The sequence below is a fragment of the Schistocerca piceifrons genome, unplaced genomic scaffold (genome assembly GCF_021461385.2).
Source record: "Schistocerca piceifrons isolate TAMUIC-IGC-003096 unplaced genomic scaffold, iqSchPice1.1 HiC_scaffold_1544, whole genome shotgun sequence".
Taxonomy (NCBI): domain Eukaryota; kingdom Metazoa; phylum Arthropoda; class Insecta; order Orthoptera; family Acrididae; genus Schistocerca; species Schistocerca piceifrons.
The window spans coordinates 7,548,343-7,620,431 of record NW_025727396.1 but is presented as its reverse complement, the minus strand read 5'-3'; positions in this window follow the sequence as shown (position 1 = coordinate 7,620,431).

Genomic DNA, 72,089 nt, shown 5'->3' with positions numbered 1-72,089 from the left:
TGTGACACTAGTTATAGATTCCGATGCTTCACTTCAGGTTTACTGTATCCCTCTGACCTTCTTATTGACGTTGAAACACAGAAATTGCATAGGAATTAAATAGAAAAGGCACAATGCCGAATTAACTACAAGAAGACTGACTCTTCCTACTGTCAATGTTTTGAACCATTCCTGTGGCACTAGTTATAGATTCCGATGCTTCACTTCAGGTTTACTGTATAACTCTCACCTTCTTATTGACGATGAAACACAGAAATTACATCGGAATTAAATACAAAAGGCACAATGCCGACTTAAGTACAAGAAGACTGACTCTTCTTACTGACTATGTTTTGAACCATTCCTGTGACACTAGTTATAGATTCCGATGCTTCTCTTCAGGTTTACTGTATAGCTTGGACCTTCGTATTGACGATGAGACACAGAAATCGCATCGGTATTAAATAGAAAGAGCACAATGCCGACTTAAGTACAAGAAGGCTGACTCTTCCTACTCTCTATTCTTGAACCATTCCTGTGACACTAGTTTTTTTATTCCGATGCTTCACTTGAGGTTTACTGTATCCCTCGGAACTTCATATGGACGATGAAACACAGAAATTGCATCGGAATGATATACAAAAGACACAATGCCGACATAAGTACAAGAAGACTGAATCTTCCAACTCCCTATGATTTCAACCATTCCTCTGACACTAGTTATAGATTCCCATGCTTCACTTCAGGTTTACTGTATCCCTCTGACCTTCTTATTGACGATGAAACACAGAAATTGCATCGGAATTAAATAGAAAAGGCACAATACCAACTTAAGTACAGGAAGACTAACTCTTCCTACTTTCTATGTTTTGAACCATTCCTGTGACACTAGTTATAGATTTCGATGCTTCACTTCTGGTTTACTGAATCCCTTGGACCTTCTTATTGACGATGAAACACACTAATTGCATCGGAATTAAATACAAAAGGCACAATGCCAACTTAAGTACAAGAAGACTGACTCTTCCCACTGTCTATGTTTTGAACCATTCCTGTTACACTAGTTATAGATTCCGATGCTTCACTTCAGGTATACTGTATCCCTTGCAACTTCTTATTGACGATGAAACACAGAAATTGAATCTGAATTAAATACAAAAGGCACAATGCCGACTTAAGTACATGAAGACTGACTCTTCTTACTGACTATGCTTTGAACCATTTATGTGACTCTAGTTAATGATTCCGATGCGTCACTTCAGGTTTACTGTATCCCTTGGACCTTCTTATTGACGATGATACACAGCAATTGCATCGGAACTAAATAGAAAAGACACAATGCCGACTTAAGTGGAAGAAGACTGACTCTTCCTACTGTCTATGTTTTGAACCATTCCTGTGTCACTAGTTAAAGATTCCGATGCTTCACTCCAGGTTTACTGTATCCCTTGGACCTTCTTATTGATGACGAAACACAGAAATTGCATCGGAATTAAATACAAGAGACACAATGCCGACTTAAGTTCAAGAAGACTGAGTCTTCTTACTGACTATGTTTTTAACCATTCCTGTGACACTAGTTATAGATTCAGATGCTTCACTTCAGGTTTACTGTATCCCTCTGACCTTCTTATTGGCGATGAAACACAGAAATTGCATCGGAATTAAATACAAAAGGCACAATGCCGAATTAAGTATAAGAAGACTGACTCTTCTTACTGTCTATGATTTGAACCCTTCATGTGACACTAGTTATAGATTCCGATGCTTCACTCCAGGTTTACTGTATCCCTTGGACCTTCCTATTGACGATGAAACACAGAAATTGCATCGGAATAAAAATACAAAAGGCACAATGGCCACTTAAGTACAAGAAGACTGATTCTTCTTACTGACTATGATTTGAACCATTCATGTGACACTAGTTATATGTGCAGGTGCTTCACTTCGAGTTTACTGTATCCCTTGGACCTTCCTATTTACGATGAAACACAGAAATTGCATCGTAAATAAATACAAAAGGCACAATGCCGGCTTAAGTACATGAAGACTGACTCTTCTTACTGACTTTATTTTAAACCATTCCTGTGACACTAGTTACAGATTCTGATGCTTCACTTCAGGTTTACTGTATCCCTTGGACCTTCTTATTGACTATGAAACACAGAAATGGCATCGGAATTAAATACAAAATTCACATTGCCGACTTAAGTACAAGAAGACTGACTCTTCTTATTGACTAAGTTTTGAACCATTCCTGTGACACTAGGTATAGATTCCGATGCTTGACTTCAGATTTACTGTATCCCTCTGACCTTCTTATAGACGATGAAACACAGAAATTGCATCGGAATTAAATACTAAAGGCACAATGCCGAATTAAGTACAAAAAGACTGACTCTTCTTACTGTCGATGTTTTTGAACCATTCCTGTGACACTAGTTATAGATTCCGATGCTTCACTCCAGGTTTACTGTATCCCTTGGACCTTCTTATTGACGATGAAACACAGAAATTGTATCGGAATTAAATTAAAAAGGCACAATGCTGACTTAAGTACTAAAAGACTGACGCTACTAACTGTCTATGTTTTGAACCATTCCTGTGACACTAGTTATAGATTCCGATTCTTCACTCCAGGTTTACTATATCCCTTGGACCTTCTTATTGGCGATGTAACACAGAAATTGCATAGGAATTAAATAGAAAAGGCACAATGCCGACTTAAGTACAAGAAGACTGACTCTCCCTACTGTCAATGTTTTGAACCATTCCTGTGACACTAGTTATAGATTCCGATGTTTCACTCCAGGTTTCCTGTATCCCTCTGACCTTCTTATTGACGATGAAACACAGAAATTGCATCGGAATTAAATACAAAAGGCACAATGCCGACTTAAGTACAAGAAGACTGACTCTTCCCACTGTCAATGTTTTGAACTATTAATGTGACACTAGTTATAGATTCCGAAGCTTCACTTCAGGTTTTCTATATCCCTTGGACCTTCTTATTGACGATGAAACACAGAAATTGCATCGGAGTTAAATAGAAAAGGTACAATGCCTACTTAAGTGCAAGAAGACTGACTCTTCCTACTGTCTTTGTTTTGAACCATTCCTGTGTCACTAGTTATAGATTCCGATGCTTCATGCCAGGTTTACTGTATCCCTTGGACCTTCTTATTGACGATGAGACACAGAAATTGCATCGGAATTAAATACAAAAGGCACAATGCCGACTTAAGTACAAGAAGAATGACTCTTCTTACTGACTATGCTTTGAACCATTCCCGTGACACTAGTTTTAGATTCCGATGCTTCACTTCAGGTTTACTGTATTCCTTGGACGTTCTTATTGACGATGAAACACAGCAATTGCATTGGAATTAAATAGAAAAAGCACAATGCCGACTTAAGTGCAAGAAGTCTGACTCTTCCTACTGTCTATGCTTTGAACCATTCCTGTGTCACTAGTTATAGATTCCGATGCTTCATGCCAGGTTTACTGTATCCCTTGGACCTTCTTATTGACGATGAAACACAGAAATTGCATCGGAAATAAATACAAAAGGCACAATGCCGACTTAAGTACAAGAAGACTTACTCTTCTTACTGACTATGCTTTGAACAATGCGTGTGACACTAGTTATAGATTACGATGCTTCACTTCAGGTTTACTGTATCCCTAGGACCTTCTTATTGACGATGAAACACAGAAATTGCATCGGATTTAAATACAAAAGGCACAATGCCGAATCAAGTACAAGAAGACAGACTCTTCTTAGTGTTTATGTTTTGAACCATTCCTGTGACACTAGTTATAGAATCCGATGCTTCACTCCAGGTTTACTGTATCCCTTGGACCTTCTTATTGACGATGAAACACAGAAATTGCATCGGAAATAAATACAAAAGGCACAATACCAACTTAAGTACAAGAAGACTGACTCTTCTTACTGACTATGCTTTGATCCATTCCTGTGACACTAGTTATAGATACTGAAGCTTCACTTCAGGTTTACTGTAACACTTGGACCTTCTTATTGACGATGAAACACAGAAATTGCATCGGAATTAAATACAAAAGGAACAATGCCGACTTAAGTACAAGAAGACTGACTCTTCTTACTGACTATGATTTGAACCATTCCTGTGACACTAGTTATAGATTCCAATGCTTCACTCCCGGTTTACTATATCCCTTGGACCTTCTTATTGACGATGAAACACAGAAATTGCATTGGAACTAAATAGAAAAGGCACAATGCCGACTTAAGTACAAGAAGACTGACTCTTCTTACTGTCTATGTTTTGAACCATCCCTGTGTCACTAGTTATAGATTCTGATGCTTCACTTCAGGTTTACTGTATCCCTCCGACCTTCTTATTGACGATGAAACACTGAAATTGCATCGGAATTAAATACAAAAGTCACAATGCCGGTTTAAGTACAAGAAGACTGACTTTTCCCACTGTCTATGTTTTGAACCATTCCTGTTACACTAGTTATAGATTCCGATGCTTCACTTTAGGTTTACTGTATCCCTTGGACCTTCTTATTGACGATGAAACACAGAAATTACATCGGAATTAAATACAAAAGGCACAATGCCGACTTATGTACGAGAAGACTGACTCTTCTTACTGACCATGTTTTGAACCATTCCTGTGACAGTAGTTATATATTCCGATGCTTCACTTCAGGTTTACTGTATCCCTTTGACCTTCTTATTGCCGATGAAACACTGAAATTGCATCGGAATTAAATACAAAAGGCACAATTCCGACTTTTGTACAAGAAGACTGACTCTTCTTACTGACTATGCTTTGATTCATTCCTGTGACGCTAGTAATAGATTCCGATGCTTCACACCAGGTTTACTGTATCCCTTGGACCTTCTTATTGACGATGAAACATAGAAATTGCATCGGAATTAAATACAAAAGGCACAAGGAAGACTTAAGTACAAGAAGGCTGACTCTTCTTACTGACTATGTTTTAAACCATTATTGTGCTACTAGTTATAGATTCCGATGCTTCACTCCCGGTTTACTGTATCCCTTGGACCTTCTTATTAACGATGAAACACAAAAATTGCATCGGAATTAAATAGAAAAGGCACAATGCCGACTTAAGTGCAAGAAGACTGACTCTTCCTACTGTCTATGTTTTGAACCATTCCTGTTTCACTAGTTATAGATTCCGATGTTTCAATCCAGGTTTACTATATCCCTTGGACCCTCTTATTGACGATGAAACACAGAAATTGCATAGGAATTAAATAGAAAAGGCACAATGCCGACTTAAGTACAAGAAGACTGACTCTTCTTACTGACTATGTTTTGAACCATTCCTGTTACACTAGTTATAGATTCCGATGCTTCACTTCAGGTTTACTGAATCCCTTGGACCTTCTTATTGACGATGTAACACAGAAATTGCATCGGAATTAAATACAAACGGCACAATGCCGACTTATGTACAAGAAGACTGACTCTTCTTACTGACTATGTTTTGAACCAGTCCTGTGACACTAGCTATAGACTCTGATGCTTCACTTTAGGTTTACTGTATCCCTTGGACCTTCTTATTGACGATGAAACACTGAAATTGCATCGGAATTAAATACAAAAGGCACAACGCCGACTTTAGTACAAGAAGACTCACACTTCTTACTGACTATGTTTTGATTAATTCCTGTGACACTACACTCCTGGAAATGGAAAAAAGAACACATCGACACCGGTGTGTCAGACCCACCATACTTGCTCCGGACACTGCGAGAGGGCTGTACAAGCAATGATCACACGCACGGCGCAGCGGACACACCAGGAACCGCGGTGTTGGCCGTTGAATGGTGCTAGCTGCGCAGCATTTGTGCACCGCCGCCGTCAGTGTCAGCCAGTTTGCCGTGGCATACGGAGCTCCATCGCAGTCTTTAACACTGGTAGCATGCCGCGACAGCGTGGACGTGAACCGTATGTGCAGTTGACGGACTTTGAGCGAGGGCGTATAGTGGGCATGCGGGAGGCCGGGTGGACGTACCGCCGAATTGCTCAACACGTGGGGCGTGAGGTCTCCACAGTACATCGATGTTGTCGCCAGTTGTCGGCGGAGTGTGCACGTGCCCGTCGACCTGGGACTGGACCGCAGCGACGCACGGATGCACGCCAAGACCGTAGGATCCTACGCAGTGCCGTAGCGGACCGCACCGCCACTTCCCAGCAAATTAGGGACACTGTAGCTCCTGGGGTATCGGCGAGGACCATTCGCAACCGTCTCCATGAAGCTGGGCTACGGTCCCGCACACCGTTAGGCCGTCTTCCGCTCACGCCCCAACATCGTGCAGCCCGCCTCCAGTGGTGTCGCGACAGGCGTGAATGGAGGGACGAATGGAGACGTGTCGTCTTCAACGATGAGAGTCGCTTCTGCCTTGGTGCCAATGATGGTCGTATGCGTGTTTAGCGCCGTGCAGGTGAGCGCCACAATCAGGGCTGCATATGACCGAGGCACACAGGGCCAACACCCGGCATCATGGTGTGGGGAGCGATCTCCTACACTGGCCGTACACCACTGGTGATCGTCGAGGGGACACTGAATAGTGCACGGTACATCCAAACCGTCATCGAACCCATCGTTCTACCATTCCTAGACCGGCAAGGGAACTTGCTGTTCCAACAGGACAATGCACGTCCGCATGTATCCCGTGCCACCCAACGTGCTCTAGAAGGTGTAAGTTAACTACCCTGGCCAGCTAGATCTCCGGATCTGTCTCCCATTGAGCATGTTTGGGACTGGATGAAGCGCCGCCTCACGCGGTCTGCACGTCCAGCACGAACGCTTGTCCAACTGTGGCGCCAGGTGGAAATGGCATGGCAAGCCGTTCCACAGGACTACATCCAGCATCTCTACGATCGTCTCCATGGGAGAATAGCAGCCTGCATTGCTGTAAAAGGTGGATATACACTGTACTAGTGCCGACATTGTGCATGCTCTGTTGCCTGTGTCTATGTGCCTGTGGTTCTGTCAGTGTGATCATGTGATGTATCTGACCCCAAGAATGTGTCAATAAAGTTTCCCCTTCCTGGGACAATGAATTCACGGTGTTCTTATTTCAATTTCCAAGAGTGTAGTTATAGATTCCGATGGTTCACTCCAGGTTTACTGTATCCCTTGGACCTTCTTATTGACGATGAAACATAGAAATTGCATCGGAATTAAATACAAAAGGCACAATGCCGACTTAAGTACAAGAAGACTGACTCTTCTTACTGACTATGTTTTGAACCATTCCTGTGACACTAGTTATAGATTCCGATGCTTGACTTCAGATTTACTGTATCCCTCTGACCTTCTTATTGCCTATGAAACACATAAATTGCATCGGAATTAAATGCAAAAGGCACAATGCGGGATTAAGTACACGAAGACTGACTCTTCTTACTGTCTATCTTTAGAACCATTCATGTGACACTAGTTATTGATTCCGATGCTTCACTCCAGGTTTACTGTATCCCTATGACCTTCTTATTGACGATGAAACACAGAAATTGCTTCGGAATTAAATACAAAAGGCACAATGGCGACTTACGTACACGAAGACTGACTCTTCTTACTGGCTACGTTTTGAACCATTCATGTGACACTAGTTATAGATTCCGGTGCTTCACTTCAGGTTTACTGTATCCCTTGGACCTTCGTAATGACGATGAAAAACAGAAATTGCATCGGAATTAAATACAAAAGGCACAATGCCGACTTAAGTACAAGAAGACTGACTCATCCTACTGACTATGTTTTGAACCATTCCTGTGACACTAGTTATAGATTCTGATGCTTCACTTCAGGTTTACTGTTTCCCTTAGACCTTCTTATTGAGGATGAAACACAGAAATTGCATCGGAAATAAATACAAAATGGACAATGCCGACTTAAGTACAAGAATACTGACTCTTCTTACTGACTATGCTTTGAACCATTCCTGTGACACTAGTTACAGATTCCGATGCTTCACTTCAGGTTTACTGTATCCCTTGGACCTTCTTATTGACGATGAAACACTGCAATTGCATCGGAATTAATAGAGAAGGCACAATGCCGACTTAAGTACAAGACGACTGACTCTTCTCACTGTCTATGTGTTGAACCATTCCTGTGACACTAGTTATAGAATCCGATGCTTCACTTCAGGTTTAATGTATCCCATGGACCTTCTTATTGACGATGAAACACAGCAATTGCATCGGACTTAAATAGAAAAGGCACAATGCCGACTTAAGTGCAAGAAGACTGACTCTTCCTACTGTCTATGATTTGAACCACTCCTGTGTCACTAGTTATAGATTCCGATGCTTCACTCCAGGTTTACTGTATCCCTTGGCATTTCGTATTGATGATGAAACACGGAAATGTCATCGGAATTAAATACAAAAGGCACAATGCCGACTTAAGTACAAGAAGACTGACTCTTCTTATTGACTATGTTTTGAACCTTTCCTGTGACACTAGTTATAGATTCCGTTGCTTCAGGTTTACTGTATCCCTCTGACCTTTTTATTAACGATGAAACACCGAAATTACATCGGAATTTAATACAAAAGGCACTATGCCGAATTAAGTACAAGGAGACTGACTCTTCCTATTGTCTATGTTTTGAATCGTTCATGTGACACTAGTTATAGATTCCGATGCTTCACTCCAGGTTTACTGTATCCCTTGGACCTTCTGATTGACGATGAAACACAGAAATTGCATCGGAATTAAATACTAAAGCCGCAATGGCGACTTAAGTACAAGAAGTCTGACTCTTCTTACTGACTATGATTTTAACCATTCATGTGACACTAGTTATAGATTCCGGTGCCTCACTTCAGGTTTACTGTATCCCTTGGACCTTCTTATTGACGATGAAACACAGAAATTGCATCGGAAATAAATACAAAAGGCACAATGCCGACTTAAGTACAAGAAGACTGACTCTTCTTACTGACTATGTTTAGAACCATTCCTGTGACACTAGTTATAGAATCCGATGCTTCACTCCAGGTTTACTGTATCCCTTGGACCTTCTTATTGACGATGAAACACAGAAATTGCATCGGAAATAAATACAAAAGGCACAATGCCGACTTATGTACAAGAAAACTGACTCTTCTTACTGACTATGTTTTGAACCATTCCTGTGACACTAGCTATAGACTCTGATGCTTCACTTCCGGTTTACTGTATCCCTTGGACCTTCTTATTGAAGATTATACACAGAAATTGCATCAGAATTAAATACAAAAGGCACAATGCCGACTTAAGTACAAGAAGACTGACTCTTCTTACTGACTATGTTTTGAACCATTCCTGTGACACTAGTTACAAATTCCGATGCTTCACTTCAGCGCTTCTGTATCCCTCTGACCTTCTTATTGCCTATGAAACACAGAAATTGCATCGGAATTAAATGCAAAAGGCACAATGCTAACTTAAGTACAAGAAGACTGACGCTACTTACTGTCTATGTTTTGACCCATTCCTGTGACACTAGTTATAGATTCCGATGCTTCACTCCATTTTTACTATATCCCTTGGACCTTCTTATTGACGATGAAACATAGAAATTATATAGGAATTAAATAGAAAAGGCACAATGCCGACTGAAGTACAAGAAGACTGACTCTTCTTACTGGCTACGTTTTGAACCATTCATGTGACACTAGTTATAGATTCCGGTGCTTCACTTCAGGTTTACTGTATCCCTTAGACTTTCGTAATGACGATGAAACACAGAAATTGCATCGGAATTAAATACAAAAGGCACAATGCCGACTTAAGTACAAGAAGACTGACTCATCCTACTGACTATGTTTTGAACCATTCCTGTGACACTAGTTATAGATTCTGATGCTTCACTTCAGGTTTACTGTTTCCCTTAGACCTTCTTATTGAGGATGAAACACAGAAATTGCATCGGAAATAAATACAAAATGGACAATGCCGACTTAAGTACAAGAATACTGACTCTTCTTACTGACTATGCTTTGAACCATTCCTGTGAAACTAGTTACAGATTCCGATGCTTCACTTCAGGTTTACTGTATCCCTTGGACCTTCTTATTGACGATGAAACACTGCAATTGCATCGGAATAAATAGAGAAGGCACAATGCCGACTTAAGTACAAGACGACTGACTCTTCTTACTGTCTATGTGTTGAACCATTCCTGTGACACTAGTTATAGATTCCGATGCTTCACTTCAGGTTTACTGTATCCCATGGACCTTCTTATTGACGATGAAACACAGAAATTGCATCGGAATTAAATAAAAAAGGCACAATGCCGACATAAGTACAAGAAGACTGACTCTTCTTACTGACTATGTTTTGAACCATTCATGTGACACTAGTTATAGATTCCGGTGCTTCACTTCAGTTTTACTGTATCCCTTGGACCTTCTTATTGACGATGAAACACAGGAATTGCATCCGAAATAAATACAAAAGGCACAATGCCGACTTAAGTACAAGAAGACTGACTCTTCTTACTGACTATGTTTTGAACTATTCCTGTGACACAAGTTATAGATTCTGATGCTTCACTCCAGGTTTACTGTATCCCTTGGACCTTCTTATTGACGATGAAACACAGAAATTGAATCGGAATTAAATAAAAAAGGCACAACGCCGACTTAAGCAAAAGAAGACTGACTCTTCTTACTGCCTATGTTTTGAACCATTCCTGTGACACTAGTTATAGATTCCGATGCTTCACTCTAGGTTTACTATATCCCTTGGACCATCTTATTGACGATGAAACACAGAAATTGCATCGGAGTTAAATAGAAAAGGTACAATGCCTACTTAAGTACAAGAAGACTGACTCTTCCTACTGTCTATGTTTTGAACCATTCCTGTGACACTAGTCATAGATTCCGATGCATCACTTCAGGTTTACTACATCCCTCTGACCATCTTATTGACGATGAAACACAGAAATTGCATCGGAATTAAATACAAAAGGCACAATGCCGACTTAAGTACAGGAAGACTGACTCTTCCCACTGTCTATGTTTTGAACTATTAATGTGACTCTAGTTATAGATTCCGATGCTTCACTTCAGGTTTACTGTATCCCTTGGACCCTCTCATTGACGATGAAACACAGAAATTGCATCGGAAATAAATACAAAAGGCACAATGCCGACTTAAGTACAAGATGACTTACTCTTCTTACTGACTATGCTTTGAACAATGCCTGTGACACTAGTTATAGATTACGATGCTTCACTTCAGGTTTACTGTATCCCTCTGACCTTCTTATTGACGATGAAACAAAGAAATTGCATCGGAATTAAATACAAAAGGCACAATGCCGAATCAAGTACAAGAAGACAGACTCTTCTTAGTGTCTATGTTTTGAACCATTCCTGTGACACTAGTTATAGAATCCGATGCTTCACTCCAGGTTTACTGTATCCCTTGGACCTTCTTATTGGCGATGAAACACAGAAATTGCATCGGAAATAAATACAAAAGGCACAATACCAACTTAAGTACAAGAAGACTGACTCTTCTTACTGACTATGCTTTGATCCATTCCTGTGACACTAGTTATAGATACTGATGCTTCACTTCAGGTTTACTGTAACCCTTGGACCTTCTTATAGACGATGAAACACAGAAATTGCATCGGAATTAAATACAAAAGGCACAATGCGACTTAAGTACAAGAAGACTGACTCTTCTTACTGACTATGATTTGAACCATTCCTGTGACACTAGTTATAGATTCCGATGCTTGACTTCAGATTTACTGTAACCCTTTGACCTTCTAATTGACGATGAAACACAGAAATTGCATCGGAATTAAATACTAAAGGCACAATGCCGAATTAAGTACAAGAAGACTGACTCTCCTTACTGTCGATTATTCGTACCATTCCTGTGACACTAGTCATAGATTCCGATGCTTCACTCCAGGTTTACTGTATCCCTTGGACCTTCTTATTGACGATGAAACACAGAAAATGCATCGGAATTAAGGAAAAAAGGCACAATGCCGACTTATGTACAAGAAGACTGACGCTACTTACTGTCCATGTTTTGAACCATTCCTGTGACACTAGTTATAGATTCCAATGCTTCACTCCCGGTTTACTATATCCCTTGGACCTTCTTATTGACGATGAAACACAGAAATTGCATAGGAACTAAATAGAAAAGGCACAATGCCGACTTAAGTACAAGAAGACTGACTCTTCTTACTGTCTATGTTTGAACCATCCCTGTGTCACTAGTTATAGATTCTGATGCTTCACTTCAGGTTTACTGTATCCCTCCGACCTTCTTATTGACGATGAAACACAGAAATTGCATCGGAATTAAATACAAAAGTCACAATTCCGACTTTTGTTCAAGAAGACTGACTCTTCTTACTGACTATGTTTTGATTCATTCCTGTGACGCTAGTAATAGATTCCGATGCTTCACACCAGGTTTACTGTATCCCTTGGACCTTCTTATTGACGATGAAACATAGAAATTGCATCGGAATTAAATACAAAAGGCTTAATGAAGACTTAAGTACAAGAAGACTGACTCTTCTTACTGACTATGTTTAAACCATTTTTGTGCCACTAGTTATAGATTCCGTTGCTTCACTCCCGGTTTACTGTATCCCTTGGACCTTCTTATTAACGATGAAACACAAAAATTGCATCGGAATTAAATAGAAAAGCACAATGCCGACTTAAGTGCAAGAAGACTGACTCTTCCTACTGTCTATGTTTTGAACCATTCCTGTTTCACTAGTTATAGATTCCGATGTTTCAATCCAGGTTTACTATATCCCTTGGACACTCTTATTGACGATGAAACACAGAAATTGCATAGGAATTAAATAGAAAAGGCACAATGCCGACTTAAGTACAAGATTATTGACTCCTCTGACTGTCTATGTTTTGAACATCCCTGTGACACTAGTTATAGATTCCGATGCTTCACTTCAGGTTTACTGTATCCCTTGGACCTTCTTATTGCCGATGAAACACTGAAATTGCATCGGAATATATACAAAGGGCACAATGTCGACTTTAGTACAAGAAGCCTGACTCTTCTTACTGACTATGTTTTGAACCATTCCTGTTACACTAGTTATAGATTCCGATGCTTCACTTCAGGTTTACTGAATCCCTTGGACCTTCTTATTGACGATGTAACACTGAAATTGCATCGGAATTAAATACAAACGGCACAATGCCGACTTATGTCCAAGAAGACTGACTCTTCTTACTGACTATGTTTTGAACCATTCCTGTGACACTAGCTATAGACTCTGATGCTTCACTTCAGGTTTACTGTATCCCTTGGACCTTCTTATTGAAGATGAAACACAGAAATTGCATCGGAATTAAATACAAAAGGCACAATGCTGACTTAAGTACAAGAATACTGACTCTTCTTACTGTCTATGTTTTGAACCATCCCTGTGACACTAGTTATGGATTCCGATGCTTCACTTTAGGTTTACTGTATCCCTTGGACCTTCTTATTGACGATGAAACACTGAAATTGCATCGGAATTAAATACAAAACGCACAATGCCGACTTTAGTACAAGAAGACTCACACTTCTTACTGACTATGTTTTGATTAATTCCTGTGACACTACACTCCTGGAAATGGAAAAAAGAACACATCGACACCGGTGTGTCAGACCCACCATACTTGCTCCGGACACTGCGAGAGGGCTGTACAAGCAATGATCACACGCACGGCACAGCGGACACACCAGGAACCGCGGTGTTGGCCGTCGAATGGTGCTAGCTGCGCAGCATTTGTGCACCGCCGCCGTCAGTGTCAGCCAGTTTGCCGTGGCATACGGAGCTCCATCGCAGTCTTTAACACTGGTAGCATGCCGCGACAGCGTGGACGTGAACCGTATGTGCAGTTGACGGACTTTGAGCGAGGGCGTATAGTGGGCATGCGGGAGGCCGGGTGGACGTACCGCCGAATTGCTCAACACGTGGGGCGTGAGGTCTCCACAGTACATCGATGTTGTCGCCAGTTGTCGGCGGAGTGTGCACGTGCCCGTCGACCTGGGACTGGACCGCAGCGACGCACGGATGCACGCCAAGACCGTAGGATCCTACGCAGTGCCGTAGGGGACCGCACCGCCACTTCCCAGCAAATTAGGGACACTGTAGCTCCTGGGGTATCGGCGAGGACCATTCGCAACCGTCTCCATGAAGCTGGGCTACGGTCCCGCACACCGTTAGGCCGTCTTCCGCTCACGCCCCAACATCGTGCAGCCCGCCTCCAGTGGTGTCGCGACAGGCGTGAATGGAGGGACGAATGGAGACGTGTCGTCTTCAGCGATGAGAGTCGCTTCTGCCTTGGTGCCAATGATGGTCGTATGCGTGTTTAGCGCCGTGCAGGTGAGCGCCACAATCAGGGCTGCATATGACCGAGGCACACAGGGCCAACACCCGGCATCATGGTGTGGGGAGCGATCTCCTACACTGGCCGTACAGCACTGGTGATCGTCGAGGGGACACTGAATAGTGCACGGTACATCCAAACCGTCATCGAACCCATCGTTCTACCATTCCTAGACCGGCAAGGGAACTTGCTGTTCCAACAGGACAATGCACGTCCGCATGTATCCCGTGCCACCCAACGTGCTCTAGAAGGTGTAAGTTAACTACCCTGGCCAGCTAGATCTCCGGATCTGTCTCCCATTGAGCATGTTTGGGACTGGATGAAGCGCCGTCTCACGCGGTCTGCACGTCCAGCACGAACGCTTGTCCAACTGTGGCGCCAGGTGGAAATGGCATGGCAAGCCGTTCCACAGGACTACATCCAGCATCTCTACGATCGTCTCCATGGGAGAATAGCAGCCTGCATTGCTGTAAAAGGTGGATATACACTGTACTAGTGCCGACATTGTGCATGCTCTGTTGCCTGTGTCTATGTGCCTGTGGTTCTGTCAGTGTGATCATGTGATGTATCTGACCCCAAGAATGTGTCAATAAAGTTTCCCCTTCCTGGGACAATGAATTCACGGTGTTCTTATTTCAATTTCCAAGAGTGTAGTTATAGATTCCGATGGTTCACTCCAGGTTTACTGTATCCCTTGGACCTTCTTATTGACGATGAAACATAGAAATTGCATCGGAATTAAATACAAAAGGCACAATGCCGACTTAAGTACAAGAAGACTGACTCTTCTTACTGACTATGTTTTGAACCATTCCTGTGACACTAGTTATAGATTCCGATGCTTGACTTCAGATTTACTGTATCCCTTGGACCTTCTTATTGACGATGAAACATAGAAATTGCATCGGAATTAAATACAAAAGGCACAATGCCGACTTAAGTACAAGAAGACTGACTCTTCTTACTGACTATGTTTTGAACCATTCCTGTAACACTAGTTATAGATTCCGATGCTTCACTCCAGGTTTACTGTATCCCTTGGAATTTCTTATTGACGATGAAACACGGAAATGTCATCGGAATTAAATACAAAAGGCACAATGCCGAATTAAGTACAAGGAGACTGACTCTTCTTACTGTCTATGTTTTGAACCGTTCATGTGACACTAGTTATAGATTCCGATGCTTCACTCCAGGTTTACTGTATCCCTTGGACCTTCTGATTGACGATGAAACACAGAAATTGCATCGGAATTAAATACTAAAGCCACAATGGCGACTTAAGTACAAGAAGTCTGACTCTTCTTACTGACTATGATTTTAACCATTCATGTGACACTAGTTATAGATTCCGGTGCCTCACTTCAGGTTTACTGTATCCCTTGGACCTTCTTATTGACGATGAAACACAGAAATTGCATCGGAAATAAATACAAAAGGCACAATGCCGACTTAAGTACAAGAAGACTGACTCTTCTTACTGACTATGTTTTGATTCATTCCTGTGACGCTAGTAATAGATTCCGATGCTTCACACCAGGTTTACTGTATCCCTCTGACCTTCTTATTGCCTATGAAACACAGAAATTGCATCGGAATTAAACGCAAAAGGCACAATGCGGGATTAAGTACACGAAGACTGACTCTTCTTACTGTCTATCTTTTGAACCATTCATGTGACACTAGTAATTGATTCCGATGCTTCACTCCAGGTTTACAGTATCCCTAGGACCTTCTTATTGACGATGAAACACAGAAATTGCTTCGGAATTAAATACAAAAGGCACAATGGCGACTTACGTACAAGAAGACTGACTCTTCTTACTGGCTACGTTTTGAACCATTCATGTGACACTAGTTATAGATTCCGGTGCTTCACTTCAGGTTTACTGTATCCCTTGGACTTTCGTAATGACGATGAAACACAGAAATTGCATCGGAATTAAATACAAAAGGCACAATGCCGACTTAAGTACAAGAAGACTGACTCATCCTACTGACTATGTTTTGAACCATTCCTGTGACACTAGTTATAGATTCTGATGCTTCACTTCAGGTTTACTGTTTCCCTTAGACCTTCTTATTGAGGATGAAACACAGAAATTGCATCGGAAATAAATACAAAATGGACAATGCCGACTTAAGTACAAGAATACTGACTCTTCTTACTGACTATGCTTTGAACCATTCCTGTGACACTAGTTACAGATTCCGATGCTTCACTTCAGGTTTACTGTATCCCTTGGACCTTCTTATTGACGATGAAACACTGCAATTGCATCGGAATAAATAGAGAAGGCACAATGCCGACTTAAGTACAAGACGACTGACTCTTCTTACTGTCTATGTGTTGAACCATTCCTGTGACACTAGTTATAGATTCCGATGCTTCACTTCAGGTTTACTGTATCCCATGGACCTTCTTATTGACGATGAAACACAGAAATTGCATCGGAATTAAATAAAAAAGGCACAATGTCGACTTTAGTACAAGAAGCCTGACTCTTCTTACTGACTATGTTTTGAACCATTCCTGTTACACTAGTTATAGATTCCGATGCTTCACTTCAGGTTTACTGAATCCCTTGGACCTTCTTATTGACGATGTAACACTGAAATTGCATCGGAATTAAATACAAACGGCACAATGCCGACTTATGTCCAAGAAGACTGACTCTTCTTACTGACTATGTTTTGAACCATTCCTGTGACACTAGCTATAGACTCTGATGCTTCACTTCAGGTTTACTGTATCCCTTGGACCTTCTTATTGAAGATGAAACACAGAAATTGCATCGGAATTAAATACAAAAGGCACAATGCTGACTTAAGTACAAGAATACTGACTCTTCTTACTGTCTATGTTTTGAACCATCCCTGTGACACTAGTTATGGATTCCGATGCTTCACTTTAGGTTTACTGTATCCCTTGGACCTTCTTATTGACGATGAAACACTGAAATTGCATCGGAATTAAATACAAAACGCACAACGCCGACTTTAGTACAAGAAGACTCACACTTCTTACTGACTATGTTTTGATTAATTCCTGTGACACTACACTCCTGGAAATGGAAAAAAGAACACATCGACACCGGTGTGTCAGACCCACCATACTTGCTCCGGACACTGCGAGAGGGCTGTACAAGCAATGATCACACGCACGGCACAGCGGACACACCAGGAACCGCGGTGTTGGCCGTCGAATGGTGCTAGCTGCGCAGCATTTGTGCACCGCCGCCGACAGTGTCAGCCAGTTTGCCGTGGCATACGGAGCTCCATCGCAGTCTTTAACACTGGTAGCATGCCGCGACAGCGTGGACGTGAACCGTATGTGCAGTTGACGGACTTTGAGCGAGGGCGTATAGTGGGCATGCGGGAGGCCGGGTGGACGTACCGCCGAATTGCTCAACACGTGGGGCGTGAGGTCTCCACAGTACATCGATGTTGTCGCCAGTTGTCGGCGGAGTGTGCACGTGCCCGTCGACCTGGGACTGGACCGCAGCGACGCACGGATGCACGCCAAGACCGTAGGATCCTACGCAGTGCCGTAGGGGACCGCACCGCCACTTCCCAGCAAATTAGGGACACTGTAGCTCCTGGGGTATCGGCGAGGACCATTCGCAACCGTCTCCATGAAGCTGGGCTACGGTCCCGCACACCGTTAGGCCGTCTTCCGCTCACGCCCCAACATCGTGCAGCCCGCCTCCAGTGGTGTCGCGACAGGCGTGAATGGAGGGACGAATGGAGACGTGTCGTCTTCAGCGATGAGAGTCGCTTCTGCCTTGGTGCCAATGATGGTCGTATGCGTGTTTAGCGCCGTGCAGGTGAGCGCCACAATCAGGGCTGCATATGACCGAGGCACACAGGGCCAACACCCGGCATCATGGTGTGGGGAGCGATCTCCTACACTGGCCGTACAGCACTGGTGATCGTCGAGGGGACACTGAATAGTGCACGGTACATCCAAACCGTCATCGAACCCATCGTTCTACCATTCCTAGACCGGCAAGGGAACTTGCTGTTCCAACAGGACAATGCACGTCCGCATGTATCCCGTGCCACCCAACGTGCTCTAGAAGGTGTAAGTTAACTACCCTGGCCAGCTAGATCTCCGGATCTGTCTCCCATTGAGCATGTTTGGGACTGGATGAAGCGCCGTCTCACGCGGTCTGCACGTCCAGCACGAACGCTTGTCCAACTGTGGCGCCAGGTGGAAATGGCATGGCAAGCCGTTCCACAGGACTACATCCAGCATCTCTACGATCGTCTCCATGGGAGAATAGCAGCCTGCATTGCTGTAAAAGGTGGATATACACTGTACTAGTGCCGACATTGTGCATGCTCTGTTGCCTGTGTCTATGTGCCTGTGGTTCTGTCAGTGTGATCATGTGATGTATCTGACCCCAAGAATGTGTCAATAAAGTTTCCCCTTCCTGGGACAATGAATTCACGGTGTTCTTATTTCAATTTCCAAGAGTGTAGTTATAGATTCCGATGGTTCACTCTAGGTTTACTGTATCCCTTGGACCTTCTTATTGACGATGAAACATAGAAATTGCATCGGAATTAAATACAAAAGGCACAATGCCGACTTAAGTACAAGAAGACTGACTCTTCTTACTGACTATGTTTTGAACCATTCCTGTGACACTAGTTATAGATTCCGATGTTTGACTTCAGATTTACTGTATCCCTTGGACCTTCTTATTGACGATGAAACATAGAAATTGCATCGGAATTAAATACAAAAGGCACAATGCCGACTTAAGTACAAGAACACTGACTCTTCTTACTGACTATGTTTTGAACCATTCCTGTAACACTAGTTATAGATTCCGATGCTTCACTCCAGGTTTACTGTATCCCTTGGAATTTCTTATTGACGATGAAACACGGAAATGTCATCGGAATTAAATACAAAAGGCACAATGCCGAATTAAGTACAAGGAGACTGACTCTTCTTACTGTCTATGTTTTGAACCGTTTATTTGACACTAGTTATAGATTCCGATGCTTCACTCCAGGTTTACTGTATCCCTTGGACCTTCTGATTGACGATGAAACACAGAAATTGCATCGGAATTAAATACTAAAGCCACAATGGCGACGTAAGTACAAGAAGTCTGACTCTTCTTACTGACTATGATTTTAACCATTCATGTGACACTAGTTATAGATTCCGGTGCCTCACTTCAGGTTTACTGTATCCCTTGGACCTTCTTATTGACGATGAAACACAGAAATTGCATCGGAAATAAATACAAAAGGCACAATGCCGACTTAAGTACAAGAAGACTGACTCTTCTTACTGACTATGTTTTGATTCATTCCTGTGACGCTAGTAATAGATTCCGATGCTTCACACCAGGTTTACTGTATCCCTCTGACCTTCTTATTGCCTATGAAACACAGAAATTGCATCGGAATTAAATGCAAAAGGCACAATGCGGGATTAAGTACACGAAGACTGACTCTTCTTACTGTCTATCTTTTGAACCATTCATGTGACACTAGTTATTGATTCCGATGCTTCACTCCAGGTTTACTGTATCCCTAGGACCTTCTTATTGACGATGAAACACAGAAATTGCTTCGGAATTAAATACAAAAGGCACAATGGCGACTTACGTACAAGAAGACTGACTCTTCTTACTGGCTACGTTTTGAACCATTCATGTGACACTAGTTATAGATTCCGGTGCTTCACTTCAGGTTTACTGTATCCCTTGGACTTTCGTAATGACGATGAATCACAGAAATTGCATCGGAATTAAATACAAAAGGCACAATGCCGACTTAAGTACAAGAAGACTGACTCATCCTACTGACTATGTTTTGAACCATTCCTGTGACACTAGTTATAGATTCTGATGCTTCACTTCAGGTTTACTGTTTCCCTTAGACCTTCTTATTGAGGATGAAACACAGAAATTGCATCGGAAATAAATACAAAATGGACAATGCCGACTTAAGTACAAGAATACTGACTCTTCTTACTGACTATGCTTTGAACCATTCCTGTGACACTAGTTACAGATTCCGATGCTTCACTTCAGGTTTACTGTATCCCTTGGACCTTCTTATTGACGATGAAACACTGCAATTGCATCGGAATAAATAGAGAAGGCACAATGCCGACTTAAGTACAAGACGACTGACTCTTCTTACTGTCTATGTGTTGAACCATTCCTGTGACACTAGTTATAGATTCCGATGCTTCACTTCAGGTTTACTGTATCCCATGGACCTTCTTATTGACGATGAAACACAGAAATTGCATCGGAATTAAATAAAAAAGGCACAATGCCGACATAAGTACAAGAAGACTGACTCTTCTTACTGACTATGTTTTGAACCATTCATGTGACACTAGTTATAGATTCCGGTGCTTCACTTCAGTTTTACTGTATCCCTTGGACCTTCTTATTGACGATGAAACACAGGAATTGCATCCGAAATAAATACAAAAGGCACAATGCCGACTTAAGTACAAGAAGACTGACTCTTCTTACTGACTATGCTTTGAACTATTCCTGTGACACTAGTTATAGATTCTGATGCTTCACTCCAGGTTTACTGTATCCCTTGGACCTTCTTATTGACGATGAAACACAGAAAGTGAATCGGAATTAAATAAAAAAGGCACAACGCCGACTTAAGCAAAAGAAGACTGACTCTTCTTACTGCCTATGTTTTGAACCATTCCTGTGACACTAGTTATAGATTCCGATGCTTCACTCTAGGTTTACTATATCCCTTGGACCATCTTATTGACGATGAAACACAGAAATTGCATCGGAGTTAAATAGAAAAGGTACAATGCCTACTTAAGTACAAGAAGACCGACTCTTCCTACTGTCTATGTTTTGAACCATTCCTGTGACACTAGTCATAGATTCCGATGCATCACTTCAGGTTTACTACATCCCTCTGACCATCTTATTGACGATGAAACACAGAAATTGCATCGGAATTAAATACAAAAGGCACAATGCCGACTTAAGTACAGGAAGACTGACTCTTCCCACTGTCTATGATTTGAACTATTAATGTGACTCTAGTTATAGATTCCGATGCTTCACTTCAGGTTTACTGTATCCCTTGGACCCTCTCATTGACGATGAAACACAGAAATTGCATCGGAAATAAATACAAAAGGCACAATGCCGACTTAAGTACAAGATGACTTACTCTTCTTACTGACTATGCTTTGAACAATGCCTGTGACACTAGTTATAGATTACGATGCTTCACTTCAGGTTTACTGTATCCCTCTGACCTTCTTATTGACGATGAAACAAAGAAATTGCATCGGAATTAAATACAAAAGGCACAATGCCGAATCAAGTACAAGAAGACAGACTCTTCTTAGTGTCTATGTTTTGAACCATTCCTGTGACACTAGTTATAGAATCCGATGCTTCACTCCAGGTTTACTGTATCCCTTGGACCTTCTTATTGACGATGAAACACAGAAATTGCATCGGAAATAAATACAAAAGGCACAATACCAACATAAGTACAAGAAGACTGACTCTTCTTACTGACTATGCTTTGATCCATTCCTGTGACACTAGTTATAGATACTGATCTTTCACTTCAGGTTTACTGTAACCCTTGGACCTTCTTATTGACGATGAAACACAGAAATTGCATCGGAATTAAATACAAAAGGCACAATGCGACTTAAGTACAAGAAGACTGACTCTTCTTACTGACTATGATTTGAACCATTCCTGTGACACTAGTTATAGATTCCGATGCTTGACTTCAGATTTACTGTAACCCTTTGACCTTCTAATTGACGATGAAACACAGAAATTGCATCGGAATTAAATACTAAAGGCACAATGCCGAATTAAGTACAAGAAGACTGACTCTCCTTACTGTCGATTATTCGTACCATTCCTGTGACACTAGTCATAGATTCCGATGCTTCACTCCAGGTTTACTGTATCCCTTGGACCTTCTTATTGACGATGAAACACAGAAAATGCATCGGAATTAAGGAAAAAAGGCACAATGCCTACTTATGTACAAGAAGACTGACGCTACTTACTGTCCATGTTTTGAACCATTCCTGTGACACTAGTTATAGATTCCAATGCTTCACTCCCGGTTTACTATATCCCTTGGACCTTCTTATTGACGATGAAACACAGAAATTGCATAGGAACTAAATAGAAAAGGCACAATGCCGACTCAAGTACAAGAAGACTGACTCTTCTTACTGTCTATGTTTTGAACCATCCCTGTGTCACTAGTTATAGATTCTGATGCTTCACTTCAGGTTTACTGTATCCCTCCGACCTTCTTATTGACGATGAAACACAGAAATTGCATCGGAATTAAATACAAAAGTCACAATTCCGACTTTTGTACAAGAAGACTGACTCTTCTTACTGACTATGTTTTGATTCATTCCTGTGACGCTAGTAATAGATTCCGATGCTTCACACCAGGTTTACTGTATCCCTTGGACCTTCTTATTGACGATGAAACATAGAAATTGCATCGGAATTAAATACAAAAGGCACAATGAAGACTTAAGTACAAGAAGACTGACTCTTCTTACTGACTATGTTTAAACCATTTTTGTGCCACTAGTTATAGATTCCGTTGCTTCACTCCCGGTTTACTGTATCCCTTGGACCTTCTTATTAACGATGAAACACAAAAATTGCATCGGAATTAAATAGAAAAGCACAATGCCGACTTAAGTGCAAGAAGACTGACTCTTCCTACTGTCTATGTTTTGAACCATTCCTGTTTCACTAGTTATAGATTCCGATGTTTCAATCCAGGTTTACTATATCCCTTGGACCCTCTTATTGACGATGAAACACAGAAATTGCATAGGAATTAAATAGAAAAGGCACAATGCCGACTTAAGTACAAGATTATTGACTCCTCTGACTGTCTATGTTTTGAACATCCCTGTGACACTAGTTATAGATTCCGATGCTTCACTTCAGGTTTACTGTATCCCTTGGACCTTCTTATTGCCGATGAAACACTGAAATTGCATCGGAATATATACAAAGGGCACAATGTCTACTTTAGTACAAGAAGCCTGACTCTTCTTACTGACTATGTTTTGAACCATTCCTGTTACACTAGTTATAGATTCCGATGCTTCACTTCAGGTTTACTGAATCCCTTGGACCTTCTTATTGACGATGTAACACTGAAATTGCATCGGAATTAAATACAAACGGCACAATGCCGACTTATGTCCAAGAAGACTGACTCTTCTTACTGACTATGTTTTGAACCATTCCTGTGACACTAGCTATAGACTCTGATGCTTCACTTCAGGTTTACTGTATCCCTTGGACCTTCTTATTGAAGATGAAACACAGAAATTGCATCGGAATTAAATACAAAAGGCACAATGCTGACTTAAGTACAAGAATACTGACTCTTCTTACTGTCTATGTTTTGAACCATCCCTGTGACACTAGTTATGGATTCCGATGCTTCACTTTAGGTTTACTGTATCCCTTGGACCTTCTTATTGACGATGAAACACTGAAATTGCATCGGAATTAAATACAAAACGCACAACGCCGACTTTAGTACAAGAAGACTCACACTTCTTACTGACTATGTTTTGATTAATTCCTGTGACACTACACTCCTGGAAATGGAAAAAAGAACACATCGACACCGGTGTGTCAGACCCACCATACTTGCTCCGGACACTGCGAGAGGGCTGTACAAGCAATGATCACACGCACGGCACAGCGGACACACCAGGAACCGCGGTGTTGGCCGTCGAATGGTGCTAGCTGCGCAGCATTTGTGCACCGCCGCCGTCAGTGTCAGCCAGTTTGCCGTGGCATACGGAGCTCCATCGCAGTCTTTAACACTTGTAGCATGCCGCGACAGCGTGGACGTGAACCGTATGTGCAGTTGACGGACTTTGAGCGAGGGCGTATAGTGGGCATGCGGGAGGCCGGGTGGACGTACCGCCGAATTGCTCAACACGTGGGGCGTGAGGTCTCCACAGTACATCGATGTTGTCGCCAGTTGTCGGCGGAGTGTGCACGTGCCCGTCGACCTGGGACTGGACCGCAGCGACGCACGGATGCACGCCAAGACCGTAGGATCCTACGCAGTGCCGTAGGGGACCGCACCGCCACTTCCCAGCAAATTAGGGACACTGTAGCTCCTGGGGTATCGGCGAGGACCATTCGCAACCGTCTCCATGAAGCTGGGCTACGGTCCCGCACACCGTTAGGCCGTCTTCCGCTCACGCCCCAACATCGTGCAGCCCGCCTCCAGTGGTGTCGCGACAGGCGTGAATGGAGGGACGAATGGAGACGTGTCGTCTTCAGCGATGAGAGTCGCTTCTGCCTTGGTGCCAATGATGGTCGTATGCGTGTTTAGCGCCGTGTAGGTGAGCGCCACAATCAGGGCTGCATATGACCGAGGCACACAGGGCCAACACCCGGCATCATGGTGTGGGGAGCGATCTCCTACACTGGCCGTACACCACTGGTGATCGTCGAGGGGACACTGAATAGTGCACGGTACATCCAAACCGTCATCGAACCCATCGTTCTACCATTCCTAGACCGGCAAGGGAACTTGCTGTTCCAACAGGACAATGCACGTCCGCATGTATCCCGTGCCGCCCAACGTGCTCTAGAAGGTGTAAGTTAACTACCCTGGCCAGCTAGATCTCCGGATCTGTCTCCCATTGAGCATGTTTGGGACTGGATGAAGCGCCGTCTCACGCGGTCTGCACGTCCAGCACGAACGCTTGTCCAACTGTGGCGCCAGGTGGAAATGGCATGGCAAGCCGTTCCACAGGACTACATCCAGCATCTCTACGATCGTCTCCATGGGAGAATAGCAGCCTGCATTGCTGTAAAAGGTGGATATACACTGTACTAGTGCCGACATTGTGCATGCTCTGTTGCCTGTGTCTATGTGCCTGTGGTTCTGTCAGTGTGATCATGTGACGTATCTGACCCCAAGAATGTGTCAATAAAGTTTCCCCTTCCTGGGACAATGAATTCACGGTGTTCTTATTTCAATTTCCAAGAGTGTAGTTATAGATTCCGATGGTTCACTCCAGGTTTACTGTATCCCTTGGACCTTCTTATTGACGATGAAACATAGAAATTGCATCGGAATTAAATACAAAAGGCACAATGCCGACTTAAGTACAAGAAGACTGACTCTTCTTACTGACTATGTTTTGAACCATTCCTGTGACACTAGTTATAGATCCCGATGCTTGACTTCAGATTTACTGTATCCCTTGGACCTTCTTATTGACGATGAAACATAGAAATTGCATCGGAATTAAATACAAAAGGCACAATGCCGACTTAAGTACAAGAAGACTGACTCTTCTTACTGACTATGTTTTGAACCATTCCTGTAACACTAGTTATAGATTCCGATGCTTCACTCCAGGTTTACTGTATCCCTTGGAATTTCTTATTGACGATGAAACACGGAAATGTCATCGGAATTAAATACAAAAGGCACAATGCCGAATTAAGTACAAGGAGACTGACTCTTCTTACTGTCTATGTTTTGAACCGTTCATGTGACACTAGTTATAGATTCCGATGCTTCACTCCAGGTTTACTGTATCCCTTGGACCTTCTGATTGACGATGAAACACAGAAATTGCATCGGAATTAAATACTAAAGCCACAATGGCGACTTAAGTACAAGAAGTCTGACTCTTCTTACTGACTATGATTTTAACCATTCATGTGACACTAGTTATAGATTCCGGTGCCTCACTTCAGGTTTACTGTATCCCTTGGACCTTCTTATTGACGATGAAACACAGAAATAGCATCGGAATTAAATACCAGAGGTACAATGCAGAATTAAGTACAAGAAGACTGACTCTTCTTACTGTCGATGCTTTGAACCATTCCTGTGACACTAGTTATAGATTCCGATGCTTCACTCCAGGTTTACTGTATCCCTTGGACCTTCTTATTGCCGATGAAGCACAGAAATTGCACCGGAATTAAATAAAAAAGGCACAATGATAACTTAAGTACAAGAAGACTGACGCTACTTACTGTCTATGTTTTGAACCATTCCTGTTACACTAGTTATAGATTCCGATGCTTCACTTCAGGTTTACTGTATCCGTTGGACCTTCTTATTGACGATGAAACGCAGAAATTGCATCGGAATTAAATACAAAAGGCACAGTGCCGACTTATGTACAAGAAGACTGACTCTTCTTACTGACTATGTTTTGAACCATTTCTGTGACACTAGCTATAGACTCTGATGCTTCACTTCCGGTTTACTGTATCCCTTGGACCTTCTTATTGAGGATTATACACAGAAATTGCATCAGAATTAAATACAAAAGGCACAATGCCGACTTAAGTACAAGAAGACTGACTCTTCTTACTGACTATGTTTTGAACCATTCCTGTGACACTAGTTACAGATTCCGATGCTTCACTTCAGCGCTACTGTATCCCTCTGACCTTCTTATTGCCTATGAAACACAGAAATTGCATCGGAATTAAATACAAAAGGCACAATGCTGGATTAAGTACACGAAGACTGACTCTTCTTACTGTCTATCTTTTGAACCATTCATGTGACACTAGTTATTGATTCCGATGCTTCACTCCAGGTTTACTGTATCCCTAGGACCTTCTTATTGACGATGAAACACAGAAATTGCTTCGGAATTAAATACAAAAGGCACAATGGCGACCTACGTACAAGAAGACTGACACTTCTTACTGGCTACGTTTTGAACCATTCATGTGACACTAGTTATAGATTCCGGTGCTTCACTTCAGGTTTACTGTATCCCTTGGACCTTCGTAATGACGATGAAACACAGAAATTGCATCGGAATTAAATACAAAAGGCACAATGCCGACTTAAGTACAAGAAGACTGACTCATCCTACTGACTATGTTTTGAACCATTCCTGTGACACTAGTTATAGATTCTGATGCTTCACTTCAGGTTTACTGTTTCCCTTAGACCTTCTTATTGAGGATGAAACACAGAAATTGCATCGGAAATAAATACAAAATGGACAATGCCGACTTAAGTACAAGAATACTGACTCTTCTTACCGACTATGCTTTGAACCATTCCTGTGACACTAGTTACAGATTCCGATGCTTCACTTCAGGTTCACTGTATCCCTTGGACCTTCTTATTGACGATGAAACACAGCAATTGCATCGGAATTAAATAGAAAAAGGACAATGCCGACTTAAGTGCAAGAAGACTGACTCTTCCTACTGTCTATGTTTTGAACCATTCCTGTGTCACTAGTTATAGATTCCGATGCTTCATGCCAGGTTTACTGTATCCCTTGGACCTTCTTATTGACGATGAAACACAGAAATTGCATCAGAAATAAATACAAAAGGCACAATGCCGACTTAAGTACAAGAAGACTTACTCTTCTTACTGACTATGCTTTGAACAATGCCTGTGACACTAGTTATAGATTACGATGCTTCACTTCAGGTTTACTGTATCCCTCTGACCTTCTTATTGACGATGAAACACAGAAATTGCATCGGAATTAAATACAAAAGGCACAATGCCGAATCAAGTACAAGAAGACAGACTCTTCTTAGCGTCTATGTTCTGAACCATTCCTGTGACACTAGTTATAGAATCCGATGCTTCACTCCAGGTTTACTGTATCCCTTGGACCTTCTTATTGACGATGAAACACAGAAATTGCATCGGAAATAAATACAAAAGTCACAATACCAACTTAAGTACAAGAAGACTGACTCTTCTTACTGACTATGCTTTGATCCATTCCTGTGACACTAGTTATGGATAATGATGCTTCACTTCAGGTTTACTGTAACCCTTGGACCTTCTTATTGACGATGAAACACAGAAATTGAATCGGAATTAAATACAAAAGGCACAATGCCGACTTAAGTACAAGAAGACTGACTCTTCTTAGTGACTATGATTTGAACCATTCCTGTGACACTAGTTACAGATTCCGATGCTTGACTTCAGATTTACTGTAACCCTTTGACCTTCTAATTGACGATGAAACACAGAAATTGCATCGGAATTAAATACTAAAGGCACAATGCCGAATTAAGTACAAGAAGACTGACTCTCCTTACTGTCGATGATTCGTACCATTCCTGTGACACCAGTCATAGATTCCGATGCTTCACTCCAGGTTTACTGTATCCCTTGGACCTTCTTATTGACGATGAAACACAGGAAATGCATCAGAATTAAGGAAAAATGCACAATGCCGACTTATGTACAAGAAGACTGACGCTACTTACTGTCCATGTTTTGAACCATTCCTGTGACACTAGTTATATATTCCGATGCTTCACTTCAGGTTTACTGTATCCGTTGGACCTTCTTATTGACGATGAAACACAGAAATTGCATCGGAATTAAATACAAAAGGCACAATGCCGACCTATGTACAAGAAGACTGACTCTTCTTACTGACTATGTTTTGAACCATTTCTGTGACACTACCTATAGACTCTGATGCTTCACTTCCGGTTTACTGTATCCCTTGGACCTTCTTATTGAGGATTATACACAGAAATTGCATCAGAATTAAATACAAAAAGCACAATGCCGACTTAAGTACAAGAAGACTGACTCTTCTTACTGACTATGTTTTGAACCATTCCTGTGACACTAGTTACAGATTCCGATGCTTCACTTCAGCGCTACTGTATGCCTCTGACCTTCTTATTGCCTATGAAACACAGAAATTGCATCGGAATTAAATACAAAAGGCACAATGCCGGATTAAGTACACGAAGACTGACTCTTCTTACTGTCTATCTTTTGAACCATTCATGTGACACTAGTTATTGATTCCGATGCTTCACTCCAGGTTTACTGTATCCCTAGGACCTTCTTATTGACGATGAAACACAGAAATTGCTTCGGAATTAAATACAAAAGGCACAATGGCGACTTACGTACAAGAAGACTGACTCTTCTTACTGGCTACGTTTTGAACCATTCATGTGACACTAGTTATAGATTCCGGTGCTTCACTTCAGGTTTACTGTATCCCTTGGACCTTCGTAATGACGATGAAACACAGAAATTGCATCGGAATTAAATACAAAAGGCACAATGCCGACTTAAGTACAAGAAGACTGACTCTTCTTACTGACTATGTTTTGAACCATTCCTGTGACACTAGTTACAGATTCCGATGCTTCACTTCAGCGCTACTGTATCCCTCTGACCTTCTTATTGCCTATGAAACACAGAAATTGCATCGGAATTAAATACAAAAGGCACAATGCCGACTTAAGTACAAGAAGACTGACTCATCCTACTGACTATGTTTTGAACCATTCCTGTGACACTAGTTATAGATTTTGATGCTTCACTTCAGGTTTACTGTTTCCCTTAGACCTTCTTATTGAGGATGAAACACAGAAATTGCATCGGAAAAAAATACAAAATGGACAATGCCGACTTAAGTACAAGAATACTGACTCTTCTTACTGACTATGCTTTGAACCATTCCTGTGACACTAGTTACAGATTCCGATGCTTCACTTCAGGTTCACTGTATCCCTTGGACCTTCTTATTGACGATGATACACAGCAATTGCATCGGAATTAAATAGAAAAAGCACAATGCCGACTTAAGTGCAAGAAGACTGACTCTTCCTACTGTCTATGTTTTGAACCATTCCTGTGTCACTAGTTATAGATTCCGATGCTTCATGCCAGGTTTACTGTATCCCTTGGACCTTCTTATTGACGATGAAACACAGAAATTGCATCAGAAATAAATACAAAAGGCACAATGCCGACTTAAGTACAAGAAGACTTACTCTTCTTACTGACTATGCTTTGAACAATGCCTGTGACACTAGTTATAGATTACGATGCTTCACTTCAGGTTTACTGTATCACTGTGACCTTCTTATTGACGATGAAACACAGAAATTGCATCGGAATTAAATACAAAAGGCACAATGCCGAATCAAGTACAAGAAGACAGACTCTTCTTAGCGTCTATGTTTTGAACCATTCCTGTGACACTAGTTATAGAATCCGATGCTTCACTCCAGGTTTACTGTATCCCTTGGACCTTCTTATTGACGATGAAACACAGAAATTGCATCGGAAATAAATACAAAAGGCACAATACCAACTTAAGTACAAGAAGACTGACTCTTCTTACTGACTATGCTTTGATCCATTCCTGTGACACTAGTTATGGATAATGATGCTTCACTTCAGGTTTACTGTAACCCTTGGACCTTCTTATTGACGATGAAACACAGAAATTGAATCGGAATTAAATACAAAAGGCACAATGCCGACTTAAGTACAAGAAGACTGACTCTTCTTAGTGACTATGATTTGAACCGTTCCTGTGACACTAGTTATTGATTCCGATGCTTGACTTCAGATTTACTGTAACCCTTTGACCTTCTAATTGACGATAAAACACAGAAATTGCATCGGAATTAAATACTAAAGGCACAATGCCGATTTAAGTACAAGAAGACTGACTCTCCTTACTGTCGATGATTCGTACCATTCCTGTGACACTAGTCATAGATTCCGATGCTTCACTCCAGGTTTACTGTATCCCTTGGACCTTCTTATTGACGATGAAACACAGGAAATGCATCGGAATTAAGGAAAAATGCACAATGCCGACTTATGTACAAGAAGACTGACGCTACTTACTGTCCATGTTTTGAACCATTCCTGTGACACTAGTTATAGATTCCAATGCTTCACTCCCGGTTTACTATATCCCTTGGACCTTCTTATTGACGATGAAACACAGAAATTGCATCGGAATTAAATACAAAAGTCACAATGCCGGCTTAAGTACAAGAAGACTGACTTTTCCCACTGTCTATGTTTTGAACCATTCCTGTTACACTTGTTATAGATTCCGATGCTTCACTTTAGGTTTACTGTATCCCTTGGACCTTCTTATTGACGATGAAACACAGAAATTACATCGGAATGAAATACAAAAGGCACAATGCCGACTTATGTACAAGAAGAGTGACTCTTCTTACTGACTATGATTTGAACCATTCCGGTGACACTAGTTATAGATTCCGATGCTTCACTTCAGGTTTACTGTATCCATTGGACCTTCTTATTGCCGATGAAACACTGAAATTGCATCGGAATTAAATACAAAAGGCACAATTCCGACTTTTGTACAAGTAGACTGACTCTTCTTACTGACTTTGTTTTGATTCATTCCTGTGACGCTAGTAATAGATTCCGATGCTTCACACCAGGTTTACTGTATCCCTTGGACCTTCTTATTGACGATGAAACATAGAAATTGCATCGTAATTAAATACAAAAGGCACAATGAAGACTTAAGTACAAGAAGACTGACTCTTCTTACTGACTATGTTTTAAACCATTTTTGTGCCACTAGTTATAGATTCCGATGCTTCACTCCCGGTTTACTGTATCCCTTGGACCTTCTTATTAACGATGAAACACTGAAATTGCATCGGAATTATATACAAAGGGTACAATGTCGACTTTAGTACAAGAAGACTGACGCTTCTTACTGACTATGTTTTGAACCATTCCTGTTACACTAGTTATAGATTCCGATGCTTCACTTCAGGTTTACTGAATCCCTTGGACCTTCTTATTGACGATGTAACACAGAAATTGCATCGGAATTCAATACAAACGGCACAATGCCGACTTATGTCCAAGAAGACTGACTCTTCTTACTGACTATGTTTTGAACCATTCCTGTGACAATAGCTATAGACTCTGATGCTTCACTTCAGGTTTACTGTATCCCTTGGACCATCTTATTGAAGATGAAACACAGAAATTGCATCGGAATTAAATACAAAAGGCACAATGCCGACTTAAGTGCAAGAAGACTGACTCTTCCTACTGTCTATGATTTGAACCATTCCTGTGTCACTAGTTATAGATTCCGATGCTTCACTCCAGGTTTACTGTATGCCTTGGAATTTCTTATTGACGATGAAACACGGAAATGTCATCGGAATTAAATACAAAAGGCACAATGCCGACTTAAGTACAAGAAGACTGACTCTTCTTACTGACTATGTTTTGAACCATTCCTGAGACACTAGTTATAGATTCCGTTGCTTCACTTCAGGTTTACTGTATCCCTCTGACCTTTTTATTAACGATGAAACACCGAAATTTCATCGGCATTTAATACAAAAGGCACAATGCCGAATTAAGTACAAGGAGACTGACTCTTCTTACTGTCTATGTTTTGAACCGTTCATGTGACACTAGTTATAGATTCCGATGCTTCACTCCAGGTTTACTGTATCCCTTGGACCTTCTGATTGACGATGAAACACAGAAATTGCATCGGAATTAAATACTAAAGTCACAATGGCGACTTAAGTACAAGAAGTCTGACTCTTCTTACTGACTATGATTTTAACCATTCATGTGACACTAGTTATAGATTCCGGTGCCTCACTTCAGGTTTACTGTATCCCTTGGACCTTCTTATTGACGATGAAACACAGAAATTGCATCGGAAATAAATACAAAAGGCACAATGCCGACTTAAGTACAAGAAGACTGACTCATCTTACTGACTATGTTTTGAACCATTCCTGTGACACTAGTTATAGATTCTGATGCTTCACTTCAGGTTTACAGTATCTCCTGGACCTTCTTATTGACGATGGAACACAGAAATTGCAACGGAATTAAATACAAAATGCACATTGCCGACTTAAGTACAAGAAGACTGACTCTTCTTACTGACTAAGTTTTGAACCATTCCCTTTGACACTAGTTATAGATTCCGATGCTTGCCTTCAGATTTACTGTATCCCCCTGACCTTCTTATTGACGATGAAACGCAGAAATAGCATCGGAATTAAATACTAAAGGCACAATGCCGAATTAAGTACAAGAAGACTGACTCTTCTTACTGTCGAATTTTTGAACCATTCCTGTGACACTAGTTATAGATTCCGATGCTTCACTCCATTTTTACTATATCCCTTGGACCTTCTTATTGACGATGAAACATAGAAATTGGATAGGAATTAAATAGAAAAGGCACAATGCCGACTGAAGTACAAGAAGACTGACTCTTCCTACTGTCCATGTTTTGAACCATTCCTGTGACACTAGTTATAGATTCCGGTGCTTCAGTTCAGGTTTACTATAACCCTCTGACCTTCTTATTGACGATGAAACACAGAAATTGAATCGGAATTAAATACAAAAGTCACAATGAGAAACTTAAGTACAAGAAGACTGACTCTTCCTACTGTCTATGTTTTGAACCATTCCTGTTACACTAGTTATAGATTCCGATGCTTCACTTCAGGTTTACTGTATCCGTTGGACCTTCTTATTGACGATGAAACACAGAAATTGCATCGGAATTAAATACAAAAGGCACAATGCCGACTTATGTACAAGAAGACTGACTCTTCTTACTGACTATGTTTTGAACCATTCCTGTGACACTAGCTATAGACTCTGATGCTTCACTTCCGGTTTACTGTATCCCTTGGACCTTCTTATTGAAGATTATACACAGAAATTGCATCAGAATTAAATACAAAAGGCACAATGCCGACTTAAGTACAAGAAGACTGACTCTTCTTACTGACTATGTTTTGAGCCATTCCTGTGACACTAGTTACAGATTCCGATGCTTCACTTCAGCGCTACTGTATCCCTCTGACCTTCTTATTGCCTATGAAACACAGAAATTGCATCGGAATTAAACACAAAAGGCACAATGCCGGATTAAGTACACGAGGACTGACTCTTCTTACTGTCTATCTTTTGAACCATTCATGTGACACTAGTTATTGATTCCGATGCTTAACTCCAGGTTACTGTATCCCTAGGACCTTCTTATTGACGATGAAACACAGAAATTGCTTCGGAATTAAATACAAAAGGCACAATGGCGACCTACGTACAAGAAGACTGACTCTTCTTACTGGCTACGTCTTGAACCATTCATGTGACACTAGTTATAGATTCCGGTGCTTCACTTCAGGTTTACTGTATCCCTTGGACCTTCGTAATGACGATGAAACACATAAATTGCATCGGAATTAAATACAAAAGGCACAATGCCGACTTAAGTACAAGAAGACTGACTCATCCTACTGACTATGTTTTGAACCATTCCTGTGACACTAGTTATAGATTCTGATGCTTCACTTCAGGTTTACTGTTTCCCTTAGACCTTCTTATTGAGGATGAAACACAGAAATTGCATCGGAAATAAATACAAAATGGACAATGCCGACTTAAGTACAAGAATACTGACTCTTCTTACTGACTATGCTTTGAACCATTCCTGTGACACTAGTTACAGATTCCGATGCTTCACTTCAGGTTTACTGTATCCCTTGGACCTTCTTATTGACGATGAAACACTGCAATTGCATCGGAATAAATAGAGAAGGGACTATGCCGACTTAAGTACAAGACGACTGACTCTTCTTACTGTCTATGTGTTGAACCATTCCTGTGACACTAGTTATAGATTCCGATGCTTCACTTCAGGTGTACTGTATCCCATGGACCTTCTTATTGACGATGAAACACAGAAACTGCATCGGAATCAAATAAAAAAGTCACAATGCCGACATAAGTACAAGAAGACTGACTCTGCTTACTTTCTATGATTTGAACTATTCCTGTGACACTAGTTACAGATTCCGATGCTTCACTCCAGGTTTACTGTATCCCTTGGACCTACTTTTGACGATGAAACACAGAAATTGTTTCGAAATTAAGTACAAAAGGCACAAGGCTGTCTTAAGTACAAGAAGAATGACTCTTCTTACTGACTATGTTTTGAACGATTCCTGTGACACTAGTTATAGATTCTGATGCTTCACTTCAGGTTTACTGTATCCCTTGGACGTTCATATTGACGATTAAACACAGAAATTGCATCGGAATTAAATACAAAAGGCACAATGCCGACTTAAGTACAAGATGACTGGCTTTTCTTACTGACTATGTTTTGAACCATTGTTGTGATACTAGTTATAGATTCCGATGCTTCACTTCAGGTTTACTGGATCCCTTTGACCTTCTTATTGACGATGAAACACCGAAATTGCATCGGAATTAAATACAAAAAGCACAATGCCGACTTAAGTACAAGATGACTGGCTCTTCTTATTGACTATGCTTTGAACCATTCCTGTGACACTAGTTATGGATTCCGATGCATCACTTCACTTTCATTGTATTCCTTGGACCTTCTTATTGACGATGAAACACAGAAATTGCATCGTAAATAAATAGAAAAGGCACAATGCCGACTTCAGTGCAAGAAGACTGACTCTTCCTACTGTCTATGTTTTGAACCATTCCTGTGACACTAGTTATAGATTCCGATGCTTCACTCGAGGTTTACTGTATACCTTGGACCTTCTTTTTGACGATGAAACACAGAAATTGCATCGGAATTAAATACAAAAGTACAATGCCGACATAAGTACAAGAACACTGACTCTTCTTACTGTCTATGTTTTGAACCATTCCTGTAAGACCAGTTATAGATTCCGATGCTTCACTCCAGGTTTACTGTATCCCTTGGACCTTTTTATTCACTACGAAACACAGAAATTGCATCGGAAATAATTAGAAAACTCACAATGCCGACTTAAGTACAAGAAGACTGACTCTTCTTACTGTCGATGTTTTGAACATTTCCTGTGACACTAGTTATAGATTCCGGTGCTTCACTTCAGGTTTACTGTATCCCTTGGACCCTCTTATTGACGATGAAACACAGAAATTGCATCGGAATTAAATACAAAAGTCACAATGCCGACTTAAGTACAAGAAGAGTGACTCTTCCCACTGTCTATGTTTTGAAGCATTCCTGTTACACTAGTTATAGATTCCGATTCTTCACTTCAGGTTTACTGTATCCGTTGGACCTTCTTATTGACGATGAAACACAGAAATTGCATCGGAATTAAATACAAAAGGCACAATGCCGACTTATGTACAAAAAGACTGACTCTTCTTACTGACTACGTTTTGAACCATTATTGTGACACTAGCTTTTAGACTCTGATGCTTCATTTCAGGTTTACTGTATCACTTGGACCTTCTTATTGAAGATGAAACACAGAAATTGCATCGGAATTAAATACAAAAGGCACAATGCCGACTTAAATACAAGAAGACTGACTCTTCTTACTGTCTATGTTTTGAACCATCCCTGTGACACTAGTTATAGATTCCGATGCTTCACTCCAGGTTTACTGTATCCCTTGGACCATCGTATTGACGATGAAACACAGAAATTGCATCGGAATTAAATAGAAAATGCACAATGCCGACTTAAGTGCAAGAAGACTGACTCTTGCTACTGTCTATGTTTTGAACCATTCCCGTGTCACTAGTTATAGTTTCCGATGCTTCACTCCAGGTTTACTGTATCCCTTGGACCTTCTTATTGACGATGAAACAATGAAATTGCATCGGAATTAAATAAGAAAGGCACAATGCCGACTTAAGTACAAGAAGACTGACTCTTCTTACTGACTATGCTTTGAATCTTTCCTGTGACACTAGTTATAGATTCCGATGCTTCACTTCAGGTTTACTGTATCCCTCTGACCTTCTTATTGACGATGAAAGAAGGAAATTGCATCGGAATTAGATACAAAAGGCACAATGCCGAATTAAGTACAAGAAGACTGTCTCTTCTTACTGTCTATGATTTGAACCATTCCTGTGACACTAGTTATAGATTCTGATGCTTCACTTCAGGTTTACTGTATCCATTGTACCTTCTTATTGACGATGAAACACAGAAATTGCATCGGAATTAAATACAAAAGGCACAATGCCGACTTAAGTACAAGAAGACTGACTCTTCTTACTGACTATGTTTCGAACCATTCCTGTGACACTAGTTATAGATTCCGATGCTTGACTTCAGATTTACTGTATCCCTCTGACCTTCTTATTGACGATGAAACACAGAAATTGCATCGGAATTAAATACTAAAGGCACAATGCCGAATTAAGTACAAGAAGACTGACTCTTCTTACTATCGATGCTTTGAACCATTCCTGTGACACTAGTTATAGATTCCGGTGCTTCAGTTCAGGTTTACTGTATCCCTTGGACCTTCTTATTGACGATGAAACACAGAAATTGCATCGGAGTTAAATACAAAAGTCACAATGCCGACTTAAGTACAAGAAGACTGACTCTTCCCACTGTCTATGCTTTGAAGCATTCCTGTTACACTAGTTATAGATTCCGATGCTTCACTTCAGGTTTACTGTATCCGTTGGACCTTCTTATTGACGATGAAACACAGAAATTGCATCGGAATTAAATACAAAAGGCACAATGCCGACTTATGTACAAAAAGACTGACTCTTCTTACTGACTATGTTTTGAACCATTATTGTGACACTAGCTTTTAGACTGTGATGCTTCATTTCAGGTTTACTGTATCACTTGGACCTTCTTATTGAAATGAAACACAGAAATTGCGTCGGAATTAAATACAAAAGGCACAATGCCGACTTAAATACAAGAAAACTGACTCTTCTTACTGTCTATGATTTGAACCATCCCTGTGACACTAGTTATAGATTCCGATGCTTCACTTCAGGTTTACTGTATCCCTTGGACCTTCTTATTGACGATAAAATACTGAAATTGCTTCGGAATTAAATACAAAAGCCACAATGCCGTCTTTAGTACAAGAAGACTGACTCTTCTTACAGACTATGTTTTGATTCATTCCTATGACACTAGTTATAGATTCCGATGCTTCACTCCAGGTTTACAGTATCCCTTGGACCCTCTTATTGACGATGAAACACAGAAATTGCATCGGAATTAAATACAAAATGCACAATGCAGACTTAAGTACAAGAAGACTGACTCTTCTTATTGACTATAATTTGAACCATTCCTGTGACACTAGTTATAGATTCTGATGCTTCACTTCAGGTTTACTGTATACCTTAGACGTTGTTATTGACGATGAAACACAGAAATTGCATCGGAAATAAATACAAAATGCACAATGCCGACTTAGGTACAAGAAGACTGACTCTTCTTACTGACTATGATTTGAAACCATTCCTGTGACACTAGTTATAGATTCCTATGCTTCACTGCAGATTTACTGTATCCCCCTGAACTTCTTATTGACGATGAAACACAGAAATTGCATGGGAAGTAAATACTAAAGGCACAATGCCGAATTAAGTGCAAGAAGACTGTCTCTTCTTACTGTCGATGTTTTGAACCATTCCTGTGACACTAGTTATAGATTCCGATGCTTCTCTCCAGGTTTACTGTATCCCTTGTACCTTCTTATTGACGATGAAACACAGAAATTGCATCGGAATTAAATAAAAAAGGCACAATGCCGACTTAAGTACAAGAAGACAGACTCTTCTTACTGTCTATATTTTGAACCATTCCGGTGACATTAGTTAAAGATTCAGATGCTTCACTTCAGGTTTTCCGCATCCCTCTGACGTTCTTATTGACGATGAAACACAGAAATTGCATCGGAATTAAGTTCAAAAGGCACAATGCCGACTTAAGAACAAGAAGACTGACTCTTCTTACTGACTATGTTTTGAACAATTATTGTGACACTAGTTATAGATTCCGATGCTTCACTTCAGGTTTACTGTATCCCTCTGTCCTTCTTATTGACGATAAAACACAGAAATTGCATCGGAATTAAATACAAAAGGCACAATGCCGACATAAGTACAAGAACACTGACTCTTCTTACTGTCTATGCTTTGAACCATTCCTGTAAGACCAGTTATAGATTCCGATGAATCACTCCAGGTTTACTGTATCCCTTGGACCTTTTTATTCACTACGAAACACAGAAATTGCATCGGAAATAATTAGAAAACTCACAATGCCGACTTAAGTACAAGAAGACTGACTCTTCTTACTGTCGATGCTTTGAACATTTCCTGTGACACTAGTTATAGATTCCGGTGCTTCAGTTCAGGTTTACTGTATCCCTTGGAGCCTCTTATTGACGATTAAACACAGAAATTGCATCGGAATTAAATACAAAAGTCACAATGCCGACTTAAGTACAAGGAGACTGACTCTTCCCACTGTCTATGTTTTGAAGCATTCCTGTTACACTAGTTATAGATGCCGATGCTTCACTTCAGGTTTACTGTATCCGTTGGACCTTCTTATTGTCGATGAAACACAGAAATTGCATCGGAATTAAATACAAAAGGCACAATGCCGACTTATGTACAAAAAGACTGACTCTTCTTACTGACTATGTTTTGAACCATTATTGTGACACTAGCTTTTAGACTCTGATGCTTCATTTCTGGTTTACTGTATCACTTGGACCTTCTTATTGAAGATGAAACACAGAAATAGCATCGGAATTAAATACAAAAGGCACAATGCCGACTTAAATACAAGAAGACTGACTCTTCTTACTGTCTATGTTTTGATTCATTCCTATGACACTAGTTATAGATTCCGATGCTTCACTCCAGGTTTACAGTATCCCTTGGACCCTCTTATTGACGATGAAACACAGAAATTGCATCGGAATTAAATACAAAATGCACAATGCAGACTTAAGTACAAGAAGACTGACTCTTCTTATTGACTATAATTTGAACCATTCCTGTGACACTAGTTATAGATTCTGATGCTTCACTTCAGGTTTACTGTATACCTTAGACGTTGTTATTGACGATGAAACACAGAAATTGCATCGGAAATAAATACAAAATGCACAATGCCGACTTAGGTACAAGAAGACTGACTCTTCTTACTGACTATGATTTGAACCATTCCTGTGACACTAGTTATAGATTCCTATGCTTCACTGCAGATTTACTGTATCCCCCTGAACTTCTTATTGACGATGAAACACAGAAATTGCATGGGAAGTAAATACTAAAGGCACAATGCCGAATTAAGTGCAAGAAGACTGTCTCTTCTTACTGTCGATGTTTTGAACCATTCCTGTGACACTAGTTATAGATTCCGATGCTTCTCTCCAGGTTTACTGTATCCCTTGTACCTTCTTATTGACGATGAAACACAGAAATTGCATCGGAATTAAATAAAAAAGGCACAATGCCGACTTAAGTACAAGAAGACAGACTCTTCTTACTGTCTATATTTTGAACCATTCTGGTGACATTAGTTAAAGATTCAGATGCTTCACTTCAGGTTTTCCGCATCCCTCTGACGTTCTTATTGACGATGAAACACAGAAATTGCATCGGAATCAAATACAAAAGGCACAATGCCAACTTAAGTACAAGAAGACTGACCCTTCCCACTGTCTATGTTTTGAACCATTCCTGTGACACAAGTTATAGATTCCGATGCTTCACTTCAGGTTTACTGTATCCCTTTGACCTTCTTATTGACGATGAAACACAGAAATTGCATCGGAATTGAATACAAAGGGCACAATGCCGACTTAAGTACAAGAAGACTGACTCTTCTTACTGACTATGTTTTGAACCATTCCTTTGACACTAGTTATAGACTCTGATGCTTCACTTCAGGTTTTCTGTATCCCTTGGACCATCTTATTAACGATGAAACACAGAAATTGCATCGGAATTAAATACAAACGGCACAATGACGACTTAAGTACAATAAGACTGACTCTTCGTACTGTCTATGATTTGAACCATTCTTGTGTCACTAGTTATAGATTCCGATGCTTCACTCCAGGTTTACTGTATCCATGGAATTTTTTATTGACGATGAAACACGGAAATGTCATCGGAATTAAATACAAAAGGCACAATGCCGACTTAAGTACAAGAAGACTGACTCTTCTTACTGACTATGTTTTGAACCATTCCTGTGACACTAGTTATAGATTCCGTTGCTTCACTTCAGGTTTACTGTATCCCTCTGACCTTTTTATTAACGATGAAACACCGAAATTTCATCGGAATTTAATACAAAAGGCACAATGCCGAATTAAGTACAAGGAGACTGACTCTTCTTACTGTCTATGCTTTGAACCGTTCATGTGACACTAGTTATAGATTCCGATGCTTCACTCCAGGTTTACTGTATCCCTTGGACCTTCTGATTGACGATGAAACACAGAAATTGCATCGGAATTAAATACTAAAGTCACAATGGCGACTTAAATACAAGAAGTCTGACTCTTCTTACTGACTATGTTTTTAACCATTCATGTGACACTAGTTATAGATTCCGGTGCCTCACTTCAGGTTTACTGTATCCCTTGGACCTTCTTATTGACGATGAAACACAGAAATTGCATCGGAAATAAATACAAAAGGCACAATGCCGACTTAAGTACAAGAAGACTGACTCATCTTACTGACTATGTTTTGAACCATTCCTGTGACACTAGTTATAGATTCTGATGCTTCACTTCAGGTTTACAGTATCTCCTGGACCTTCTTATTGACGATGGAACACAGAAATTGCAACGGAATTAAATACAAAATGCACATTGCCGACTGAAGTACAAGAAGACTGACTCTTCTTACTGACTATGTTTTGAACCATTCCCTTTGACACTAGTTATAGATTCCGATGCTTGACTTCAGATTTACTGTATCCCTCTGACCTTCTTATTGACGATGAAACACAGAAATAGCATCGGAATTAAATACTAAAGGCACAATGCCGAATTAAGTACAAGAAGACTGACTCTTCTTACTGTCGAATTTTTGAACCATTCCTGTGACACTAGTTATAGATGCCGATGCTTCACTCCAGGTTTACTCTATCCCTTGGACCTTCTTATTGACGATGAAACACAGAAATTGCATCGGAATTAAATAAAAAAGGTACAATGCTAACTTAAGTACAAGAAGACTGACGCTACTTACTGTCTATGTTTTGACCCATTCCTGTGACACTAGTTATAGATTCCGATGCTTCACTCCATTTTTACTATATCCCTTGGACCTTCTTATTGACGATGAAACATAGAAATTGGATAGGAATTAAATAGAAAAGGCACAATGCCGACTGAAGTACAAGAAGACTGACTCTTCCTACTGTCCATGTTTTGAACCATTCCTGTGACACTAGTTATAGATTCCGGAGCTTCAGTTCAGGTTTACTATAACCCTCTGACCTTCATATTGACGATGAAACACAGAAATTGAATCGGAATTAAATACAAAAGTCACAATGAGAAACTTAAGTACAAGAAGACTGACTCTTCCTACTGTCTATGTTTTGAACCATTCCTGTTACACTAGTTATAGATTCCGATGCTTCACTTCAGGTTTACTGTATCCGTTGGACCTTCTTATTGACGATGAAACACAGAAATTGCATCGGAATTAAATACAAAAGGCACAATGCCGACTTATGTACAAGAAGACTGACTCTTCTTACTGACTATGTTTTGAACCATTCCTGTGACACTAGCTATAGACTCTGATGCTTCACTTCCGGTTTACTGTATCCCTTGGAACTTCTTATTGAAGATTATACACAGAAATTGCATCAGAATTAAATACAAAAGGCACAATGCCGACTTAAGTACAAGAAGACTGACTCTGCTTACTGACTATGTTTTGAACCATTCCTGTGACACTAGTTACAGATTCCGATGCTTCACTTCAGCGCTACTGTATCCCTCTGACCTTCTTATTGCCTATGAAACACAGAAATTGCATCGGAATTAAATGCAAAAGGCACAATGCCGCATTAAGTACACGAGGACTGACTCTTCTTACTGTCTATCTTTTGAACCATTCATGTGACACTAGTTATTGATTCCGATGCTTCACTCCAGGTTACTGTATCCCTAGGACCTTCTTATTGACGATGAAACACAGAAATTGCTTCGGAATTCAATACAAAAGGCACAATGGCGACCTACGTACAAGAAGACTGACTCTTCTTACTGGCTACGTTTTGAACCATTCATGTGACACTAGTTATAGATTCCGATGCTTCACTTCAGGTTTACTGTATCCCTTGGACCTTCGTAATGACGATGAAACACAGAAATTGCATCGGAATTAAATACAAAAGGCACAATGCCGACTTAAGTACAAGAAGACTAACTCATCCTACTGACTATGTTTTGAACCATTCCTGTGACACTAGTTATAGATTCTGATGCTTCACTTCAGGTTTACTGTTTCCCTTAGACCTTCTTATTGAGGATGAAACACAGAAATTTCTTCGGAAATAAATACAAAATGGACAATGCCGACTTAAGTACAAGAATACTGACTCTTCTTACTGACTATGCTTTGAACCATTCCTGTGACACTAGTTACAGATTCCGATGCTTCACTTCAGGTTTACTGTATCCCTTGGACCTTCGTATTGACGATGAAACACTGCAATTGCATCGGAATAAATAGAGAAGGCACTATGCCGACTTAAGTACAAGACGACTGACTCTTCTTACTGTATATGTGTTGAACCATTCCTGTGACACTAGTTATAGATTCCGATGCTTCACTTCAGGTGTACTGTATCCCATGGACCTTCTTATTGACGATGAAACACAGAAACTGCATCGGAATCAAATAAAAAAGGCACAATGCCGACATAAGTACAAGAAGGCTGACTCTGCTTACTTTCTATGATTTGAACTATTCCTGTGACACTAGTTACAGATTCCGATGCTTCACTCCAGGTTTACTGTATCCCTTGGACCTTCTTATTGATGATGAAACAATGAAATTGCATCGGAATTAAATAAGAAAGGCACAATGCCGACTTAAGTACAAGAAGACTGACTCTTCTTACTGACTATGTTTTGAATCATTCCTGTGACACTAGTTATAGATTCCGATGCTTCACTTCAGGTTTACTGTATCCCTCTGACCTTCTTATTGACGATGAAAGAAGGAAATTGCATCGGAATTAAATACAAAAGGCACAATGCCGAATTAAGTACAAGAAGACTGTCTCTTCTTACTGTCTATGTTTTGAACCATTCCTGTGACACTAGTTATAGATTCTGATGCTTCACTTCAGGTTTACCGTATGCATTGTACCTTCTTATTGACGATGAAACACAGAAATTGCATCGGAATTAAATACAAAAGGCACAATGCCGACTTAAGTACAAGAAGACTGACTCTTCTTACTGACTATGTTTCGAACCATTCCTGTGACACTAGTTATAGATTCCGATGCTTGACTTCAGATTTACTGTATCCCTCTGACCTTCTTATTGACGATGAAACACAGAAATTGCATCGGAATTAAATACTAAAGGCACAATGCCGAATTAAGTACAAGAAGACTGACTCTTCTTACTATCGATGTTTTGAACCATTCCTGTGACACTAGTTATAGATTCCGGTGCTTCAGTTCAGGTTTACTGTATCCCTTGGACCTTCTTATTGACTATGAAACACAGAAATTGCATCGGAGTTAAATACAAAAGTCACAATGCCGACTTAAGTACAAGAAGACTGACTCTTCCCACTGTCTATGCTTTGAAGCATTCCTGTTACACTAGTTATAGATTCCGATGCTTCACTTCAGGTTTACTGTATCCGTTGGACCTTCTTATTGACGATGAAATACAGAAATTGCATCGGAATTAAATACAAAAGGCACAATGCCAACTTATGTACAAAAAGACTGACTCTTCTTACTGACTATGTTTTGAACCATTATTGTGACACTAGCTTTTAGACTCTGATGCTTCATTTCAGGTTTACTGTATCACTTGGACCTTCTTATTGAAATGAAACAAAGAAATTGCGTCGGAATTAAATACAAAAGGCACAATGCCGACTTAAATACAAGAAAACTGACTCTTCTTACTGTCTATGTTTTGAACCATCCCTGTGACACTAGTTATAGATTCCGATGCTTCACTTCAGGTTTGCTGTATCCCTTGGACCTTCTTATTGACGATAAAATACTGAAATTGCTTCGGAATTAAATACAAAAGGCACAATGCCGTCTTTAGTACAAGAAGACTGACTCTTCTTACAGACTATGCTTTGATTCATTCCTATGACACTAGTTATAGATTCCGATGCTTCACTCCAGGTTTACAGTATCCCTTGGACCCTCTTATTGACGATGAAACACAGAAATTGCATCGGAATTAAATACAAAATGCACAATGCAGACTTAAGTACAAGAAGACTGACTCTTCTTACTGACTATACTTTGAACCATTCCTGTGAAACTAGTTATAGATTCTGATGCTTCACTTCAGGTTTGCTGTATACCTTAGAAGTTGTTATTGACGATGAAACACAGAAATTGCATCGGAAATAAATACAAAATGCACAATGCCGACTTGGGTGCAAGAAGACTGACTCTTGTTACTGACTATGTTTTGAACCATTCCTGTGACACTAGTTATAGATTCCTATGCTTCACTTCAGATTTACTGTATCCCCCTGAACTTCTTATTGACGATGAAACACAGAAATTGCATGGGAAGTAAATACTAAAGGCACAATGCCGAATTAAGTGCAAGAAGACTGTCTCTTCTTACTGTCGATGTTTTGAACCATTCCTGTGACACTAGTTATAGATTCCGATGCTTCTCTCCAGGTTTACTGTATCCCTTGTACCTTCTTATTGACGATGAAACACAGAAATTGCATCGGAATTAAATAAAAAAGGCACAATGCCGACTTAAGTACAAGAAGACAGACTCTTCTTACTGTCTATATTTTGAACCATTCCGGTGACATTACTTAAAGATTCAGATGCTTCACTTCAGGTTTTCTGCATCCCTCTGACGTTCTTATTGACGATGAAACACAGAAATTGCATCGGAATTAAATACAAAAGGCACAATGCCAACTTAAGTACAAGAAGACTGACCCTTCCCACTGTCTATGTTTTGAACCATTCCTGTGACACAAGTTATAGGTTCCGATGCTTCACTTCAGGTTTACTGTATCCCTTTGACCTTCTTATTGACGATGAAACACAGAAATTGCATCGGAATTGAATACAAAGGGCACAATGCCGACTTAAGTACAAGAAGACTGACTCTTCTTACTGACTATGTTTTGAACCATTCCTTTGACACTAGTTATAGACTCTGATGCTTCACTTCAGGTTTTCTGTATCCCTTGGACCATCTTATTAACGATGAAACACAGAAATTGCATCGGATTAAATACAAACGGCACAATGACGACTTAAGTACAATAAGACTGACTCTTCGTACTGTCTATGCTTTGAACCGTTCCTGTGACACTAGTTATAGATTCCGATGCTTCACTTCAGGTTTACGTTATCCCTTGGACCCTCTTATTGACGATGAAACACAGCAATTGCATCGGAATTAAATAGAAAAGGCACAATGCCGACTTAAGTACAAGAAGACTGACTCTTCCTACTGTCTATGTTTTGAACCATTCCTGTGACACTAGTTATAGATTCCGATGCTTCACTTCAGGTTTACTGTATCCCTCTGCCCTTCTTATTGACAATGAAACACAGAAATTGCAACTGAATTAAATACAAATGGCACAATGCCGACTTAAGTACAAGAAGACCGACTCTTCTTCTGACTATGTTTTGAACCATTCCTGTGACACTAGTTATAGATTTCGATGCTTCACTTCAGGTTTACTGTATCCCTTGGACCTTCTTATTGACGATGAAACACAGAAATTGCATCGGAATTAAGTTCAAAAGGCACAATGCCGACTTAAGAACAAGAAGACTGACTCTTCTTACTGACTATGATTTGAACAATTATTGTGACACTAGTTATAGATTCCGATGCTTCACTTCAGGTTTACTGTATCCCTCTGTCCTTCTTATTGACGATAAAACACAGAAATTGCATCGGAATTAAATACAAAAGGCACAATGCCGACATAAGTACAAGAACACTGACTCTTCTTACTGTCTATGCTTTGAACCATTCCTGTAAGACCAGTTATAGATTCCGATGCTTCACTCCAGGTTTACTGTATCCCTTGGACCTTTTTATTCACTACGAAACACAGAAATTGCATCGGAAATAATTAGAAAACTCACAATGCCGACTTAAGTACAAGAAGACTGACTCTTCTTACTGTCGATGCTTTGAACATTTCCTGTGACACTAGTTATAGATTCCGGTGCTTCAGTTCAGGTTTACTGTATCCCTTGGAGCCTCTTATTGACGATTAAACACAGAAATTGCATCGGAATTAAATACAAAAGTCACAATGCCGACTTAAGTACAAGAAGACTGACTCTTCCCACTGTCTTTGTTTTGAAGCATTCCTGTTACACTAGTTATAGATGCCGATGCTTCACTTCAGGTTTACTGTATCCGTTGGACCTTCTTATTGTCGATGAAACACAGAAATTGCAACTGAATTAAATACAAATGGCACAATGCCGACTTAAGTACAAGAAGACCGACTCTTCTTCTGACTATGTTTTGAAGCATTCCTGTTACACTAGTTACAGATGCCGATGCTTCACTCCAGGTTTACTGTATCCCTTGGACCCTCTTATTGACGATGAAACACAGAAATTGCATCGGAATTAAATACAAAAGGCACAATGCCGACTTAAGTACAAGAAGACTGACTCTTCTTACTGTCTATGTTTTGAACCATCCCTGTGACACTAGTTATAGAATCTGATGCTTCACTCCAGGTTTACTGTATCCCTTGGACCTTCTTATTGACGATGAAACAATGAAATTGCATCGGAATTAAATAAGAAAGGCACAATGCCGACTTAAGTACAAGAAGACTGACTCTTCTTACTGACTATGTTTTGAATCATTCCTGTGACACTAGTTATAGATTCCGATGCTTCACTTCAGGTTTACTGTATCCCTCTGACCTTCTTATTGACGATGAAAGAAGGAAATTGCATCGGAATTAAATACAAAAGGCACAATGCCGAATTAAGTACAAGAAGACTGTCTCTTCTTACTGTCTATGTTTTGAACCATTCATGTGACACTAGTTATAGATTCCGATGCTTCACTCCAGGTTTAGTGTATCCCTTGGACCTTTTTATTGACGATGAAACAGAGAAATTGCATCGGAATCAAATACAAAAGGCGCAATGGCGACTTAAGTACAAGAAGACTGACCTTTCTTACTGACTATGATTTGAACCATTCATGTGACACTAGTTATAGATTACGGTGCTTCACTTCAGGTTTACTGTATCCCTTGGACCTTCTTATTGACGATGAAACACAGAAATTGCAACGGAAATAAATGCAAAAGGCACAATGCCGACTTAAGTACAAGAAGACTGACTCTTCTTACTGACTATGTTTTAACCATTCCTATGACACTAGTTATAGATTCTGATGCTTCACTTCAGGTTTACCGTATCCATTGTACCTTCTTATTGACGATGAAACACAGAAATTGCATCGGAATTAAATACAAAAGGCACAATGCCGACTTAAGTACAAGAAGACTGACTCTTCTTACTGACTATGCTTCGAACTATTCCTGTGACACTAGTTATAGATTCCAATGCTTGACTTCGGATTTACTGTATCCCTCTGACCTTCTTATTGACGATGAAACACAGAAATTGCATCGGAATTAAATACTAAAGGCACAATGCCGAATTAAGTACAAGAAGACTGACCCTTCTTACTATCGATGTTTTGAACCATTCCTGTGACACTAGTTATAGATTCCGGTGCTTCAGTTCAGGTTTACTGTATCCCTTGGACCTTCTTATTGACGATGAAACACAGAAATTGCATCGGAATTAAATACAAAAGGCACAATGCCGACTTATGTACAAAAAGACTGACACTTCTTACTGACTATGTTTTGAACCATTATTGTGACACAAGCTTTTAGACTCTGATGCTTCATTTCAGGTTTACTGTATCACTTGGACCTTCTTATTGAAGATGAAACACAGAAATGGCATCGGAATTAAATACTAAAGGCACAATGCCGACTTAAATACAAGAAAACTGACTCTTCTTACTGTCTATGTTTTGAACCGTCCCTGTGACACTAGTTATAGATTCCGATGCTTCACTTCAGGTTTACTGTATCCCTTGGACCTTCTTATTGACGATGAAACACAGAAATTGCATCGGAATTAAATACAAAAGGCACAATGCCGACTTATGTACAAAAAGACTGACACTTCTTACTGACTATGTTTTGAACCATTATTGTGACACAAGCTTTTAGACTCTGATGCTTCATTTCAGGTTTACTGTATCACTTGGACCTTCTTATTGAAGATGAAACACAGAAATGGCATCGGAATTAAATACTAAAGGCACAATGCCGACTTAAATACAAGAAAACTGACTCTTCTTACTGTCTATGTTTTGAACCGTCCCTGTGACACTAGTTATAGATTCCGATGCTTCACTTCAGGTTTACTGTATCCCTTGGACCTTCTTATTGACGATAAAATACTGAAATTGCTTCGGAATTAAATACAAAAGGCACAATGCCGTCTTTAGTACAAGAAGACTGCCTCTTCTTACAGACTATGTTTTGATTCTTTCCTATGACACTAGTTATAGATTCCGATGCTTCACTCCAGGTTTACTGTATCCCTTGGACCCTCTTATTGACGATGAAACACAGAAATTGCATCGGAAATAAATACAAAATGCACAATGCCGACTTAGGTACAAGAAGACTGACTCCTCTTACTGACTATGTTTTGAACCATTCCTGTGACACTAGTTATAGATTCCTATGCTTCACTTCAGATTTACTGTATCCCCATGAACTTCTTATTGACGATGAACAACAGAAATTGCATGGGAAGTAAATACAAAAGGCTCAATGCCGAATTAAGTGCAAGAAGACTGTCTCTTCTTACTGTCGATGTTGTGAACCATTCCTGTGACACTAGTTATAGATTCCGATGCTTCTCTCCAGGTTTACTGTATCCCTTGCACCTACTTATTGACGATGAAACACAGAAATTGCATCGGAATTAAATAAAAAAGGCAGAATGCCGACTTAAGTACAAGAAGACAGACTCTTCTTACTGTCTATATTTTGAACCATTCCGGTGACATTAGTTAAAGATTCAGATGCTTCACTTCAGGTTTTCTGCATCCCTCTGACGTTCTTATTGACGATGAAACACAGAAATTGCATCGGAATTAAATACAAAAGGCACAATGCCAACTTAAGTACAAGAAGACTGACCCTTCCCACTGTCTATGTTTTGAACCATTCCTTTGACACTAGTTATAGACTCTGATGCTTCACTTCAGATTTTCTGTATCCCTTGGACCATCTTATAAACGATGAAACACAGAAATTGCATCGGAATTAAATACAAAAGGCACAATGCCAACTTAAGTACAAGAAGACTGACTCTTCTTACTGACTATGTTTTGAAGCATTCCTTTGACACTAGTTATAGACTCTGATGCTTCACTTCAGGTTTTCTGTATCCCTTGGACCATCTTATAAACGATGAAACACAGAAATTGCATCGGAATTAAATACAAACGGCACAATGCCGACTTAAGTACAATAAGACTGACTCTTCCTACTGTCTATGCTTTGAACCATTCCTGTGACACTAGTTATAGATTCCGATGCTTCACTTCAGGTTTACGTTATCCCTTGGACCCTCTTATTGACGATGAAACACAGCAATTGCATCGGAATTAAATAGAAAAGGCACAATGCCGACTTAAGTACAAGAAGACTGACTCTTCCTACTGTCTATGTTTTCAACCATTCCTGTGACACTAGTTATAGATTCCGATGCTTCACTTCAGGTTTACTGTATCCCTCTGTTCTTCTTATTGACAATGAAACACAGAAATTGCAACTGAATTAAATACAAATGGCACAATGCCGACTTAAGTACAAGAAGACCGACTCTTCTTCTGTCTATGTTTTGAACCATTCCTGTGACACTAGTTATAGATTTCGATGCTTCACTTCAGGTTTACTGTATCCCTTGGACCTTCTTATTAACGATGAAACACAGAAATTGCATCGGAATTAAATTCAAAAGGCACAATGCCGACTTAAGAACAAGAAGACTGACTCTTCTTACTGACTATGTTTTGAACAATTATTGTGACACTAGTTTTAGATTCCGATGCTTCACATCAGGTTTACTGGAACCCTTGGACCTACTTATTGAAGATGAAACACAGAAATAGCATCGGAATTAAATACAAAAGGCACAATGCCGACTTAAGTACAAGAATACTGACTCTTCTTACTGACTATGCTATGACCATTCCTGTGACACTAGTTATAGATTCCGATGCTTCACTTCACGTTTACTGTATCCCTTGGACCTTCTTATTGAGGATGAAACACTGCAATTGCATCGGAATTAAATAGAAAAGGCACAATGCCGACTTAAGAACAAGAAGACCGACTCTTCTTACTGACTATGTTTTGAACCATTCCAGTGACACAAGTTATAGATTGCGATGCTTCACTTCAGGTTTACTGTATCCCTTGCACCTTCTTATTGACGATGAAACACAGAAATTGCATCGGAATTAAATACAAAAGGCACAAAAGCCGACTTAAGTACAAGAAGACTGACTCTTCTTACTGACTATGCTTTGAACCATTCCTGTGACACTAGTTATAGATTCCAATGCTTATCTTTAGGTTTACTGTATCCCTTGGACCTTCTTATTGACGATGAAACACAGCAATTGCATCGGATTTAAATAGAAAAGGCACAATGCAGATTTAAGTACAAGAAGACTGACTCTTCATACTGTCTATGCTTTGAACCATTCCTGTGACACTAGTTATAGATTCCGATGCTTCACTTCAGGTTTACTGTATCCCTCTGCTCTTCTTATTGACGATGAAACACAGAAATTGCATCTGAATTAAATACAAAAGGCACAATGCCGACTTAAGTACAAGAAGACACACTCTTCTTCTGTCTATGTTTTGAAACATTCCTGTGACACTAGTTATAGATTTCGATGCTTCACTTCAGGTTTCCGCATCCCTTGGACCTTCTTATTGACGATGAAACACAGAAATTGCATCGGAATTAAATACAAAAAGCACAATTCCGACTTAAGTACAAGATGACTGGCTCTTCTTACTGACTATGCTTTGAACCATTCCTGTGACACTAGTTATTGATTCCGATGCATCACTTCAGTTTCACTGTATTCCTTGGACCTTCTTATTGACGATGAAACACAGAAATTGCATCGGAATTAAATAGAAAAGGCACAATGCCGACTTAAGTGCAAGAAGACTGACTCTTCCTACTGTCTATGTTTTGAACCATTCCTGTGACACTAGTTATAGATTCCGATGCTTCAGTTCAGGTTTACTGTATCTCTCTGACCTTCTTATTGACGATGAAACACAGAAATTTCATCGGAATTAAATAGAAAAGGCACAATACCGACTTAACTACAAGAAGACTGACTCTTCTTACTGACCATGCTTTGAACCATTCCTGTGACACTAGTTATGTATTCCGATGCTTAACTTCAGGATTACTGTATCCCACTGACCTTCTTAGTGACGATGAAACACAGAAATTGCATCGGAATTAAATACAAAAGGCACAATGCCGACTTAAGTACAAGAAGACTGACCCATCTAACTGTCTATGTTTTGAACCATTCCTGTGACACTAGTTATAGATTCCGATGCTTCACTCCAGGTTTACTGTATCCCTTGGAACTTCTTATTGACGATGAAACATAGAAATTGCATCGGAATTAGATACAAAAGGCACAATGCCGACTTAAGTACAAGAAGACTGACTCTTCTTACTGTCTATGTTTTGAACCATCCCTGTGACACTAGTTATAGATTCCGATGCTTCACTCCAGGTTAACTGTATCCCTTGGACCATCTTATTGACGATGGAACACAGAAATTGCATCGGAATTAAATAGAAAAGGCACAATGCCGACTTAAGTGCATGAAGACCCACTCTTCCTACTGTCTATGTTTTGAACCATTCCCGTGTCACTAGTTATAGTTTCCGATGCTTCACTCCAGGTTTACTGTATCCCTTGGACCTTCTTATTGACGATGAAACACAGAAATTGCATCGGAAATAAATGCAAAAGGCACAATGCCGACTTAAGTACAAGAAGACTGTCTCTTCTTACTGACTATGTTTTAACCATTCCTGTGACACTAGTTATAGATTCTGATGCTTCACTTCAGGTTTACCGAATCCATTGTACCTTCTTATTGACGATGAAACACAGAAATTGCATCGGAATTAAATACAAAAGGCACAATGCCGACTTAAGTACAAGAAGACTGACTCTTCTTACTGACTATGTTTCGAACCATTCCTGTGACACTAGTTATAGATTCCGATGCTTGGCCTCAGATTTACTGTATCCCTCTGACCTTCTTATTGACGATGAAACACAGAAATTGCATCGGAAATAAATACTAAAGGCACAATGCCGAATTAAGTACAAGAAGATTGACTCTTCTTACTGTCGATGTTTTGAACCATTCCTGTGACACTAGCTATAGATTCCGGTGCTTCAGTTCAGGTTTACTGTATCCCTTGGACCTTCTTATTGACGATGAAACACAGAAATTGCATCTTAATTAAATACAAATGTCACAATGCCGACTTAAGTACAAGAAGACTGACTCTTCCCACTGTCTATGTTTTGAAGCATTCCTGTTACACTAGTTATAGATTCCGATGCTTCACTTCAGGTTTACTGTATCCGTTGGACTTTCTTATTGACGATGAAACACAGAAATTGCATCGGAATTAAATACAAAAGGCACAATGCCGACTTATGTACAAAAAGACTGACCCTTCTTACCGACTAAGTTTTTGAACCATTATTGTGACACTAGCTTTTAGACTCTGATGCTTTATTTCAGGTTTACTGTATCACTTGGACCTTCTTATTGAAGATGAAACTCAGAAATTGCATCGGAATTAAATACAAAAGGCACAATGCCGACTTAAATACAAGAAGACTGACTCTACTTACTGTCTATGTTTTGAACCATCCCTGTGACACTAGTTATAGATTCCGATGCTTCACTTCAGGTTTACTGTAGCCCTTGGACCTTCTTATTGACGATAAAATACTGAAATTGCTTCGGAATTAAATACAAAATGCACAATGCCGTCTTTAGTACAAGAAGACTGACTCTTCTTACAGACTATGTTTTGATTCATTCCTATGACACTAGTTATAGATTCCGATGCTTCACTCCAGGTTTACTGTATCCCTTGGACCCTCTTATTGACGATGAAACACAGAAATTGCATCGGAATTAAATAAAAAAGGCACAATGCCGACTTAAGTACAAGAAGACTGACTCATCTTACTGTCTATGTTTTGAATCATTCCTGTGACACTAGTTATAGATTCCGATGCTTCACTTCAGGTTTACTGTATCCCTCTGACCTTCTTATTGACGATGAAACACTGAAATTGCATCGGAATTAAATACAAAAGGCACAATGCCGAATTAAGTACAAGAAGACTGTCTCTTCTTACTGTCTATGTTTTGACAATTCATGTGACACTAGTTATAGATTCCGATGCTTCACTCCAGGTTTACTGTATCCCTTGGACCTTTTTATTGACGATGAAACACAGAAATTGCATCGGAATCAAATACAAAAAGCGCAATGGCGACTTAAGTACAAGAAGACTGACGTTTCTTACTGACTATGATTTGAACCATTCATGTGACACTAGTTATGGATTACGGTGCTTAACTTCAGGTTTACTGTATCCCTTGGACCTTCTTATTGACGATGAAACACAGAAATTGCAACGGAAATAAATGCAAAAGGCACAATGCCGACTTAAGTACAAGAAGACTGACTCTTCCCACTGTCTATGTTTTGAAGCATTCCTGTTACACTAGTTATAGATTCCGATGCTTCACTTCAGGTTTACTGTATCCCTTGGAACTTCTTATTGACGATAAAATACTGAAATTGCTTCGGAATTAAACACAAAATGCACAATGCCGTCTTTAGTACAAGAAGACTGACTCTTCTTACAGACTATGCTTTGATTCATTCCTATGACACTAGTTATAGATTCCGTTGCTTCACTCCAGGTTTACTGTATCCCTTGGACCCTCCTATTGACGATGAAACACAGAAATTGCATCGGAATTAAATACAAAAGGCACAATGCTGACTTAAGTACAAGAAGACTGACTCTTCATACTGACTATGTTTGAACCATTTTTGTGACACTAGTTATAGATTCCGATGCTTCACTCCTGATTTACTGTATCCCTTAAGCATTCTTATTAACGATGAAACACAAAAATTGCATCGGAATTAAATACAAAAGGCACAATGCTGACATAAGTAGAACAAGACAGACTCTTCTTACTGTCTATGTTTTGAACCATTCATGTGACACTAGTTATAGATTCCGATGCTTCACTCCAGGTTTACTGTATCCCTTGGACCTTCTTATTGACGATGAAACACAGAAATTCCATCGGAATTAAATACATAAGGCACAATGGCGACTTAAGTACAAGAAGACTGACTCTTCTTACTGACTATGTTTTGAACCATTCCTTTGACACTAGTTATAGACTCTGATGCTTCACTTCAGGTTTTCTGTATCCCTTGGACCATCTTATTAACGATGAAACACAGAAATTGCATCGGAATTAAATACCAACGGCACAATGCCGACTTAAGTACAATAAGACTGACTCTTCCTACTGTCTATGCTTTGAACCATTCCTGTGACACTAGTTATAGATTCCGATGCTTCACTTCAGGTTTACGTTATCCCTTGGACCCTCTTAATGACGATGAAACACAGCAATTGCATCGGAATTAAATAGAAAAAGCACAATGCCGACTTAAGTACAAGAATACTGACTCTTCCTACTGTCTATGCTTTGAACCATTCCTGTGACACTAGTTATAGATTCCGATGCTTCACTTCAGGTTTACTGTATCCCTCTGCCCTTCTTACTGACAATGAAACACAGAAATTGCAACTGAATTAAATACAATTGGCACAATGCCGACTTAAGTACAAGAAGACCGACTCTTCTTCTGTCTATGTTTTGAACCATTCCTGTGACACTAGTTATAGATTTCGATGCTTCACTTCAGGTTTACTGTATCCCTTGGACCTTCTTATTGACGATGAAACACAGAAATTGCATCGGAATTAAATTCAAAAGGCACAATGCCGACTTAAGAACAAGAAGACTGACTCTTCTTACTGACTATGTTTTGAACAATTATTGTGACACTAGTTATAGATTCCGATGCTTCACTTCAGGTTTACTGGAACCCTTGGACCTACTTATTGAAGATGAAACACAGAAATAGCATCGGAAATAAATACAAAAGGCACAATGCCAACTTAAGTACAAGAATACTGACTCTTCTTACTGACTATGCTTTGTACCATTCCTGTGACACTAGTTATAGATTCCGATGCTTCACTTCAGGTTTACTGTATCCCTTGGACCTTCTTATTGAGGATGAAACACTGCAATTGCATCGGAATTAAATAGAAAAAGCAGATTACCGACTTAAGAACAAGAAGACTGACTCTTCTTACTGACTATGTTTTGAACCATTCCTGTGACACTAGTTATAGATTGCGATGCTTCACTTCAGGTTTACTGTATCCCACTGACCTTTCTATTGACGATGAAACACAGAAATTGCACGGATCTGAATCCAAAAGGCACAGTGCCGAATTAAGTACAAGAATACTGACTCTTCTTACTGTCTATGTTTTGAACCATCCCTGTGACACTAGTTATGGATTCCGATGCTTCACTCCAGGTTTACTGTATCCCTCTGACGTTCTTATTGACGATGAAACACAGAAATTTCGTCGGAATTAAATACAAAACGCACAATGCATACTTAAGTACAAGAAGACTGACTCTGCTTACTGTCTATGTTTTGAACCATTGCTGTGACACTAGTTACAGATTCCGATGCTTCACTTTAGGTTTACTGTATCCGTTGGACCTTCTTATTGACGATGAAACACAGCAATTGCATCGGAATTAAATAGAAAAGGCACAATGCCGACTTAAGTACAAGGAGACTGACCCTTCCATCTCTCTATGTTTTGAACAATTCCTGTGACACTACTGATAGATTTCGTTGCTTCACTTCAGGTTTGAGTATCCCTTGGACCTTCTTATTGTCGATGAAACACAGAAATTGCATCGGAATTAAATACAAAATGCACAATGCCGACTTAAGGAGAAGAAGACTGACTCTTCTTACTGACTATGTTTTGAACCATTCCTTTGACACTAGTTATAGATTCCGATGCTTCACTTCAGGTTTACTATATCCCTTGGACCTTCTTATTGAGGATGAAACACTGCAATTGGATCGGAATTAAATAGAAAAGGCACAATGCCGATTTAAGCACAAGAAGACTGACTCTTCCTACTGTCTATGTGTTGAATCATTCCTGTGACAATAGTTATAGATTCCGATGCTTCACTTCAGGTTTACTGAACCCCTCTTCCCTTCTTATTGACGATGAAACACAGAAATTGCAACGGAATTAAATACAAAAGGCACAATGCCGACTTAAGTACAAGAAGACTGACTCTTCTTACTGACTATGTTTTAACCATTCCTGTGACGCTAGTTATAGATTCTGATGCTTCACTTCAGGTTTACCGAATCCATTGTACCTTCTTATTGACGATGAAACACAGAAATTGCATCGGAATTAAATACAAAAGGCACAATGCCGACTTAAGTACAAGAAGACTGACTCTTCTTACTGACTATGTTTCGAACCATTCCTGTGACACTAGTTATAGATTCCGGTGCTTGGCTTCAGATTTACTGTATCCCTCTGACCTTCTTATTGACGATGAAACACAGAAATTGCATCGGAAATAAATACTAAAGGCACAATGCCGAATTAAGTACAAGAAGATTGACTCTTCTTACTGTCGATGTTTTGAACCATTCCTGTGACACTAGTTATAGATTCCGGTGCTTCAGTTCAGGTTTACTGTATCCCTTGGACCTTCTTATTGACGATGAAACACAGAAATTGCATCGGAATTAAATACAAAAGTCACAATGCCGACTTAAGTACAAGAAGACTGACTCTTCCCACTGTCTATGTTTTGAAGCATTCCTGTTACACTAGTTATAGATTCCGATGCTTCACTTCAGGTTTACTGTATCCGTTGGACTATCTTATTGACGATGAAACACAGAAATTGCATCGGAATTAAATACAAAAGGCACAATGCCGACTTATGTACAAAAAGACTGACCCTTCTTACCGACTAAGTTTTGAACCATTATTGTGACACTAGCTTTTAGACTCTGATGCTTTATTTCAGGTTTACTGTATCACTTGGACCTTCTTATTGAAGATGAAACACAGAAATTGCATCGGAATTAAATACAAAAGGCACAATGCCGACTTAAGTACAAGAAGACTGACTCTTCTTACTGTCTATGTTTTGAATCATTCCTGTGACACTAGTTATAGATTCCGATGCTTCACTTCAGGTTTACTGTATCCCTCTGACCTTCTTATTGACGATGAAACACTGAAATTGCATCGGAATTAAATACAAAAGGCACAATGCCGAATTAAGTACAAGAAGACTGTCTCTTCTTACTGTTTATGTTTTGAACAATTCATGTGACACTAGTTATAGATTCCGATGCTTCACTCCAGGTTTACTGTATCCCTTGGACCTTTTTATTGACGATGAAACACAGAAATTGCATCGGAATCAAATACAAAAAGCGCAATGGCGACTTAAGTACAAGAAGACTGACGTTTCTTACTGACTATGATTTGAACCATTCATGTGACACTAGTTATGGATTACGGTGCTTAACTTCAGGTTTACTGTATCCCTTGGACCTTCTAATTGACGATGAAACACAGATATTGCAACGGAAATAAATGCAAAAGGCACAATGCCGACTTAAGTACAAGAAGACTGACTCTTCCCACTGTCTATGTTTTGAAGCATTCCTGTTACACTAGTTATAGATTCCGATGCTTCACTTCAGGTTTGCTGTATCCGTTGGACCTTCTTATTGACGATGAAACACAGAAATTGCATCGAAATTAAATACAAAAGGCACAATGCCGACTTATGTACAAAAAGACTGACTCTTCTTACTGACTATGTTTTGAACCATTATTGTGTCACTAGCTTTTAGACTCTGATGCTTCATTTCAGGTTTACTGTATCACTTGGACCTTCTTATTGAAGATGAAACACAGAAATTGCATCGGAATTAAATACAAAAGGCACAATGCCGACTTAAATACAAGAAAACGGACTCTTCTTACTGACTATGTTTTGAACCATCCCTGTGACACTAGTTATAGATTCCGATGCTTCACTTCAGGTTTACTGTATCCCTTGGACCTTCTTATTGACGATAAAATACTGAAATTGCTTCGGAATTAAACACAAAAGGCACAATGCCGTCTTTAGTACAAGAAGACTGACTCTTCTTACAGACTATGCTTTGATTCATTCCTATGACACTAGTTACAGATTCCGTTGCTTCACTCCAGGTTTACTGTATCCCTTGGACCCTCCTATTGACGATGAAACACAGAAATTGCATCGGAATTAAATACAAAAGGCACAATGCTGACTTAAGTACAAGAAGACTGACTCTTCATACTGACTATGTTTGAACCATTTTTGTGACACTAGTTATAGATTCCGATGCTTCACTCCTGATTTACTGTATCCCTTAAGCATTCTTATTAACGATGAAACACAAAAATTGCATCGGAATTAAATACAAAAGGCACAATGCTGACATAAGTAGAAGAAGACAGACTCTTCTTACTGTCTATGTTTTGAACCATTCATGTGACACTAGTTATAGACTCTGATGCTTCACTTCAAGTTTTCTGTATCCCTTGGACGATCTTATTAACGATGAAACACAGAAATTGCATCGGAATTAAATACCAACGGCACAATGCCGACTTAAGTACAATAAGACTGACTCTTCCTACTGTCTATGCTTTGAACCATTCCTGTGACACTAGTTATAGATTCCGATGCTTCACTTCAGGTTTACGTTATCCCTTGGACCCTCTTAATGACGATGAAACACAGCAATTGCATCGGAATTAAATTGAAAAAGCACAATGCCGACTTAAGTACAAGAATACTGACTCTTCCTACTGTCTATGCTTTGAACCATTCCTGTGACACTAGTTATAGATTCCGATGCTTCACTTCAGGTTTACTGTATCCCTTGGACCTTCTTATTGACGATGAAACACAGAAATTGCATCGGAATTAAATTCAAAGGGCACAATGCCGACTTAAGAACAAGAAGACTGACTCTTCTTACTGACTATGTTTTGAACAATTATTGTGACACTAGTTATAGATTCCGATGCTTCACTTCAGGTTTACTGGAACCCTTGGACCTACTTATTGAAGATGAAACACAGAAATAGCATCGGAAATAAATACAAAAGGCACAATGCCGACTTAAGTACAAGAATACTGACTCTTCTTACTGACTATGCTTTGTACCATTCCTGTGACACTAGTTATAGATTCCGATGCTTCACTTCAGGTTTACTGTATCCCTTGTACCTTCTTATTGAGGATGAAACACAGCAAATGCATCGGAATTAAATAGAAAAAGCACAATACCGACTTAAGAACAAGAAGACTGACTCTTCTTACTGACTATGTTTTGAACCATTCCTGTGACACTAGTTATAGATTGCGATGCTTCACTTCAGGTTTACTGTATCCCACTGACCTTTCTATTGACGATGAAACACAGAAATTGCACGGATCTGAATCCAAAAGGCACAGTGCCGAATTAAGTACAAGAATACTGACTCTTCTTACTGTCTATGTTTTGAACCATCCCTGTGACTCTAGTTATGGATTCCGATGCTTCACTCCAGGTTTACTGTATCCCTCTGACGTTCTTATTGACGATGAAACACAGAAATTTCGTCGGAATTAAATACAAAACGCACAATGCAGACTTAAGTACAAGAAGACTGACTCTGCTTCCTGTCTATGTTTTGAACCATTCCTGTGACACTAGTTACAGATTCCGATGCTTCACTCAAGGGTTTACTGTATCCCTTGGACCTTCTTATTGACGGTGAAACACAGAAATTGCATCGGAATTAAATACAAAAGTCACAATGCCGACTTAAGTACAAGAAGACTGACTCTTCTTACTGACTATGCTTTGAACCATTCCTGTGACACTAGTTATAGATTCCGATGCTTCACTTTAGGTTTACTGTATCCGTTGGACCTTCTTATTGACGATGAAACACAGCAATTGCATCGGAATTAAATAGAAAAGATACAATGCCGACTTAAGTACAAGGAGACTGACCCTTCCATCTCTCTATGTTTTGAACAATTCCTGTGACACTACTGATAGATTTCGTTGCTTCACTTCAGGTTTGAGTACCCCTTGGACCTTCTTATTGAGGATGAAACACTGCAATTGGATCGGAATTAAATAGAAAAGGCACAATGCCGATTTAAGCACAAGAAGACTGACTCTTCCTACTGTCTATGTGTTGAATCATTCCTGTGACAATAGTTATCGATTCCGATGCTTCACTTCAGGTTTACTGTACCCCTCTTCCCTTCTTATTGACGATGAAACACAGAAATTGCAACGGAATTAAATACAAAAGGCACAATGCCAACTTAAGAACAAGAAGCCTGAGTCCTCTTACTGACTATGTTTTGAACCATTCCTGTGACATTAGTTATAGATTCCGATGCTTCACAGCAGGTTTACTGTAACCCACTGACCTTCTTAATGACGATGAAACACAGACATTGCACGGAATTAAATAGAAAAGGCACAGTGTCGAATTAAGTACAAGAATACTGACTCTTCTTACTGCCTATGTTTTGAACCATCTCTGTGACACTAGTTATGGATTCCGATGCTTCACTCAAGGTTTACTGTATACCCCTGATGTTCTTATTGACAATGAAACACAGAAATTCCATCGGAATTATATACAAAACGCACAATGCCGAATTAAGAACAAGAAGACTGACTCTCCTTACTGTCTATACTTTGATCGATTGCTGTGACACTAGTTATAGATTCCGATGCTTCACTCTAGGTTTACTGTATCCCTTGGACCTTCTTATTGACGATGAAACACAGAAATTGCATCGGAATTAAATAAAAAAGGCACAATGCAGACTTAAGTACAAGAAGACTGACTCTGCTTAATGTCTATGATTTGAACCATTCCTGTGACACTAGTTACAGATTCCGATGCTTCACTCCAGGTTTACTGTATCCCTTGGACCTTCTTATTGACGATGAAACACACAAATTGCATCGGAATTAAATACAAAAGGCACAATGCCGACATAAGTACAAGAACACTGACTCTTCATACTGAGTATGCTTTGAACCATTCCTGTGACACTAGTTATAGATTCCGATGCTTCACTTCAGGTTTACTGTATCCCTTGGACCTTCTTATTGACGATGAAACACAGCAATTGCATCGGAATTAAATAGAAAAGGCACAATGCCGACTTAAGTACAAGAATACTGACTCTTCCAACTGTCTATGATTTGAACCATTCCTGTGACACTAGTTATAGATTCCGATTCTTCACTCTAGGTTTACTGTATCCCTTGGACGTTCATATTGACGATTAAACACAGAAATTGCATCGGAATTAAATACAGAAGGCACAATGCCGACTTAAGTACAAGATGACTGACTCTTCTTACTGACTATGTTTTAACCATTCCTGTGACACAAGTTATAGATTCCGATGCTTCACTTCAGGTTTACTGTATCCCTATGACCTTCGTAGTGACGATAAAGCACAGAAATTATATCGGAATTAAATACAAAAGGCACAATGCCGACTTAAGTACAAGAGGACTGACTCTTCTTACTGTCTATGTTTTGAACCATTCCTGTGACACTGGATGCTTCACTCTAGGTATAGTGTATCCCTTGGACCTTCTTATTGACGATGAAACACAGAAGATGACTGGCTCTTCTTACTGACTATGCTTTGAACCATTCCTGTGACACTACTTATACATTCCGATGCTTCACTTCAGTTTCACTGTATCCCTTCGACCTTCTTATTGACGATGAAACACAGAAATTGCATCGGAATTAAATAGAAAAGGCACAATGCCGACTTAAGTACAAGAAGACTGACCCTTCCATCTCTCTATGTTTTTAACCATTCCTGTGACACTAGTTATAGATTCCGATGCTCCACTCCAGGTTTACTGTATCCCTTGGACCTTCTTATAGACGATGAAACACAGAAATTGCATCGGAATTAAATACAAAAGGCACATTGCCGACTTAAGTACAAGAAGACTGACTCTTCTTACTGACTATGCTTTGATCCATTCCTGTGACACTAGTTATAGATTCCGATGCTTCATTTCAGGTTTACTGTATCCCTCTGACGTTCTTATTGACGATGAAACACAGAAATTGCGTCGGAATTAAATACAAAAGCACAATGCCGAATTAAATACAAGAAGACTGACTCTTCTTACTGACTATGTTTTGAACCATTCCTGTGACACTAGTTATAGATTCCGATGCTTCACTTCAGGTTTACTCTATCCCTTTGACCTTCTTATTGACGATGAAACACAAAAATTGCACGGAATTAATTCCAAAAGGCACAGTGCCGAATTAAGTACAAGAATACCGACTCTTCTTACTGTCTATGTTTGAACCATCCCTGTGACACTAGTTATGGATTCCGATGCTATACTCCAGGTTTACTGTATCCCTCTGACGTTCTTATTGACGATGAAACACAGAAATTCCCTCGGAATTAAATACAAAACGCACAATGCCGAATTAAGTACCAGAAGACTGACTTTCCTTACTGTCTATATTTTGAACCTTTCCTGTGACACTAGTTATAGATTCCGATGCTTCACTCTAGGTTTACTGTATCCCCTGGACCTTCTTATTGAGGATGAAACACAGAAATTGCATCGGAAATAAATAAAGAAGGCACAATGCCGACTTAAGTACAAGAAGACTGACTCATCTTACTGACTATGCTTTGAACCATTCCTGTGACACTAGTTATGGATTCCGATGCTTCACTCCAGGTTTACTGTATCCCTCTGACGTTCTTATTGACGATGAATCACAGAAATTTCGTCGGAATTAAATACAAAACGCACAATGCCGAATTAAGTACAGGAAGACTGACTCTTCCTACTGTCTATGATTTGAACCATTCCTGTGACACTAGTTAAAGATTCCGATGCTTCACTTCAAGTTTACTGTATCCCTCTGCCCTTCTTATTGACGATGAAACACAGAAATTGCAACGGGATTAAATAAAAAAGGCACAATGCCGACTTAAGTGCAAGAAGACACACTCTTCTTTTGTCAATGTTTTGAAACATTCCTGTGACACTAATTATAGATTTCGATGCTTCACTTCAGGTTTACTGTATCCCTTGGACCTTCTTATTGACGATGAAACACAGAAATTGCACGGAACTGAATCCAAAAGGAACAGTGCCGAATTAAGTACAAGAATACTGACTCTTCTTACTGTCTATGTTTTGAACCATCCCTGTGACACTAGTTATGGATTCCGATGCTTCACTCCAGGTTTACTGTATCCCTCTGACGTTCTTATTGACGATGAATCACAGAAATTTCGTCGGAATTAAATACAAAACGCACAATGCCGAATTAAGTACAAGAAGACTGACTCTCCTTACTGTCTATATTTTGAACCATTCCTGTGACACTAGTTATAGATTCCGATGCTTCACTCTAGGTTTACTGTATCCCTTGGACCATCTTATTGACGATGAAACACTGAAATTGCATCGGAATTAAATAAAAAAGGCACAATGCAGACTTAAGTACAAGAAGACTGACTCTTCTTACTGACTATGCTTTGAACCATTCCTGTGACACTAGTTATAGATTCCGATGCTTCACTTTAGGTTTACTGTATCCCTTGGACCTTCTTATTGACAATGAATCACAGCAATTGCATCGGAATTAAATAGAAAAGGCACAATGCCGACTTAAGTACAAGGAGACTGACCCTTCCATCTCTCTATGTTTTGAACCATTCCTGTGACACTACTTATAGATTTCGTTGCTTCACTTCAGGTTTGAGTATCCCTTGGACCTTCTTATTGTCGATGAAACACAGAGATTGCATCGGAATTAAATACAAAATGCACAATGCCGACTTAAGGAGAAGAAGACTGACTCTTCTTACTGACTATGTTTTGAACCACTCCTCTGACACTAGTTATAGATTCCGATGCTTCACTTCAGGTTTACTGTATCCCTTGGACCTTCTTATTGAGGATGAAGCACTGCAATTGGATCGGAATTAAATAGAAAAGGCACAATGCCGATTTAAGCACAACAAGACTGACTCTTCCTACTGTCTATGTGTTGAACCATTCCTGTGACAATAGTTATAGATTCCGATGCTTCACTTCAGGTTTACTGTACCCCTCTTCCCTTCCTATTGACGATGAAACACAGAAATTGCAACGGAATTAAATACAAAAGGCACAATGCCAACTTAAGAACAAGAAGCCTGACTCCTCTTACTGACTATGTTTTGAACCATTCCTGTGACCTTAGTTATAGATTCCGATGCTTCACAGCAGGTTTACTGTATCCCACTGACCTTCTTAATGACGATGAAACACAGAAATTGCACGGAATTAAATCCAAAAGGCACAGTGCCGAAGTAAGTACAAGAATACTGACTCTTCTTACTGTCTATGTTTTGAACCATGTCTGTAACACTAGTTATGGATTCCGATCCTTCACTCAAGGTTTACTGTATACCCCTGAAGTTCTTATTGACAATGAAACACAGAAATTCCGTCGGAATTAAATACAAAACGCACAATGCCGAATTAAGTACAAGAAGACTGACTCTCCTTACTGTCTATACTTTGATCGATTGCTGTGACACTAGTTATAGATTCCGATGCTTCACTCTAGGTTTACTGTATCCCGTGGACCTTCTTTTTGACGATGAAACACAGAAATTGCATCGGAATTAAATAAAAAAGGCACAATGCAGACTTAAGTACAAGAAGACTGACTCTGCTTACTGTCTATGATTTGAACCATTCCTGTGACACTAGTTACAGATTCCGATGCTTCACTCCAGGTTTACTGTATCCCTTGGACCTTCTTATTGACGATGAAACACACAAATTGCATCGGAATTAAATACAAAAGGCACAATGCCGACATAAGTACAAGAAGACTGACTCTTCTTACTGAGTATGCTTTGAACCATTCCTGTGACACTAGTTATAGTTTCCGATGCTTCACTTCAGGTTTACTGTATCCCTTGGACCTTCTTATTGACGATGAAACACAGCAATTGCATCGGAATTAAATAGAAAAGGCACAATGCTGACTTAAGTACAAGAATACTGACTCTTCCAACTGTCTATGATTTGAACCATTCCTGTGACACTAGTTATAGATTCCGATGCTGCACATCAGGTTTACTGTATCCGTTGGACCTTCTTATTGACGATGAAACACAGAAATTGCATCGGAATTAAGTACAAAAGGCACAAGGCCGACTTAAGTACAAGAGGACTGACTCTTCTTACTGTCTATGTTTTGAACCATTCCTGTGACACTGGATGCTTCACTCTAGGTTTACTGTACCCCTTGGACCTTCTTATTGACGATGAAACACAGACGATGACTGGCTCTTCTTACTGACTATGCTTTGAACCATTCCTGTGACACTACTTATACATTCCGATGCTTCACTACAGTTCCACTGTATCCCTTCGACCTTCTTATTGACGATGAAACACAGAAATTGCATCGGAATTAAATAGAAAAGGCACAATGCCGACTTAAGTACAAGAAGACTGACCCTTCCATCTCTCTATGTTTTTAACCATTCCTGTGACACTAGTTATAGATTCCGATGCTCCACTCCAGGTTTACTGTATCCCTTGGACCTTCTAATTGACGATGAAACACAGAAATTGCAACGGAATTAAATACAAAAGGCACATTGCCGACTTAAGTACAAGAAGACTGACTCTTCTTATTGACTATGCTTTGATCCATTCCTGTGACACTAGTTATAGATTCCGATGCTTCACTTCAGGTTTACTGTATCCCTCTGCCCTTCTTATTGACGATGAAACACAGAAATTGCAACGGGATTATATACAAAAGGCACAATGCCGACTTAAGTGCAAGAAGACACACTCTTCTTTTGTCTATGTTTTGAAACATTCCTGTGACACTAGTTATAGATTCCGATGCTTCACTTCAGGTTTACTGTATCCCTTTGACCTTCTTATTGACGATGAAACACAAAAATTGCACGGAATTAATTCCAAAAGGCACAGTGCCGAATTAAGTACAAGAATACTGACTCTTCTTACTGTCTATGTTTTGAACCATCCCTGTGACACTAGTTATGGATTCCGATGCTATACTCCAGGTTTACTGTATCCCTCTGACGTTCTTATTGACGATGAAACACAGAAATTCCCTCGGAATTAAATACAAAACGCACAATGCCGAATTAAGTACCAGAAGACTGACTTTCCTTACTGTCCATATTTTGAACCATTAATGTGACACTAGTTATAGAATCCGATGCTTCACTCTAGGTTTACTGTATCCCCTGGACCTTCTTATTGACGATGAAACACAGAAATTGCATCGGAAATAAATAAAAAAGGCACAATGCCGACTTAAGTACAAGAAGACTGACTCTGCTTAATGTCTATGATTTGAACCATTCCTGTGACACTAGTTACAGATTCCGATGCTTCACTCCAGGTTTACTGTATCCCTTGGACCTTCTTATTGACGATGAAACACAGAAATTGCATCGGAATTAAATACAAAATGCACAATGCTGACTTAAGTACAAGAAGACTGACTCATCTTACTGACAATGCTTTGAACCATTCCTGTGACACTAGTTATAGATTCCGATGCTTCACTTCAGGTTTAGTGTATCCCTAGGACCTTCTTATTGACGATGAAACGCAGCAATTGCACCGGAATTAAATAGAAAAGGCACAATGCCGACTTAAGTACAGGAAGACTGACTCTTCCTACTCTCTATGTTTTGAACCATTCCTGTGACACTAGTTATAGATTCCGATGCTTCACTTCAGGTTTACTGTATCCCTCTGACCTTCTTATTGACGATCAAACACAGAAATTGCATCGGGATTAAATACAAAAGGCACAATGCCGACTTAAGTACAAGAAGACTGACTCTTCTTACTGTCTATGTTTTGAACCATTCCTGTGACACTGGTTATAGATTCCGATGATTCACTCTAGGTATACTGTATCCCTTGGACCTTCTTATTCACGATGAAACACAGAAATTGCATCGGAATTAAATAATAAAGGCACAATGCCGACTTAAGTACCAAAAGTCTGACTCTTCTTACTGTCTATGTTTTGAACCATTAATGTGACACTAGTTACAGATTCTGAAGCTTCACTTCAGGTTTACTGTATCCCTTGGACCTTCTTATTGGTGATTAAACACAGATATTGCATCGGAATTAAATACAAAAGGCATAATGCCGACTTCAGTACAACAAGACTGACTCATCTTTTTGCCTATGTTTTGAACCATTCCTGTGACACTAGTTATAGATTCCGATGCTTCACTTCAGATTTACTGTATCCCTCTGTCGTTCTTATTGACGATGAAACACAGAAATTGCGTCGGAATTAAATACAAATGGCACAATGCCGAATAAAGTACAAGAAGACTGACTCTTCTTACTGTCTATGTTTTGAACCATCCCTGTGACACTAGTTATGGATTCCGCTGCTTTACTCCAGGTTTACTGTATCCCTCTGACGTTCTTATTGACGATGAAAACAGGAATTCCGTCGGAATTAAATACAAAACGCACAATGCCGAATTAAGTACAAGAAGACTGACTCTCCTTACTGTCTATATTTTGAACCATTCCTGTGACACTAGTTATAGATTCCGATGCTTCACTCTAGGTTTACTGTATCACTTGGACCTTCTTGTTGACGATGAAACACAGAAATTGCATCGGAATTAAATAAAAAAGCACAATGCCGACTTAAGTACAAGAAGACTGACTCTGCTAACTGTCTATATTTTGAACCATTCCTGTTACACTAGTTACAGATTCCGATGCTTCACTCCAGAATTACTGTATCCCTTGGATCTTCTTATTGACGATGAAACACGGAAATTGCATCGGAATTACATACAAAAGGCACAATGCCGACTTAAGTACAAGAAGACTGACTCTTCTTACTGACTATGCTTTGAACCATTCCTGTGACACTAGTAATAGATTCCGATGCTTCACTTCAGGTTTACTGTATCCCTTGGACCTTCTTATTGACGATGAAACACAGCAATTGCATCGGAATTAAATAGAAAAGGCACAATGCCGACTTAAGTATAAGAAGACTGACTCTTCCTACTGTCTATGATTTGAACCCTTCATGTGACACTAGTTATAGGTTCCGATGCTTCACTTCAGGTGTACTGTATCCCTTGGACCTTCTTATTGACGATGAAGCACAGAAATTGCATCGGAAATAAGTACAAAAGGCACAAAGGTCAACTTAAGTACATGAAGACTGACTCTTCTTACTGACTATGCTTTGAACGATTCCTGTGACACTAGTTATAGATTCTGATGCTTCACTTCAGGTTTACTGTATCCCATGGTTCTTCTTATTGGCGATGAAAAACAGATATTGCATCGGAATTATATACAAAAGGCACAATGCCGACTTAAGTACAACAAGACTGACTCACCTTTTTGTCTATGTTTTGAACCATTCCTGTGACACTAGTTATAGATTCCGATGCTTCACTCCAGGTTTACTGTATGAATTGTACGTTCATATTGACGATTAAACACAGAAATTGCATCGGAATTAAATACAAAAGGCACAATGCCGACTTAAGAGCAAGAAGACTGACTCTTCTTACTGACTATGTTTTGAACGATTCCTGTGACACTAGTTATAGATTCCGATGCTTCACTTCTGATTTACTGTATCCCTCTGACGTTCTTAACGACGATGAAACACAGAAATTCCGTCGGAATTAAATACAAAAGGCACAAAGCCGAATTAAGTACAAGAAGACTGACTCTTCTTTCTGTCTGTGCTTTGAACCATTCCTGTGACACTGGTTATAGATTCCGATGTTTCACTTCAGGTTTACAGTATGCCTCGGACCTTCGTAGTGACAATAAAACACAGAAATTACATCGGAATTCAATACAAAAGGCACAATGCCGACTTAAGTCCAAGAGGACTGACTCTTCCTACTGTCTGTGTTTTGAACTATTCCTGTGACACTAGTTACAGATTCCGATGCTTCACTTCAGATTTACTGTATCCCTCTGACGTTCTTATTGGCGATGAAACACAGAAATTGCGTCGGAATTAAATACAAATGGAACAGTGCCGAATAAAGTACAAGAAGACTGACTCTTCTTACTGTCTATGTTTTGAACCATCCCTGTGACACTAGTTATGGATTCCGATGCTTTACTCCAGTTTTACTGTATCCCTCTGACGTTCTTATTGACTATAAAACACAGAAATTGCACGGAATTAAATCCAAAAGGCACAGTGCCGAATTAAGTACAAGAATACTGACTCTTCTTACTGTCTATATTTTGAAGCATCCCTGTGACACTAGTTATGGATTCCGATGCTTTACTCCAGGTTTACTGTATCCCTCTGACGTTCTTATTGACGATGAAACACAGAAATTCCGTCGGAATTAAATACAAAACGCACAATGCCGAATTAAGTACAAGGAGACTCACTCTCCTTTCTGTCTATATTTTGAACCATTCCTGTTACACTAGTTATAGATTCCGATGCTTCACTCTAGATTTGCTGTATCCCTTGGACCTTCTTGTTGACGATGAAACACAGAAATTGCATCGGAATTAAATAAAAAAGCACAATGCCGACTTAAGTACAAGAAGTCTGACTCTGCTTACTGTCTATGTTTTGAACCATTCCTGTGACACTAGTTACAGATTCCGATGCTTCACTCCAGGATTACTGTATCCCTTGGACCTTCTTATTGACGATGAAACACAGAAACTGCATCGGAATTAAATACAAAAGGCACAATGACGACTTAAGTTCAAGAAGACTGACTCTTCTTACTGACAATGCTTTGAACAATTCCTGTGACACTAGTTATAAATTCCGATGCTTCACTTCAGGTTTACTGTATCCCTTGGACCTTCTTATTGACGATGAAACACAGCAATTGCATCGGAATTAAATAGAAAACGCACAATGCCGACTTAAGTATAAGAAGACTGACTGTTCCTACTGTCTATGTTTTGAACCATTCCTGTGACACTAGTTATAGATTCCGATGCTTCACTTAAGGTTTACTGTATCCCTCTGCCCTTCTTATTGACGATGAAACACAGATATTGCATCGGAATTAAGTACAAAAGGCACAAGGCCAACTTAAGTACTAGAAGACTGACTCTTCTTACTGACTATGTTTTGAACGATTCCTGTGACACTAGTTATAAATTCTGATGCTTCACTTCTGGTTTACTGTATCCCTTGGTTCTTCTCATTGGCGATGAAACACAATTATTGCATCGGAATTATATACAAAAGGCACAATGCCGACTTAAGTACAACAAGACTGACTCACCTTTTTGTCTATGTTTTGAA